Raw genomic sequence first — 72089 nt, 5'->3', positions numbered from 1 at the left:
AACTCGTTGAGTTGAGTCCGAGTTCGTGAGATGTAACTAGGCATCCGAACTCGTTGAGTTGAGTCCGAGTTCACTTATGGATACGAACGCCCGAGCTCGTTGAGTTGAGTCCGAGTTCGCTTATGGGCGGGTTACATGATTGCTTGATTGAATATGTGGCACTTATATGCAAATTATCCATGTATCCGAATTATATTCCGATGTGTTCAACGGGTAAAGTTCTACTCAATGGAGGAATATTCGAGATGTAAAGAGAAGTATTGGTGAGTGATGTGAAATGGTTATTTTGGACAGGTATGTATTTAACCCTCGGGTTGAGTATTGATAGAACCACTATAAGGTAATAAGATGATGAGAAATGATGTTTAGAAATGTGATATGTGTTTTAGTGATGTATGCTAATGTTGATTGGTATAACTGTTTGTTCTGTTACTTATTATTTGCATATGAACTTACTAAGCATTTATGCTTACTCCCTCCTTCTTACTCATTGTAGTTTTGGACAAGCCAACTCAGGAGTCGGGATAGGTCGAAGGCTCAGTCACACTATCCGGAAGACTTTTGGTAAATGGCTTGTAAATTTAAGTATGGCATGTATAGCAATATACCTTTTTTGTGTAAATGATCTTATGGTATGGTGATGGAATGGTTGAGGAAATGCTTGATAATGATAAATTATGAAAATGGTTAGTGTAGATTATGTTTGATGTTAAGGAAAACTATTAAGATACTTAGTGCATAAAAACTCATAAAAAGGATGAAATTTGCCATAAACAGAATACTGCAGCAACACTGACGCGAGTTTGAAAATTTACTAAAAATCATAGAAATTGAATTTGGAAATGAACTACATATCAAATTGAAGCTTATTATGTCTAGTTTCGCATGAAACAAATGAAACAGGTAAAGGAATTATATGTTAGAAGATATTTAAATTTTAGTGAAACAGGGTCATAGCAGTTTTTGAATCCTCTGTTCCAACTTTAGAAATTCATCATAAATTATAAAGATATAATTAGGTGGTATATTTTATATCCTCAGAATAATTATTGAGTCTAGTTTTAGTAGAAATAAACCTCATAGTCATATGGATGTTTTACAGAGAGAAATGTGGTTCGTAGTAAACAGAGGTCAGACCAGTCAAGTCTTGAAATAGGGGTAACTTTAACTAATAAACTGTACTAATTGGTCCAACAAAAAATTCTACAAAAAAATTATTAGATAGGTATATGAGTCTAGATTTAGGGAAAATTTACGGATCTTGATTTCGAGTTTCGTAACTTGAGATATGATTTTTCTTGTGACTGTGATGCAAGTAGCTTAAAAGCTGTGAATGTAGAAATAAATAATCCAAAGTTCTAAATATGTTAAATTAAGCTTAGTAACACCTCATACTCGACTCCGGCGACGGTCTCGGGCGTGGGGGCGTTACAACTCTTGTCACGACTATTGTACACCCAGCACCCATTGTTATCTTTCCTCTTACCTATAGCCCTCACATCTAAAAATTTAATGTTCCTGTCACCCTCTCTTAGCTATATAATTCTAGATCTTTGTGCCCAGTAAATCTTATCTTCCTCATATCTTCTTCAATTTAAGACAGGTCTCCTTAATTCTGTTTAGTTTAGCTTGTGCATTTGGCGCATCAATGTAATCATGAAGCTTTTTCGACAACTTATTGATTTGATAATTTCTCTTATTAAAATAATTAAACTGCCACGACCCCAGATAGTCATGGACACAATTCATCTTCTCCACAATGCTATCACTGTTGTTGCACCAGTTGTCTTTTATAATTTTCTTAGCTCTCTCATTCCTCGACCAACATGCTTTGAGTCTAAAAAGAAGCCTCGGATCGACCTATTTTTCTTTCGGCTTTTTACCCAACGTATCAAGCATAATCGCATCATGGTCTGAACTAGATTGGCGGATAACTTTGGTATCAATGTACGGATAAGCGCTACAAGCTGTAGAAGAAAAAACGAATTGGTTCAGTCTTTCTTTGACCATTGCATCCCCTTCTCTATTATTAATCCAAGTGAACCAGTCCCTTGAAGTTTTTATGTCCACCAAAGCCTGCTCATCAAGACATTTCTAAAATCCTCCATAAGGGCCCTCGGTTTTCTTCTACCCCCTCATTTTCATCATTATCCAATGTTACATTAAAGTCCACTCCCACGATCCAGTCTTTCTTAACCGTTCTACTAATTCTTCTAAGCATATCCCAGGACAGATTCTTTGATTCGGATCAGCTTGACCATAAAAACCCTTGAATCAAATATAATTCTTATTTTCCATTTGCACTATCAAGTCAATATGCATATTAAAGCAATTTTGAATGATCACCTCAATCCCATCTTTCTATAGCACGGCCAAGCCTCCACTTCGTCCGCTTGAATTTACCGCCAGACAACCCGACATCCTACAAAAATCATGAATACATTTTAAACTATTAATATTAAGTTTAGTTTCACATAGAAAAATTACATCTGGTTTGTTAGCAACAAGAAGTCGCTTAAGTTCACGAACTGTCGAAGGGTTCCCAAGCCCTTGACAGTTCTAACTAAAGAATCTCATTGCTCCTGGCGGGGTCGGTCGCCAGCCGCCGCCTTACAAGGTGACATGTTGTCCACCAATCTTCTCCAAGCTATTTTTGATGGGCTCTCATTCGTATTATCTCCAGGTATGCTCTTTTGTCTCTTTCTTTTACATTTGAAACGTCCAGGTCTGTCACATGCCGATTTGGTGATTCTTTTTTCCATGGGAGAGTTTGACATCGAGTCTTCAACATACTTTTTTCCCTTTCCTTTTTGTGCATTTTTTGTGTCTTCTTCCCTCGTATCTAATTTACTTTCCTCAATAGTATCATTAGTAATACTTTGAGTTGATACCATCTCAATACCGTTTCTCCATATTCCTCTGTTTTGATTTGGATTCATTGGAAGGGCCCTTAACTAGTTGCCATATTGGAGACCAAGGTTGTTGGAGTTAGAAACTTCCTCATTTTTCTTACACTTTTGTATAGTGTGTCCAATGATCCTACAATAATAGCAAAATGCCAGTAAGCTTTCATATTTTATAGCACAGATTTTTTCAACCCCATTCCTGCCCACTAACCTAACCACTCTTTATAGTGGATTTAAAATATTTATCTCAACTTTTAATCTCATAAACTCGATCCACCCTCCATTCTTATCCTTCCAATCGATGGCCACAAATTCACCTATAACTTTGCCAACATCCATAGTAATTTTTCTATCCATATATTCTAATAGAATGTTGTAAATTCGTATCCAAAAAGGTGAGATGTTGAACTCGTAGGTTTCTAATTCTTTATCCTTTATAAAAGGGAGCATAGCAAATAGGCAATTGTCGAACAAGTAGGGCATCAGATTAAGGATTCTACTTCTATGTTCAACATATCTGAACTTGATCAATATTACTTCTTCGTTTAGAGCCATGAAATTTACTTCATATTTTGTAAACCTTAAGGATCTTAACACTCTACATATAGCCTCTCTATTTGGTTTTTCCATCGTTATTATTTTACCAACTGCCCAAGCTTCAAACCCTTGATAATCATATACGATATTAGAACTTATAACCCTGACAGATTTTTCCTCGGAAAACTTCAGGTTTTTTAACAAATCATTAATATCGTCCGCCATAATAGGTCAAACCCTTAAAAGACCCACCACACTTTCACACTTACTCCTTCGCCCAACTGTAAACCAATACACCAAGAAAGCCAGTAGAAAAACCACATAAATAACAACAGAGGCTTAAGAATAAATGTGTTAACAATCACGAAAACAGGAAACACAAAAAAAAAAACCACCACCTTTACAGTTCAATCAAAATTTACCAAGGACAGAAAAGAAAAAGCTAAACATACAAGGATAAAACCCCTGGAGACTTTAGAGAAAAAAATTGAAGTGATAGCAAGGAAAAAAATGAAAGAAGACAAATAAGATTAGTGAAAAAAACAAAAGTAATAAAATTCCAAAGCAAAAGAAAAACGCAAGAAAACTGAAAAATAAAGAAAAACAAACCCTAGAAGCACGTAAGAAAATTAACAGAACTAATTATGGATTTCTGTCGTCCCCTCTAAGAAGCGGCTTAGACTAACAATAAAACAAAACAAAACAAAATGAAAATGAAAAGATAAAAGAAACAAAAAACTTAAAAATAAAGGCTAAAAATCTTGGCGAATTTTGATCAGACATAAAACCTTGGATGCATAATCAAGTGTGGAAAAAGATCTCAAGAAAAACCCCCCAAGAAAGCTTTATTCCTTCAGCAAGAATTTGGACAAGTCAGATAAACAAGTTTTTAAACACTGTAGACCCCATCGCTTAAATCCATGCACGTATGTTATGAAACACCACCATACACGTCGATACCAAAACAAAAGAAAATCAGCAATAATTATCAAGAAAATGCAAAGAAATTTAGAAAAAGTCAAAAATATCATCGAATTCTTCATATCTTATCTTTCTTGAAACATGGGATCCCCAATCTGACATTGACGAGACATTCTTCACATTAATTTGCATTCACCGCTCACATTTCAGTACAAAAGAAGCACCCCATAGTTAATAAGAAAACGATTATTAACATGGGCTCACATCGTAACAGCCCAATTATTCAAAGGATAAAGGCAAACACACATGAACGAGAAACAAGAAGCATAATCTTATTCACTCAGTAAGATTGTATTTCCTTGTGATTTTGATCAGAATAAAGATGTTTTGATATGCTAAAAAGTTGTTCTAAAACCGTTTTAAAGTTGTTTACACATTTTGGGGGATGTTTTAAATTTTTTTTTGAAAATATAAATTTAATTATAATTGAAAACATATTTAATTTTAATCAAATTTATAATTTATAAATATTCTAATTTAGATACATTTTTCAATTTAATTTATTTTTTATAAAATAGTAAACATATTTTTAAATATTAATATTAAAAATACTGTTTATAACCATAAGAGAGCGTGAGGTTGTTGACGGTAATCTAGAGGAGCTTGAAGAGACAATTAGTTAAAGAGGAAGAGGGACCGTCAGAAATGATGACGAACTACGAGAAGGTCTTTTTAAGGTTTGTTAGGAATGTGTGATTTTTTAGGGTTTGGACTTGCTTTTGACTATTTTTTGTTTTTGGATAGATCAGGCCTCCTTTTGGGCCTTTGTTTTTTTCTTTGTTTTTTTATTCTGTTTTTGATTTTCAACCTTTTCTTTTAGTTGAATATAAATCCAGGACAGTCTCTTTTTTAAAAAAAAAAATCGCGCTTAATTATTTTATTAAATATTTTTACAACTATATATTTTTAATGTTTCTATCATTTTAATTAATTCTAAATATAATTGACTAAAATAAAATTTATTTTTATTGTTAGAAGATAAAGTGAACTTTTTTCATAGGAAGCAACTTAGGAACTATGCAAAGAGAAGTATGAACCATTGCGGCTTAAAGGGGGAAACCGTTGTAATTTGGAGCTCTACCCTGAGTACTTAAGGCACCTTAGGAAGTTTATACTAGCCATCCACAAACTTCAACCTCCTCACAATGTATCGGACCCGAAACCTATGGATCAAACCGAGCAAAGCTTCCAACAACGTCGAGCAAGGCAAGGAAAAATCCAGAAGAGCACTAACTATAAAAAAAATGGTAGGCCAAGTTTTAGTCATGGAAAATCTAGGCTAAGAACAGACGGTGGAGATAAAGCAAGAGTTAGCACAAACAAAAGACAGAAATCAAGGTTAGCACAAACAAAAGAGAGAAATCAAGAGATAGAAAGTTAAGACTCAACTTTCAAAGTTATGTAACAGTAGCCACTATCACTATCAAATTGCTACATTTTTATTACTCGACTGTTAACTTCCATTAAAAAAATAACATTGCACCTAAATTCAAAGGGTTAATAGCTAATGGTCTTGAGCTATAGTTAAAAAATCATTTTGATATTTTTAAAATTTTTATAACAATAATTGTAAAAAATTTTAAAAAATTATTTAAAATAAATAAATAAATTCATATAAAAAACCAAATACAACAATGAAAAGCAAGAATCTTATAACTAATTTTTTCACATTTGTTGAGTAATATTTCTCTCTTCGTTGTCGCAAAATAGCTACAAGGTCTCAATATACTCCACAACTTCGGGTTTTCTACTCTTGTGCTCATCTCTTACGTCCAGACTATCCAAATCCAGAGCTTGATTTGCTAACTCAGCCCTTTACAAACTCTGCCCCCTCGGTCGCAAGTTCTCTCGCTTACTTAACAGATAACATATGACACTGCCCTGCACTGCACTGATCAAATCGTAAGAATCCAACCCCAGTCTTTGTCGGGAACTTAATTTTCATACAGAATATTGCAATTGTCATCATTTCCATTCTCATTATTAGTCTTCTGAAAATGGCGTTGTATGCCATCGGGTGGTCCACCACATAGAACTGAACGTACTCTGTGGTAGTGTGCTCTCCATCCCCCAAGGTGTCAAGCAGGGTGATTGAGCCTTTCACCTCGATTGGGTGGTTCACGAAATGGTACAACATGCTTGCTCTTTACAATGCTTGTTCTTTCAATCTCATTTTCGGGTATGCTTGTTCTATAATATTTATACTCAATAGAGCTTAGTCAGGATTACAAGTTCAGGCTAAATCCTTTTTATGACATATGCTCTAAAGAGCTTGATCTGGATTACCTGTCCGGGCTAAATCTAATTCATAACATATGCTCGAGAGGGCTTATATTAGGATTACCCGTCTGGGCTAAATCCTTTCTATAATAAGGTCAATAGAATTACTTGTCCGAGCTAAATCCCGTCAGCAACAAATGCAGGACCTCATTCATTTCGGGAAATCACATATCCATTGATTTTCCATTTATTCAACTGGGATTTAAACATTTTTCAAGCATTATCGGCATGTGATTATTTCAAACATCCATAACATTCATATAATTCAAGTAAACACATTCCACATTAATTTCAAGCATAAAGGGAACATTTTCATCGTTTATCCTTTATCATCTATCGGGCATTATCATTTAATTTAAACATTTTTATTTTTCGGGCTTGATCGGATATGAAATCATTTCACATATTTATGAAATTTATACAATTCACATGAACACAATCAATGCAAGCATGTAAATAAACACAATTTAGTTACACAAACTTAGCCCAACAAATGTTTGTGTACATAAAATCTACTAATAGACATTCTCCTCTTTTTCTCATTCTAGCTCCGAATTTGGTCTATCTGGATCTATACGAGTAAATTTAACATCAATTTATCACATTTCATATTCAAGTGGACTCAATTTATATCCTAGAAAAAATTACCATTTTACCCCTAACTTTTCCATAAATTCTAATTTCGTCCTTAGGCTCGGAAAATGAAATTTATGCAATTTACTCTCTATTCCAAGCCTAACTAAAATTTCACCATAAAATTTACAGATTCTACAAAATTCAGAATTTTTTTTCAAATTTCAGAACTTTACATTTTAGTCCCTAAATCATGTTTTCCTTAAAAATCACTTTGTAAAAGTTGTTTATCTATCAACAACCTTTCATTTTCTACCATAAATTTCAAATTTACAGCATATTCATCCATGACCCAATTTCCATACCTTGATAAATTTTCAAATTAATCCCCGAAATAGATAGATTAAACTATCCTGGTTTCAAAAATATCAAAATTACTAAAAACAGGACAAGAAAACTTACCTAATTTGGCCAAGAAAGCTTGCTTTCTCTTTCCTAGGGTTTCCTGTATTTTTTTGGGGAATAATATGATATAAATGATTTTTATTTCTATTTAATTAATTTATCATCTTTAATTATTTTGATTTTCAATTTAGTCCTTAGCCTTTTTCTAATTTTCCATGAATAAATCATCCAAAAATATCTACTAAATTTTTATTAATGGTCTAATTACCATATAAGGACCTCAAGTTTTGAATTCTATAGCTATTTAATCCTTATAGCTACTAGAATTTAACTTTTTCATTTTATCTGATTTAAACCTTTCCCTAATTAAACATATAATCGATAAAATTTTCATATCGAAATTTTCACACGACATTTCTAACATAATACGGACCATATAATAAATTAAAAATTAATTTATTTTCAGCTCGGATTTGTGGTCCTGAAACTATTGTTCCGATTTCATCGAAATTGGGCTGTTACATGTCCCTCCTACATAATGAGAGCAATATCTTAGGCTACTTGATTGAGTGAGCATGGCCATGCTCGAATAAGTTGATATGAGATATCATATTTATTTGTTTATCATAGTTTACTCAGGATATCAAGAAACATTAGATGGGCTATGCAAGTGTGACTATTCCATGACTTGTGTTCATTCTAAATATAAAGGACAAAAGGATTTAATACATGAAGGGTTAATCACAGAGAGGTTATGTCTAATCATGACTTCTTGTAACTTAGGTAGCAATGATGCATTGCTAGATGCCACTCATTGTTTGTAATGTTAAAATCGTTCTAGTATTACTACTAATGTTACAAGAACCTACAATGTCACACCCTATGGTTGAAACGAACGGAATCTAAATATAGTTGGTATTTTGTTTAGCTATCACATGAATTAAATTGACTATAGAATTAATTTAATTAGGCAGTTAAATATCAAACGAATTATATGTACAAGTATGATGTACACAAGATGAGAAAATGGTTAAGTTAATATATAAATTTGATTCGTATAAAATTTAACTAAACATAGTTTACTGAAATCCTTGTTAAAATTATTATAATTATAATTTATGGTTGAATATTATTATAATTATTGTAATTGTAATTTTTTTCAGTCAAACATTATTATAATTATGGTAATTATAATTATTATATTTGGTTAATTATTATAATGAATTTTGATTCATTTTAAAATATCAACTATTCCTTAATTAGGAAATAAAGGAGTTTTTAAGAAAACCTAATATCCCGAAATAAAAAGAATAAGGTCTAGTAGCCGTTAATGAGATTTTCTCTCTGAAAAAGTTTGAGAGAGTTCTTACTATTCGTTGTCACACCGGGTGGATTACATAAAGGACAAAACTTTTCGTAGCGGCTTGGAATCGACATACAATTGTGTAATAAGTTTCACAATAGTTATCTTTAGTTTTTCAGATGATTAAAAGTAATCTTCTATACCCTTCTCACCCCGATTCGTTCCACCATATGGATCTTTGGATGTAATTGCTGAATTTTTTTGCTGCGTCATGAGGTGTACTGGTGATCCAACACTTAACCTGGCAGATACGGCGTAAATTAGCCTTCTTTAGCTTATACTTTAGCCAAAAATTTACCCACACTAACCACTAACTGGGACTACACCGGACAAGGTGTTACAATATCGAAATTTTTCTCTCAATTTCATGTGCGATTAATTTTGATAAAAATGTGGTTTTCTTATAATTATCAGCATGTTTAGAGATATGTTTGTGAATGAATGTATATTATTATTTTATTATTTATATGATAAAGTAATTTTGTCAAAGTTGTGGTTCTTAGAAATTTGAATGTAATTATTATTTTTCGTATGTAATTAAATCGTGGACTATCATCTCCACGCAGGATTTATTTATTTTATTATTTTAGAATAATTTATGTAAGTCGAAAATAGATATAAGATTTGTGTAATTAATATTTTTGGTGAAACCCGGAGAACCGAGACAACGCAAACCTGACCCAACCAAACCAACAAAAGATTGTCGGTGGTTCGAGAACGGAGGCTGTTGGTGGTTCAACAGTGGTGATTGACGGTTTGGTTAATAAAAAAATTTCATTGATTACATTAATATACTTTGTATGATTGTCCTCATATGGTTTTTGCACGCAAAGCAAAATGGAAGCAAATGTTGCCCATTGGTTGTCTAATGTTTAAACTAATACTAAGCGATATTACGTGGTTGGATCGTAATATGAAAGGACAACTTGTATTAGTAGACAAACCTAAACAATGTCTTTAGTCTAATCGAAAATGAGCAAACAAATTGAAGGACTAATATGTCGTCTATCAAGTTCAATTGAGAAGATGTTTTCTCTAGGGTATTGGAGTGAATGAAAAGATATAGACATAACTATGACTGACTAGATTGGCAATACATCAGATTGAACCTAAGTAGAATGGATCCTAAAATTTTTATGGATTTATTCACTTGTGATGTTCATAGTATGGCATACCTCAATCCTGAGTGGATGATGGGCTATGTGTGTGTAACTCGTACACTTTGATGTAAATAAAAGCTTGAGTTTGAATAGATAAGGAACTGAAAGCTGGTGCGTTGGGTATACTACTTCTGCAGTATGTATCGTCATTCACAACAGTGGAATTCATAGCCTGAGACATCGTCTTTGTGATGGATGACTTGATTATTATTTGATAGTAATTGACTTTTCATGAAGAAAGATGTAATGATTACCATGAGATAAAATAAAATCATATTGGGAGAAATGATATTATCCTAAATAGATTAAGGATATCCTATGAGGGTAACACATTTATGACAAGGTTATTGAACGAGCACTAATCGAGTTGCTTTCATAATGGTATGTTGTTGGGGAGAACTCAGTGACGATACTATAGTGAAATGACTTCATGACCAAATGAGGTTATAATTAATAGGCGAAATGCTGGAAATTAATTATAAAACATTTGAGCCTCAATTGCATATGTCCAATCGGTCCCTTCTTTGGCTCGTTGAAACTATAAATAAATTGCATGTCGAACCAAATGAACAAATATGAATAGGAATGGTGAAATAGAGAAATAAGAAATGTTTGGAAATGATTATGCTTTTCTCCAAAAACGAAAATGAAATGGAGAAATAGAATCATTTGGAAATGAATATGGCTTTCTCCAAAATAAAAATGAAAATGATCTGAAAAATGAATTTGTGTTTTTCGAATTAAATCAAGTTCTAAAATGGAAATAAATCATTTGGTTATAGTGAACCGTTGAATGTGGAAAATGTTAAATATATTTCTCATAGATTCCTTTTCGTAAAGTCGTCATGATTTTAACGGAATTAGAATTGGGATAAGAAAATTATTTAATTAGAAATATATTGAAGTTTATTTTTGGGAAATAGAAAAACAAATATTGGATTGGATCAGATTATAAAATATTGAATTAAAAGCCCAAAAATTACTTGTAATTTGACCCAATATGGAAGGGACAAGCCCTTTATGTTATAAGATGGGACCATAGTATTATTAACTAACGTTGCCGCCCCCTACATCCTAGTTGAACTAGGATTTCATTTTTCTAATTGAAATAAACCTCCATAATTTAAAAGGGTTCTACCTTATCTTTCTATAAATAGATGGCACTGGCAGGGCTACACACAACTTTCAAATATTGTTACTCTACCGAAAAATAGAGATAATTTATTGTCAACTATTAAATATATTTTTCCAGAATAACAATTCTGACGATTTCTATTTTGAGAAGAGAATTTTCATTTTCACCCAAAAGAAAAGAAAACTATTTCTAGTTCTGTGTTTTGATTCGATTTGATCGAGCCCACACGCGAAGCAATTCGTGGTACAAAAATAGCAAAAAAAATTGTTTGGTTGAAAGCCAAGAACGATTAGGCTTCGTTTATCTGAAAACATAGGTATGATTTTGGTCTAGGGTTTATTACTATAAATATCACAAATCGGGTTAGCTTTCAAATTTTTTAATTTCTGCTATGCAAGAAAATATTTTCGAATCGAATTTTTTCCAATATGATATACTTTAGGACTCTAATATTAATTAAAAGTAGAATTTTATTTCATTTATACTCCACAAGTGGACTTAAGAAACTACCAAGTGTCCTTAATTGATATACTAAAAAAAATAAATAAATAAGAAACATGAAGGTTTCTTAAGTCCGCTTGTGGAGTTAAAAAACTCCATCACCAGTTTATCAAATAATAGTATATTTAAAGCAGATCATCTATACATTTTATTATAGATTGGAGAAACTATTTTATGGACCCTTCTCACCACATCATTTATAGTCCTTTTCCAATTATTTAATCATTATGATTCTTTTCTAATTATTTAATAATATTTCAGTAATTTTTCCATGATTAATACATAATTTTACTAATTTTTTTACCCATAACCTTAAAATCTTGAATCTTAAACCTTAAGCCCCGAACCTTAAATATGAATCTTAAATCTTAAACTTTGAACCGAATTTAAACCCCGAATCTCGAACCACATTCTTGGATGGTGCATCATCGTATCTCAAAACAACACCCATACAGTTTTCTTATATATATGTGTAAAAATTTCTCAGAATTCTTTTAAATGATCTTAACCGACAAGAAAGGTATGCTGCCTTTCATCAATCCAAATTAGTAAGCGGCTTCTAAGTGTATTAAAGAGAATGCAAGTTTTACTTTTTCTATCATATGTCACAGTTAGCTAATAGTACAATGAATGTCGCATGAGGGTTTCTTCATGGCTTCATCGGTTATCCCAACCACCAAACTCCCTAACCTTATACAAAGCACATGTCCTAATACTGTACTTCACAATTAGATGAATAATCGATAAGCTTCTTTTCTAGAGGTTTTTATGTTCATTAACATATTCATCAGTGGAGCACCTGCATTCGTGGCTCCTTGAGTACTAAATGATCCCATGCTTAGACTTACTATTCCTGAAAAAACCTGCCTTTTGCAAGTAAATTAAGAAATCTCTTTATGGGTTCCTATGCAAGGAAACAGCGTTGGACTGAAAAGGACACGTAATCTCAAAGCAGTAGAAGAGGAAGACGATGGCGATTGGGAAGCACCAAAACTGAAGCCGAAGAGAGAGAGAGAGAGAGAGGTATGATCGTTGAAGGGTTTTAAAAGTGGCTTGAATCAATGTGAAAGAGATGCTATTAGATTCCCCAAAGTTTTATAATCTTGTCTCCGAGATAATATGGACAACCATCCATGAGTTCTAGAGAATGTTCATTTTGATATTGTTGCAGTGAGAAGGGTGATTGGGAAGGGCAGAGACATCTGTGTCAAAAGACTCCTTGTTCATCTCTCCAATGCCTCAAAAGTTACACATTGAGTTTGTGTTGTGTAACCACAAGCTCTAATGTATTTGCATCCATCTTCCCGCACTACTTTTTTTTGTGCTTTTCTTAAATGTACCCAAAAAAGAAAAAGAGAAGTTGTATTTTGATATCTATATGTATATCTATCTAATTTTTAATTTTTTTTTATATATAAGTGTGAACACCATCTTAATTATTAAAACTGAAAGACCAAAATAAGTCATTTTATTATTTTATTTAAATTTAGATTAATTTATATTTAAAAATAGAGTTCACGTTATATATATATATTTATACATATTTAATCTACTTCAAAATGAATAAATTTAAATATAAAATTTTATTTAGTTTATTTAAATTTTAAATTAGTAATTGTTCTCTATTTAAGTGTGTTCGTAATCAATTTAATAAAAATAATATAGAGTTCTTATAATTAAGCCATTAAATTCTAAAGTTTTAAATTGATTTTTTGATAAAATTCGTTATAAGAAAGTTTTTTTTAACGTTAAATAGTTTGTGAATAAAATTATATTAAATGTATATATGTATGAAGGAATAGTTATATAAAATTTTAAATTAATTTATTTAAATTTTAAATTAGTAATTGTTGTCTATTTAAGTAGGTTAATAATTTAATTTAATTAAAATCTAGTTCATTAACTTATAATTAAGCCATAAAATTTTAAATTGATTTTTTTGATTTCATAGATAACATTTTAGAAATAATAATTTTATATAATATAATCTATTATATTATAATTATATTCATCATGTATTATCTATTAACTATTATGAAGTTGTTGACTATTAAAAAAATAAAAATTGAATTAAATATATTAATCCTTTTTTATAGTTTATACAAATACTTTAATAATGATTAGAAATATTTGTATTAACATTATATTTGATTAAAAAAACAAGTTATATATGTTAATTATATGTATTATTTTAAATAATTTTATTAGATATTTTTTTGATTTACTTCATTTCATATGAGTGTAGCATCACTATTTCTAGTCTTTATTATTGGATATAATGTTTAGAACTACCCATAGTCTCTCTTCAACCCTTAAAAAAGAGGATAACACTTCAGTGCACTTGAACTAGCATCTTCTTACACTAACAATAATACCAATGTCAACTGAACTAATACTCAATCGATTAAAAATATAAAGTAAAATTATATAAATTTGTTTATGAGATTAGAAATTAGTCATAGAGAAATATTTTGGGCCTATTGGGTCTGTAAAAGCTTCAAAACCTAGGTCTTGAACTGGGCACTCGTAAACTCGAGCCCTCTAAAGAAAGCACTGAAAAACCCTAGAATCAGATTCCTATATATTCTTATACCTTCCCCATTCTTTTACTTCCTCTTTTAGGCGGCAGAAGCAGCTTAGGCAACCAGTTCGCAGCCATGGTACTCATTTTTCTTTGTTTATATTTTAATTTCTTTTTATGAAATAATATAACACTAAACTCGATTTTTCTTTGAATCGTTTTTTTTTTCAGGTGAAGTATTCGAAGGAGTCAGATAATCCCACCAAGTGTAAAGTCCCACTTGTTCCTTTATTTTTGAGCATTTTACTTTCTCATTGTGCCTTTTTTTTATTTTTAAATGTGGGAAACTGATGATGGTTTGTGTTGTTTTTGTGCAGCCTGCAAGGCAAGGGGCTCTGATCTCAGGGTTCATTTCAAGGTATTACATTCTTATTTTGATATATTTTGATCTGATTCTTGACATAAAGTTACGGGCATTGATTTGCTTGTTGTTTAAGAACCTTTGTCTGTTCTATACGGTTAAAGATACGATAAATCATGTGAAACTAATGAATAGATTGGTGCTGCCGTTTTCTTGAATGCATAACCAGTCCTATTATTGTCGTTAGCGAATAATTGTAGCATCTAAGCAGCTGCTGTACGGCTCTTTTTTATTTTCATGCTTGTTTGGGGGAGGATCTTTAGGTTATTTTTGGTTATATTTTTAGGATGTATTGTTTATGCTGTTAGATATTTTCTTTTTCAGCGTAGTATTAGGATTCCTAAATCTGTTGGAAAAAGCAGGGTCTTGTTGCCTTTTTTGAGTGAGGCTCTCGTAAACTTCAGGAAAATTACTTGCATTGTTATGGGGTGAACCTCTGGATCTTCTTGGTGAATGAAGGCTCAGTAAATGATGCCTCATTTTGTAGTGCTTTGGGAAGACTAGCTTTTGGATTAGATATGGCACGGGATTGTGTTCGATTGTTCTTTGGGGTGTCTTGGCGTTTGTTGATATTCTGTTGCCCATTTGGTGATGTTTTTAATTAGCTGGTGGTCATCACTGAGTCTCACACCCTATTATTGCTCTATAGAACACAAGGGAGACTGCGTTTGCTATCAGGAAGTTGCCTTTGGGTAAGGCTAAGAGGTATTTGGAGGATGTTATGGCTCACAAACAGGCCGTACCCTTCAGACGCTTCTGTGGTGGTGTTGGACGTACAGCTCAGGCAAAGAACAGGCATTCTAACGGACAAGGTCGCTGGCCTGTAAAATCTGCCAAATTCATTCTAGATTTGCTGAAGAATGCTGAGAGCAATGCCGAGGTATGCTTACTCTTTTGGTTTTTTGGCTTTTTGCTGTTACTTGGTTTTTTTAGTTTCCGTTTGTAACAAATTGAAACTAACTTGTCAGGTCAAGGGTTTGGATGTGGATGCACTCTATATTTCTCACATCCAAGTTAACCAGGCTCAGAAACAAAGGCGTCGTACATACCGTGCCCATGGAAGAATCAATCGTATGACTTAGAACCATGAACTTGTAATTGTTTGTAGTGTATTTTATCCTTCTATGTTAATAAGATGGTTGTTTTGGCAGCTTACATGTCTTCTCCTTGCCACATCGAGTTAATTTTGTTGGAGAAGGAAGAGCCCGTTAAGAAAGAGGTAATTTATAACTAAACTTAAAATCTCCTTAATGAATGGAAACTATGCTGCTATCGTGTTGTTTTGTTGAAAATATGTTGTTCTTTCAGCCTGAGACTCAGTTGGCAGCTAGCAAGTCGAAGAAGTCCCAAGTATCTGTGTAGACGGTCAGCAAAAGATTGAAATTTTAGTCGATGAAGGAAGTTGTATCTGGGAAATGATTTCTGTCTTACTCTGCGAGTAAGTAGTTTTGATGTTTATTCAAAGTAGAAAGAGTTGTTAGATGTCTTTTGAAACCTTGTTTAGTCAAATGTTATTGATCTGAGATTCATGTTGGAGATTTTTGTTTTAATCCATGATTTTATATGAAGTTATTTTGTTGAGGAAAATAATGATGAGTGTTCATTGCCATAAACCATAATTAGGGAAAAAGGGATTAAAATTGCAAAAGGTGGTTGCTTACTTCTCTCAAGATTTAGCCATGGATTTCCAAAAGTTAGACTACTTTCTGTTGGCAATGAGTCTAAGATCAGCTTGGAAAAAATTGTTTGCTGATAAATTCGAAACTCTTTTACTGGCTATTTGTTCCGCCCATAAAAAGTAAATGAAAAAAAGAAGATTTAGAATTTATGAATAAAAGAAATTTATATAATCTTCTCCCTGATAGAGGAAAGCCTAAATTTGATATTTAATGTATATTTACTATAATTTAGTCGACAATTAGATTTGCTCATTTAAGTTTGATTCGCGAGATAGACTCTTAAATAAAATATTGAGGTTTTGCACAAGTTTTATGAAAATTGGTCATTTAGATTTCACCAAAAAATAAATAAAATTTGGTCATTTAATTATTTATACGCAAATTAATTTTCTTGCTTGTGGTATGTTTTTGCTTTTACACCACAAATTCGAGGAAAGAAAATGGAAGGTTAAATTTTGAAGTTAGTCCCCGTACCTGTGGATTTGTGCAGATTTAGTTATTTTATTTTATTTTAATTTGTTCAAAATTGGTCTCTCTTTTTATTTACTCATTTCCAGTCCTTCTGTTAGCTTTTTCTATTAATTTTATTAAAAAATAGGTAAAATTACAAATTTAGTTTCTCAATTTTTATAATTTTTGTCAATTTAACTTTTATTTTTTATGCTTTAATTATATAAAAAAAAACTTAAAAATTTATCGGACTTTCTCAAATGTGTCAACAAATTAGAGATGAAAAAAAAAAAACAAAACTTGCTATTAATCATTTCTACAAGAATTTAAGCTGCAATTCTCATTTAAATATTATAAAAAATCATAAGAAATTTAGTATTAATGAATCTAGTAAATGATATTGTGATGAACCCAATTTTCACTAAATCTAAGTAACTTTGATGTATGTTAAGAGATATAGTATACTTGCAACTGACAAGCTGGCGAAGCACTTGTCTCTCCAGGTCTTGGGGTATTTTATATCTTAGAGATATAATATAGGATTTTGTTTTCTTGCTTGCCTTTACTTTGATTGGCCATGTCTTGTCTTCGTCACTTGGAAACTCAAAATAAATTTTCATGTTTTATGCCAAATAGGTTGTCCATCATCTGAATCAATGTTATACACTTACTCTTACTCCTTTTTTTCCTATCTTTATATTGTTGACACATTTGAGAAATTTTTTGACTAGTCTTTAATCTTTTTAAAATTTTAATATCTTTTTAAATTTTTTTAATATTTATAAGAAAAAAGAAGTTGGGGTCATAAAAGTAAAGGTTGAAGAATTAAATTTGTAATTATACTTAATTTTTAAATAATGTTAACAGTAGCAAAAGGATCAAATTTTGAGTAAATAAAAGTAGGATTAAATCCGCACAAATTGATTATCATTATAATTTAATCAAAAAAAAAAGAAAAAAAAGGGTAAAACATGTCACAAGTTTTTATACTATTCACAAATTTGGTATTTAGTCTTTATACTTTTATTTTTAAGATTTTATTTTATTTTTTTTTACTTTTTTAGATTTTAAATTTAGGTTCAACTATTAATACTATTAAAATTTTTTATTGAATTTATTGTTGTGACATTGAAATTTAAAAAAAAAACTCAATAAATAACAATATAATTAAAAAAACTATAATAAACTTGAATTAAATAAAATAATTATAACAATATTAAAAATTAAATCTGAATTTTAAATTTTAAAAAATAAAAAATAAAAATCCTAAAAATAAAACTACAATAATTAAATTTCCACGTTATGGCATATTTTAACTAAGAATAAAACAGCATAGTTGCATATAGTTTGGAACAGTTGATCCAACGGCTGTTGTATCCAATATTGCTTTTGATCGTGTGGCCATGAAATATCGTAAGTTGCCAATATATATCAAAATATGAAGTTTAATTCTTAACGTACCTGCGCTTACGCTTGTTCTTGACTTCCACTTTCAGACATCTTCTCCCTCTCTTCGCTTCTGATTTCTACTTTCAGGTAAGTTTTACTCCCTCTTTCGCAGTTTAGAGCTTTACACTTTCTAATTGATTCAACCTCTTTTTTTATTATTATCAATTTCTCTGATTCCTTTCATTTGCTCCTTGATCGAATTTTAAGATTTATGGAAGGGATTGGGCATTCGGGCATGATTTTAGGTTTATTTTCTCCGATACCAAACCAAGTCCTAATGTTTAACCTTTATGTTTTGATTATCAATTTCCTAATCTCACTTTTGCTTTTACCCCCCTTCTGATCGCTAATCATTTACCTCATCTTATAATCAACAATTCTTGCTAACCGAACAACATTCTAGGGCTTTGGTTTAGGGATCTTCGCTCCCAAGTCACAATCGATGATCTCTAGGGTTTAATAAAAAACGGACCTGTAGGAGAACCAGTTTGGCGTTCCGGATCCATGATACCTGCAATAGTAGTGAAATTGGAAATAAAGTGAGAAAAGATAAATGAAGTCTTTTAGTTATAGTCTGGTTAGTTAATTGGTTTGGTATTTGTTTATGGTGTTAATACTTGGACTTCGGCTTTATGTTGGTTTTGCATTGTTGTGTTGGGTAGATGGATTGGCAAGGGCAAAAGCTAGCAGAGCAGATAATGCAGGTGATGCTATTGGTATTTGCAGTGGTTTCATTTGGTGCTGGTTATGTGTTGGGATCATTTCAGATGATGATGCTCGTATATGCCGGTGGTGTGACCCTCACCACTTTGATTACTATTCCAAATTGGCCTTTCTTCAACCGCCACCCACTCAAGTGGTTGGATCTAAGCGAGGCCGAGAAGCATCCCAAGCCACAAGTAGCTGTGAGTTCAAAGAAGAAATCCACCAAGAAGTAGGGTCATTTTGGTTTCATCTTAGCATCATTAGAAAGTTGCTAGGGGTATGAATTGATGTTTTCTGCTTTCTTTCCATCTAGTCGGCTAGGTTTCTCAAAGTTTTTGAACTATAATAAGCAATTAGTTGAAGAGAACCCCTTTATGCATCTCTTTATCTTCCTTCTTTTGCCTTGATCAATTAGTTGAAGAGAACCTTCATTTGCATTTATTCTCCTTCTCTTTAATCTTGATGCTTCTGAGAGATATTACATCATTGATTTGCTATCAAACGCTGGAAAGCCTCTGTTTAGCTGGCTGCAGAAGAGTGTATACCAAACAAGACTTGACAAATCCCATTAGTGTCAAAGACTTGAGAGGCTAGTGGCAAGTGGGCAGATCAAGTTCACATTCTCTTTCATGGAAAGAAAAAAAAAAGTTAGGAACCTTATCATTTACGCCACAAAGTAAGAAGGCAATGAATTTTCTACTGGTTTTCATTCTTTGTTGCGCTTACAATTTGGTCGTTTTCTAAGTCTAGGTTATCGTCATCATTAAGTTCATCTAATATTGACTGGTTAATCTTTTTGCGTGATTGCCTCCTATGTTTCTTTGGTTCCAGTTGAGGTTCAGCTTGCTGGACGCCCATAGCTCCCACCGTGTACCTGCAAATGACATTCTAAATTTCAGAAGGAAATGGAAATGTTCACAAGTTAGCCAGTCACAAAACTTAAACAATACATAGGATGAGAAGTTGGGAAAATACCAAAATTGAAGGAAAAGAAGAAAATAAGTTGCGTTCTTAAATTATAAAAGCAAAGTTGTGGTAAAATGGTTGAGTTAATTCTTAGAGATATTTGGTTATGCAAGTTCTGGATGAAAGATACTGGGTTGTCATAAGCATATCAACTTGAAGAATAGAATTTAACATATTCTAGATCTAGGCATTTCTCACTAAACTATCATTTCAGACTGTAGGAACTGCTGCAAGTATGAACAGGATATGAAAAATGATCCCTTATTGCAAGATTTGTAATTAAATTATCTTTTTAGAGAAAGAAAAAGAACATCGGACAATTTCCATGATGAGTTAAAACAAAATTATACACATTTAACATAACTTAGCAACTTTATTAGTTATTACTACAGAAAAGGATTAATACCTCTAATTGAAGCATGTAAAGTAGAAGATTGTCAAAATATTAATAAAAAATTAAGACTCCTAGATTTCTTTTTACCGGTTTGTCTTGGCTCTTTTTGATTTGTACGTCTATTGATTATATATGGAAGTATGAAAAGACATTTTCTTTTGAGGCAATAACTTTTCAAACTAGAGCCAAATGCATATTAGAAATTGATGCAGTTCACATAGAGAGTGAAATGCAACAAATTGTGTATAATATTACAGCCGACAAGTCGACAACATTAGGAAAAGCTTGTGCAAGAGATTGCCTTGTCACTTTCAACAAATTAGGTTGGCTAGACCTAGGTGTATCAGCAAGATAACCCCCTCCTGATAGTGAAAGCAAAGAAACATGTCGACTGGTATGCTTTCCTCTACCCTTGTTGAAACCTCCCCAACCCTCTGGTTTTCAAACCAGTTATCTTCTTCAAGGGCATCAGAAGAACGATGATTACTTCTCAGAACATTGATAAGGCTTGATTTTGCAACTCCACTTAGATCCACAACTACATTTGTTTGATTCCTTGAGTAAAACGCAAGAGATCAATGCCCTTTTTAGTCTCAACACTGCAAAAAAGTGGTTCATAACCCCAGCATCACAACCTCTGTTTCCATGCAATAAGAGTCTGCACATACATTTCATAGTTCCAATACGTAATTTGCAATGAAATTGAAAGCTACACACAAAACATTGCTTTGAGTAGTAGAGCTAGGGGTGAGTGTTCGATCGAATCGAATCGAATGAAAAAATTTCGAGTTAATCGAGTTGATGAATCATATTTTATCATCCTAATTTGATTTGAAATTTTCTCGAATCGAGTCGAGTGAGATAGAATTCGAATCGAATCGAATCGAATATATTTGTTCAAGTTAAATTTTAAAAAATAATTGTGGGTCCTTGTTACAACTTGTCAACCATCGTAATAAAATTTGTCCACCGTAATCAATTTTTTTATAATCTTTCATCACCTCATAATTTATTTATTAATCTTTTATATACGGATTAGCTTCTTTACTTGCTTAATTGTTTCAATTATCTTCATATTCTTGTCACTATATATTTTGGAATTAAAAAATATATTAAATGTAAAAATGTGATTTTTTAATAAAAGTTATTTTAAAGATAAAATGTGAAATTAATACTAATATAAAATTTTAACACGAATATTTTATGGCATCATTAATAATTCAATTTTAATATAAATATTCAATATGACTAAACAATTCAATAATATAAATAATATAAAATGTGAAATTTAATTTAATAATATAAATAGTAGATATAAATAAAATTATTACTATTTATGTTGGATATTTTTTGGATAATTTTAATTTTTTATTTGGGAGTAAAGAGTGAGAAGTAAAAGTTTAGGGGGAAAATAAAAAGTTTTGGAGAGTAAAAGTTTGAGGGAAAGTAAATAGGGGAGTAAAATTTTGGAGGAAAAATATTAAAAAAAATAAGGGGGATGAGTTTGGGGTAGATGGGAGGTGGGATGGGAAGTAAAAGTTTTGGGGGGAAAGTGGGAGGGAGTAAAAATTTAAGGGGAAAATAAAAAGTTTTAAGAGTTTTGGGGAGTAAAATTTTGAGGAAAAGCAAATGAGAAATTAAAATTTTGGTGGGAAATGGATTTTGAGTAGATGGAGGGTTGGGATAGGAGGGAAGTAAAAGTTTTGGGGGAAAAGTGAGGAGTACAAGTTTTGAGGGAAAAATAAAAAGGTTGGGAGTTTGGGGTAAAAATGTAAAATATTATAGTTTGATATTCGAATTATTCAAGTTATTCGAATTCCAAAACTCAACTCTATTCGAACTCGAAATTAAAAAAAAATTCGAGTTGACTCGAATAATTCGATTCGTTTAACTCAAAATTTGAATTTTTTTCGATTTTTTTGAATCAAATCGAATTTTGCTTATCCCTAAGTAGAGCATCAAGATTTGAACCTCTTTATCAACGAGTTTGGTTTTGTTGAAAGCAAACATAAGGGGTAAGTCAGTGGACTGGGCTTCAACTAAGGATCATGTAAGCATAAAAGGTGGGTTGTTATGTAACGTCCGTTTTTCAGTGGTGTCGGGAACAGTAGTTTTGGAGCCATCAAATTCGACGAGTAAGTTCGTAAATATTATTATTTAATATTTAGGAGACAAGTGTGATTTCTAAAAAGGTTTTTGATTTGATAATTTATGTTATATAAGTGATTTATTAAGTTCAAGTGGTTTTAGAAAATGAGGTATTGGGCCTTATTTTTAATAAACCGAGCCGTGAATATTTTTATAAATATTTACGGAGTGTCATTAAGATGGTATTAAAGTTTCGTTAATAAATTTAAACGTTTCGATAGTTAATTAATTAAAAAGGACCAAATTAAAAAAAAGAACCTTTCCGGGACTCCGTTCCCGTAAATCGAACTTGCAAAAATATTTACGAAGTTAGTTGTATAGTTAATTAGGTTTCGGTTAAGTGAATTTGCTTGAATTAAAAGTAATTATATATAAGGACTAAATTGCATATAAGGTGAAAGTTGAATTATAGATTAAAGCAAAATTAAAGGGACTAAAAAGAATTATGCCATTGCCTTTAGTTGAGGCCACATAAGTTGTAATATAATATATATTGTATAAAATATATTTACTTAATTGTAAGTGTATATATATTATATTATTATAATAATAAAATAAATAAGTAATAAAAGAAATAGAAAAAAAAAGAAAAGAAAGCCAAAACAAAAAACAGAAAGAAAAAGAAAGAAAAGGGGGAAAGAAGGAGACGAAGGTCTAAGGGCTTCAAAAGTTTTTAAGTTCAATTGGTTAGTTAATTTAGTCCCATTTTTTTTGTAATTTTTATGTTTTAAGAATCCTGGTATTAAATGCTACTCGACTCATTTCAAAATTTTAGAAATCATTGAGTTTTTAGGTGTTATTAATGTTTAATAATTTTAGTGTTAGAGACTAAATTGATAGAATTTTAAGCTAGAAACGAAAAATGATTAAATTGTAGAACAAATAGTAAATTTTGTGTAATAGGGACTGAATTGTGAAAAATTCAAAATTTAGGAATTCATGTGAAAATAGAGAGTTGAATTTAGTCTAAAGTGGAATTTGCATGAAAATAAAGAATAAAATTAGTCTAGGTTTAGGGACTAAATTAGAATTTAGACAAATGTTGATTAAAAAGTTGAAATATTCAATATGAAATTTAAATTGTATTGTATTGATAAATTTTAATTGTTTTAATTCCATAGCTAACGTCGTACTAGAACCCTCGACTAAAAAGAGGAGAGATAAAGTCGATGAGGAATAGCTCAGAATTTCTGGTTTGTATTTCTAAAATCTGAATTTAGTTGTTAAATGTTATAATTTAATTTAATGTACATGGTAAGTGTTGAGGTGAGAATTTTTGTATTTTACAATTAAAATGGATTTATTTAGTATGTGATAAATTTATTGAATTTATATTGATTGAATTGGTATATATATTAAATATATTGATTATTTGAATTGAAATGAATATTGGTTGTATTTAAAAAGTGAAATTAAACCCTATTAACTATATTGGGCTGAGTCGGATATAGATGGCATGGCATAGGACTGGAAGAGTTTAGGGATTTCTTCGACTTCGAGTCGATGAGACACTAGGTGTCAATTTACTATTTCGGATTAATTTGATGAGGCACTAGGTGCCAAGTTATTTCAGTTTAGCCGATGAGACATTGGGTGTCAAATTATTACTTCGAATTATCCGATAAGGCACTGGATGTCAAACTGGTATGTTTTGGTTGGATCCGTGTATCCGTCCGAGTCCGATTTGTGTTAATAAAGTTTTATAATTGATATTGAAATGGTATGGTATGTATCGAAACCTTTTTTTTGAACAACGGGGATCGACTTTATATTTTGAAAACAAAACGAAAATTAGGAGTCGCCACCGATCTTTATTAGGTGTGATCGGATCACCTTTGTTTTAATAAAACATTTTAGTTTACTAAAACGACATTTTTGATCTACGAAACTTGAGAGAACGGGTTCGGGAGTCGATTACGTGCGAGGACGGGTTAGCACCCTCGTCACGCCCAAAATTGGTACCTAATCGATTAATTAACGTCTTAAAGTTGAAAGTTGAAAAAAATTTAAAATACGATCTTTATGAATGTTTGGATAACTTGAAGTGGATATTAAGATTCTCTTGTTTCGAAGAAATAAAATATCACATCCAGCACGTAGGACACGACATTTCGAACCTTTGATACCAAAATCATCTCATAATTTCCAAAACTTATGCATTGAAATTTTAAAAGGATATCCGGTCGTTCGGTCAAACGATAAATCGAAACCCAGCACGTAGGGCACAATTTCTCGAAATTTCTAAACACGAAATATTGCCTTTTTTTGAAGAAAAAGGCAGACGGGATTTTAAAGGGATGTTTGATTATTTGATAAACAGAAAATCGAAACCCAGCACATTAGGGCACGATTTCCTGAATTCCCAAACACCAACCATCGCTTTTGTTTTAAAGCTTAGAAAACGCGGACGAAATTTAAAAGGAAAATCTGATTATTTAGACAAATAAAAGATCGAAGCCCAACACATTAGGGCACGATCCCTCGAATTTCTAAACATCAAACATCGCCTTTGTTTTATAAAGTCGACCCAAAATATATTAATTTGACTTGAAATGAAATGGAATCATGAATTTCGAATCAATAAGTTGAAAATTGCAATGCGACGATTATGAATGAAAGGCGAAATTACAAACATGGAATAATATACATGGACAACATATTACAAATTATTGAGAAATACAAACATGAAAACCAAAACACGCCCAATGATAATAATCTTACCACATACACTATTTAACTTTTCTAAATAATGATTAAATAAAAATCTATTTAAAAAAACTTTTAAAAGGTAATAAGCAATGTTAAAACAAATAAACTTGAAATCGACAATGTAAAACAAACAATTTAAAAGTAATTAAATTATATGTATATAATCAAATAATATATGCAAAAATTTGCAATAAATCATAAAATAAATAAAATAAAAATAAATAATACATAAAATATAAAGTTTAACATATAAATGAACTTCAAAACAAGTATCATACAAAGAAATTTTAAAATTAGTGCTACACAAACAATTTAAAACCAAAATTTATACATCAAAATACAATATAAATTATGCACATAAAAATTAAAATGTATGCTCATGTAAGAGTTTTAAAACAAATTCTGTACATATAAAAAAAATTAACATAAATTATATAAATACAGCTATATAAAAATCTATAAAAGAATATATATGAATAACAATTTATATAGTATAAGATCAATGATTACATAACATAATTCGAAATAAGGCTTATCAACCATTAATATATAAAGTGAAGCACTTAATATAAATAATACATATATAAAATAATAATAGATGAGAATATTTAAAAAAAATAAAAAAATATGTGCAGTGAAATAGGATCTTAAAAAGAAATATTATATATAAATAAATTTAAAAGTAAATATAAATATAAATATATGTTCAAGAATAAATCAGAATAATGATTCCAACAATATATATTAAAACAAATAATAAATTTATAAAGAATTAATTAAAATGAATAAAAAAAACAAACTTAAAAAGGAGTCGATTGAAATAAAAATAAAGTGAAAAAGATAATTTACAAGCAAATAAAACTACAAAACATCATTAAGGACCATAATACAATGCGCGCAAACATACGGGGATTAAACCATAAATATTCCAAAATGTGAAACGCAACGTTTAGGCGCGGATCAAGTTGAGTTTAGGCGCAAAGTGTAGGGATAATTTAAAAAAAATATAAACAAGGCCCAATTGAATGTCGGCGCAAAAGGGAGGGACCGATTATGGAAATATACCTTTACCGTAAAAACGCGTGGATCCTGAGGGAGATGGATTGGGTCACGGGTCAGAGGCCAAAACGACGTCGTTTTGGCCTCTGAGTCTAAACCTCAAAACGGCGCCGTATGTATGAGCTATATAAGTCAAAATTTTTGCTCCAAAATTAATTTAGCCCATCATTTTAAAAAAAAAACTTCACAAAATTCTCTCAAAATCTCAGACCCAAATGCAAGTCCCTTTTTTATCCCTCTTACCCTAAAAAAGGGGGAATAAAGACTCGACCCACACCTCTTTGACCTCTCGTGCGCCTACTTCGAGGTGTGAACGGAAACCCGAGGGGTTTCCGAAGTCTTCACGACGGAGGGAACCTTTGATGATGACGATGCACAAAGGGGGCGGGTGAGTTTTCCTTCTTATTCTCTTTATTCTTTTGTTTTTTTAAATCGATTTGAAAATGGAAAATAGATAAATAAATAAAAAGAAATCGAAAAGAAAAAAAAGGGAGAAATCGAGATTCAAAATCAACCTCTTTTTTGATTTTTTGCTTTTTGATTGCTTAATAGTCCGTGAAATACAATTTTTTTGTATTAAAAAATCCCCCCTTTTACATTCTTGGTCTCGGGCTTTTATAGCCGAGAACATATATTGTTTATTATTTCCATACTATTCCTTTTGTTGTTTCTTGCTCTGTTGTCTGTCGTGTTTCTTCTTTTGTTCTTTTTACAGGCGCACAAAGGGGTCAATGGAGGCGGATATTCTGGCTTTTTGTCGTTTTGGCACGAGGAGGGCAGGCCTCGGGCGCTGAACGTGCTGGTGAGGCACGTGGGGAGCGGCGTAAGGCTACTAGGGTTCTTGACCCTTTTTTTTGCTAAAAATGTTCAGCTTTGGGCTATTTTGGGCTTGTCCTAGTTTTGGGTCAAATTGTAAAATTTTGGGCTTGTATAGACTGTTAAAAACTTGAACTTTATTTGGTTTTATTTCTTAATAATAGGCCGGGCAAATTTGGGCCCGTATAGCTGCCCCTCTTTGCTCATTGTCGTGTAACAGGAATGAAGCAAAGACTATAAAAGGGCCAATTTTGCCTGGACCTGCTGAGTCTCAACTTCTCTTGGCGCCTCTTTTCTTCAAGTAGCTTCATTCCAATCTACTGTATCCTCAGAGGTATAGGAACTGTTGCTTTGATCTACTCCACTGCAATTACTCGTAGCTTTAACCTGTTAGAGGTCCGTAGCTTTAAATTATAGCTTGATCTGCTCTATTGCAACTACAAGGAGATAAGATATGCTTTCTTCAGTCTGTTCCACTACAATTTCAGGGAAATAAGACTTGTAACTTCAACTTGCCCCACTGCAACTTCAGAGGGATAATGTTTGTGGCTTCAATCTACTCCACTACAACTTCTGGAAGATAATATTCACCATCTTTGATCCGCTCCACTGCAACTTCAGGGAGATAGGACTCGTAATTTCAACCTGCCCCACTGCAACTTCAAGGAGATAAGGTTTATAGCTTTAACTCTACTCTATTGCAATTTCAAAGAGATAAGATTTGCTATCTTTGATCCACTCCACTACAACTTCAGGGAGGTAGGATTGGTATATTCAGTCTACTCCAATGCCATTTCAGGGAGAAGAGATTTGTAGCCTCGATCTACTCTACTGGAACTTCAAGGAGATACGAATTGTGGCTTTGAGCCGCTCCAATACATTTCAGGGAGAAGAGATTTGTAGCTTCGATCTTCTTCACTGGAACTTCAAGGAGATACAAACTGTGGCTTCGAGCCGCTCCAATGCCATTTCAGGGAGAAGAGATTTGTAGCTTCGATCTACTCCGCTGAAACTTCAATGAGATAAGAATTGTTGATTTCAACTTGCTCCACTACTGCTTAGGGAGATAGGATGGTGGCTTAAATCTACTACACTGCAACCTCAGGAAGACAAGATTCACCGCCTTCGATCTGTTCCACTACAACTTTAGGGAGACAAGATCTACAATCTTCAGCCTACTCCACTACTGCTTAGGGAGATAGAATGGTCCATCCTCAATCTGCTTCCTTGCTACTTCAAGAAGATAAGACTTCACTCTTCAACCTGCTCTCTTGCTACCTCAGAGAGATAAGGTTGTGAATTCACCGATGTTGCTACGATGTTCTCTAGAGACATGATCTGTAGAATCGGTTTCATGTATCTGTGCTTATGCCAAATAATTAAGATGTTATGATCGAAATGAATCAAATGCTCCTAACCAGATGTGATGCTTATGTCAAATAATTAGGATGATATGATCGAAATGAATCAAATACTCCTAACTAGATGTGTTATGAATGATATATGAATGCAGAAATGAAAATGATCCTTTTTTAAAAAAAAATGCTTAATATATCATTGCTCATTGTTCATCAGAGCCTTATCATTGATGTATTATGCTGCCATCTTGTTCAACTGGCATTCTTGACAGAAAACCCAAAGAAACAATCACAACCCTCTCAGCAAGCTTGACCCACTGTAATTTCAGAGTCCTTTTTGCTATATCTTTTGGGACATAGAGTGTGTACCTTCCACTGCAACTTCAGAGGAATAAGGTTCACTATCTATTCTGCTGTAACTTGAATGTATAAGATTTGTATAATTTTCAATCAATTTGATCTGTTGCACCATTCCCTGGGTGTAATGACCAGATGTATATGCTTGATATTTGCATGAATACAGAGTATCATTTTTCATTTCCCGAGAGTGACCCTTTTTACACTTGGGTTGACATTGCTCATTATTCATCGAGGTTGCGTCACCGACACAATATCTTGTTTTTTCGTGCAACTGAAATCTTTTAACAAAGAATCTGGAGAGATAGCCACAATTTTAGACTCCTCTCTTTCAAATATTTCCAATACTTAGGCTTGATGAGTTCTAAATAATGGTCCTGTTTCAGGTTCCTATACTGTTTAGAAGCTTCCAGAGTAATATGCAAAACTTTTTTTGTGAAAGTATTATTGGTCCACTAATCGTTATTTCAATGCAAAATGCTTAAAAAAGATCATAACAATGGACCGGAAGGAAATTGATTGGGAGCATAGCTCGAGATGAATAAATTAATCAAAGATTGCAAATGCAATAAGAAGGAAATTAACTCAAAATGAATAAGTTAATCAAAGATAGCAATGCAATAAGAAGGAAATTTATTGGGACATATCTTGAAAAGAATAAGGTAATCAAAGATAACAAATTCAAAATGGGTAAAATGGAAGCTAGGTGCCCCAGATATCACAGTTTAAGCTTCTCTGTACTAGCTTCTTGAAGACTATTTTGAGCTCAATCTGTGTTTAGGGGATTCGGAGTACTTTTTCAATGCCTCAAGACGTAGCATACTTCTTCATTATTAATTCAGGCATAGCAAGACTACTGTATGCCCTACTTTGATCCAAATTTGAGCTGCCCTTTTCGGGTTTTCAATTCAAAATTCCCTTTAGTCTCAAGACGCCCTTTGCGGGTTTTCACCATGGCCTCTCCTTTTTTTTTCAAGGCGCCCTTTGCGAGTTTTCACCTTGGCCTCTTTCTTTTGGGTAGAATACTCCTTGACTGGATTTGAATTCACCGATATGAGCAAATCTTTGCCATCCATTTCAGTTAACATCAATGCCTCTCCAGAACATGCCTTCTTTACTATATAAGGTCCTTCCCAGTTTGGCATCCACTTTTCTCTGAAGTCCTTTTGTATAGGAAGGATCTTTTTCAATATCAAGTTCCTCTCGTGGAATTCTCTAGGATGAACCTCTTAATCGTAAGCTCACATCGCTCATTGGACCATGACAGATGGCTTTTAACCTCCTTTCTTCAAATTCAACTGATCATATTAGGATTAGATCCGTTTTGCCTTATCTAACTTCAGCTCTGATAAGACTCAAAGACAAGGAATCTCTTCTTCAAAACTATTTTTATCCCATAAACTAATGAAATACGCTGCCCTGGCGAAGGTCTTGGCCAACGTTCGATGAGCATAGAGAGTAAATGGTGACTTCTTATGCCAATATTTACAAGTCTCGGTCATCTTCCTCATGATCTTTATTTTTGGTTTTTTTTTTGCCTTTGCCTTTGCCTTTGCCGCACTGCAATATAGCGCCTAATCTTTGAACAGACCACAAACTTTTGACATTGTGCAGTTGTGTTAGACATGATCTTTTCTAGCATTCTTTGTTGGAACCTTTTTTTTCTCCTTTTTTTTTGGAATTTGATGACTGTCGACTTAGTGACATTAGCATATGAAACAACTTTTACCCTTTTCGCAAAGTAATCGATGACCCCTAAAGATAAATTGATATCGATTAGAAGCTTTTGACGAGATCAGCCCCATAATATCCATGCCCCACATATAGAAAATTTGTGAAGAAATTGAGGTGGCATAAAAGTCTTGTCTTCCTTCGTTTGACATTCATGTCTTGACTGAGACAATCCCCTTTCATGGTGGATCAGCAGTGCCCGAATCCTCATGATTAGTCTAGCTGACGTAAGACCATAAGCATGTGTCCTTCTGACGCTCGTATGGACCCCTTTTGGCATCCATAGGCTTTAGTAGCCCAGGCATATCTTGATGCGATCATGTGAAAACATCTTTGAATTCTTGGAATGAATCAATAATGTCTCGCTTTATCTTTGTGATGATGCAGACTCCGATGTTTGCCTCTTTCTCTTGTCCTAGGCTTACTGTCCACTAACTTTTGTAAGATAGGATCTGTTTTCATCTTACTCTACCATCATTAACAAATCAGGAGATATGTTACAATCTCTGTCATCTTCCAAGTCCTGAGATCCCTCAAGACATATCTCGCTCAAAAGGAGATTTTGGGTCAATAGCAACATCGCTTATGTCGTTGATATCTAGGGACCTATTGAAGGCATATGCCAAAGAATAAATGATTCTAAGGGTGATTATTTGTATGGTATGATCATGAATGACGAATAAATGAATTTTTCAGAGAAAGTCCAAAGAACAAAAGAATCTAAGAACAAATATTTGCACAGTATGAAATGGAAAAACAAATAAAAGAATATTTGTTCAAAAAGATGCATTTTATTGAAATAAAGATTTTGGGCACAAGCCTATTTCACAAAAGGATTCTTATTGCTTTTAGGCTTAAAGCAACAAACGTGTTTTGAATATTACTCTAGATTAGCTCTAAAATAAAGGGATCTCTTCCACAGTCCCATTGTTCAAAACACTCCTAAGTATGCAAGGGTTTGGAAACTTTTATTCCCCGGTTCCCTCTTCAGATATGTGATTCAGATTCTCCAATATTCGTTCCAGGCTTTTGACTTGTTCAAGGTATCGTAGCTCTTTTTCCCTCACTTTCAAATATCACATTTACTGCATTGTCAGAGCGATTAGGTTTTGAGGAATCATCGAATTTCACAATTCCCATTTGAATGAACCTTTCGACCAACTTTTTAAATGTAGTGTAGTTTTCGATTGAGTGACCCGTTATTCTCGCGTGGTACTCACATTGAGCATTCTCATTATACCATTTTGGGAACGAAGGTTGCACGGGTTTTGATTAGAACAGAGACAAAACATGCACATCAAAGAGATTTTGATACAACTCCTTATATGACATTGGGATGGGTGTAAGCCGGAGCCTTTCTGTATTCAGCCTCGAGTTAAATTCCTGCCTTGAAGAGCCTTGATAGCTAGTGGTTGCAATCCTCGGCTGGCCTACGTTGACCAATTTAGAAGGCATGCTCATGATGTTCACTTCACTTTCGCTGTTTCTCGGGGTTGACCTTTAGCGCTTTCTCCCACATCTATCTTCTCACTCCTGATTGCATTTTCAATTATCTCGCCGGACATTACTATATCTGAGAAGCTCATGGTAGCGTTTCCCAATATATGGGTAATGAACGGGGCTTTCAAAGTATTGACGAAAAGCATCATAGTTTCTTTCTCCAAAAGAGGTGGCTGGACTTGTGTCGTTACCTCTCTCTATCTTTGGGCATATTGCCTGAAGTTCTCATTTTGCCTCTTTTCCATATTCTGCAGTGTAATTCTATCGGGCGCCATGTCTGTCACGTGGCCATATTGCTTCATGAAAGCCTGTGCCAAGTCTTTCCATGAATGAATTTTGGCACGGCTTAGTTGGCTGTACCATTTTACAACTGACCCAATCAGACTATCTTGGAAGCAATGAATTAACAGTTGATTGTTATCAACGTAACCTGTCATTCTTCAGAAAAACATCGTGATGTGAGCTTCAAGACAACTAGTCCCATTATACTTTTCAAATTCTGGAGTCTTGAATTTCGGCGGGAGTACTAAACCTGGAACCAAACTGTGATCTTTGGCATCAACCGCGCAATGGTAATCAGTATTCTCCATTGTTCTAAGTTTTTCCTCCAACCACTTGTATAGATCTTTGAGTTGTTTTGGCAGTTTAACCTTAACTTTTTCTATTTCTTCCATTCTGTCTAGATTCGGAACTACATGACTGGTTGGACTGTTCCTTGGATTGAAAACTGAGCCCGTCAGGTAGTTCACGGGTGCTGAGGTACCGGTCTGATGTTGGGATCTGATAGCAGTAGGTGCACCTTGCGGACATGTCTAATCGTTTGTCGGGGTAAAACCCGGAGGGTACAGAGGCTCCTCATTGTCCTCCCCAGCATTGATCATGGAGTTTTTTCCTTTTTCTAGCCCTTTAGTCAATAATTGGGACAACTGATTCATCATATTCTTTTGGGACTCTAGCATTTGGTCCCTCATATCTTGCTGGATCCTTGCCAGTTGGTTTTGCATTTGGATTTGTAACTGGTCTTGCATATCTCTTTGAAGTTGTTCAAGTCTTTTCAATCTTTGATCCATATCTTTTATCTTTTCCATGTACTGTAAAGATGCTTAGTCGTTTGACCCTTTGTCGGTTCCCAGGTTAACTGAAATAATTTTACCTAATTAGGGTCTTTTTGTGAAAATCCAATGCAAATGATGCAATGCAATGCAAATGCATGGAATGAATGCAAAAGAAAGAAAGACGTTGATTCTGAATACAATTCCATTAAAACAATTTTTCTAGAAAACAAATTACTTTACATAAAACGGATTACATATGCGGCCTTTCTCTCATATTCCAAGCAAAGACACCTGAATTCTCCAAAAAAATGTCCCTATTAACTCCTTTTTGCTTGATCCAGGTCGCTACTCATTGATCATTTATCCTCGCGATACTCGTCAGCTTCTTTAAGAAAGTCGAGACATGACGGCTCTCGAATAATCTTTGTCAGCTTGAATCCTTGGGCAATGAAACAAAGTTTTGTATTACTCTATTAAATATGCAGCCTTGCCCTCATATTCCAGGAAAAGACACATATCTCCTCTTAATATCCGAATGTTATGGTCGAGTTTTGCGAATTTTCCAAAAGATGTCTCTATTATTTCCTTTCTGCTCGATCTGGACTGCGGCTCATTGGTCACTTATCCCCGCGATACTCGTTAGCTTCTTTAAGACATGACGGCTCTCGATTAATCTTTGTTAGCTTGAATCCTCAGGCGATGAAGCAAAGTCGTGTATTCCTTCATGAACTATCAGCCTTCTCTTGTTGTTTACTCGGACCATATTCAAACAACCGTATTATAATCCACTTTATCAAGAAATCTATTTTCTCATGACAAGCTCTTCTATTTAGCAATCGAATATGAATCAAAACCTTCTTTGTATGATGATGTAATGCAATGTAATCATAGAAAAAACAAAACAAAATACGTTAGTACAAAAGAAATAAACAACAAAATAGAACACTTATCTGGGTGACCACTAGGGTTTAGCGTGGCTCTACCTAGGGTAGGCTCCTAGGTCTCTCTATATGTGGTTCGGTTCTAGAGTAAGGGTACCTGAACCAGCAGATTTCTCGATCCTCACCCAATATAGGCTCGTATGGACCGAGTTCAGTTTAGGGGAATATATTTCCCTATGGCTGCATGGAGATGAAAATCTCACGAAGACATAGGTACAGATGTATCCCGAAAGCGATCCACTATCCTACTCGTAGGTGAAAACCTCACGAAGGTGGTTTCTCACTCCCACTTAATAGGGTGTAACCGTGCGGTCATGCAATGCAATGTGAAGGGATATACAAAAAGCTCGAAATAAATAAAGAAAATATGAATAAAATGATGAAGATCGTAACATAAAACGGATGAAATGCAATGAAAGGATCGTATATTAAAACCAAATTTTTAATTTTGACAAAAAGATAAAAATTAATCAACTTGTGGCTTGACTCACTTATTTGGTTCCCCAGTGGAGTCGCCAAGCTGTCGAAACCTTTTTTTTAAAAAAAAGGGACCGACTTTATATTTTGAAAAGAAAACGAAAATTGGGAGTCACCACCGATCTTTATTAGGTGTGATCAGATCACCTTTGTTTTAATAAAGCATTTTAGTTTACTAAAACGACATTTTTGGTCTACAAAACTTGAGAGAACGGGTTCGGGAGTCGGTTACGTGCGAGGAAGGGTTAACACCCTCGTCACGCCCAAAATTGGTACCTAATCGATTAATTAACATCTTAAAGTCAAAAGTTGAAAAGATTTTAAAATAAAATTTAAAATACGATCCCTCTTTATGAATGTTTGGATAACTTAAAGTAGATATTAAGATTCTCTTGTTTCGAAGAAATAAAATATCACATCCAGCACGTAGGACACGATAGTTCGAACCTTCGATACCAAAATCATCTCATAATTTCCAAAACTTATGCATTGAAATTTTAAAAGGATATTCGGTCGTTCGGTTAAACGATAAATCGAAACCCAATACGTAGGGCACAATTTCTTGAAATTTCCAAACACGAAATATTGCCTTTTTTTGAAGAAAAAGGCAGAGGGGATTTCAAACGGATGTTTGATTATTTGATAAACAGAAAATCGAAACCCAGCACATTAGGGCACGATTTCCCGAATTCCCAAACACCAACCATCGCTTTTGTTTTAAAGCTTAGAAAACGCGGACAAAATTTAAAAGGAAAATCTGATTATTTAGACAAATAAAAGATCGAAGCCGCGATGAAGCAAAGTCGTGTATTCCTTCATGAACTATCAGCCTTCTCTTGTTGTTTACTCGGACCATATTCAAACAACCGTATTATAATCCACTTTATCAAGAAATCTATTTTCTCATGACAAGCTCTTCTATTTAGCAATCGAATATGAATCAAAACCTTCTTTGTATGATGATGTAATGCAATGTAATCATAGAAAAAACAAAACAAAATACGTTAGTACAAAAGAAATAAACAACAAAATAGAACACTTATCTGGGTGACCACTAGGGTTTAGCGTGGCTCTACCTAGGGTAGGCTCCTAGGTCTCTCTATATGTGGTTCGGTTCTAGAGTAAGGGTACCTGAACCAGCAGATTTCTCGATCCTCACCCAATATAGGCTCGTATGGACCGAGTTCAGTTTAGGGGAATATATTTCCCTATGGCTGCATGGAGATGAAAATCTCACGAAGACATAGGTACAGATGTATCCCGAAAGCGATCCACTATCCTACTCGTAGGTGAAAACCTCACGAAGGTGGTTTCTCACTCCCACTTAATAGGGTGTAACCGTGCGGTCATGCAATGCAATGTGAAGGGATATACAAAAAGCTCGAAATAAATAAAGAAAATATGAATAAAATGATGAAGATCGTAACATAAAACGGATGAAATGCAATGAAAGGATCGTATATTAAAACCAAATTTTTAATTTTTGACAAAAAGATAAAAATTAATCAACTTGTGGCTTGACTCACTTATTTGGTTCCCCAGTGGAGTCGCCAAGCTGTCGAAACCTTTTTTTTAAAAAAAAGGGACCGACTTTATATTTTGAAAAGAAAACGAAAATTGGGAGTCACCACCGATCTTTATTAGGTGTGATCAGATCACCTTTGTTTTAATAAAGCATTTTAGTTTACTAAAACGACATTTTTGGTCTACAAAACTTGAGAGAACGGGTTCGGGAGTCGGTTACGTGCGAGGAAGGGTTAACACCCTCGTCACGCCCAAAATTGGTACCTAATCGATTAATTAACGTCTTAAAGTCAAAAGTTGAAAAGATTTTAAAATAAAATTTAAAATACGATCCCTCTTTATGAATGTTTGGATAACTTAAAGTAGATATTAAGATTCTCTTGTTTCGAAGAAATAAAATATCACATCCAGCACGTAGGACACGATAGTTCGAACCTTCGATACCAAAATCATCTCATAATTTCCAAAACTTATGCATTGAAATTTTAAAAGGATATTCGGTCGTTCGGTTAAACGATAAATCGAAACCCAATACGTAGGGCACAATTTCTTGAAATTTCCAAACACGAAATATTGCCTTTTTTTGAAGAAAAAGGCAGAGGGGATTTCAAACGGATGTTTGATTATTTGATAAACAGAAAATCGAAACCCAGCACATTAGGGCACGATTTCCCGAATTCCCAAACACCAACCATCGCTTTTGTTTTAAAGCTTAGAAAACGCGGACAAAATTTAAAAGGAAAATCTGATTATTTAGACAAATAAAAGATCGAAGCCCAACACATTAGGGCACGATCCCTTGAATTTATAAACATCAAACATCGCCTTTGTTTTATAAAGTCGACCCAAAATACATTAATTTGACTTGAAATGAAATGTAATCATGAATTTTGGATCAATAAGTTGATAATTGCAATGCGGCGATTATGAATGAAAGGCGAAATTACAAACATGGAATAATATACATGGATAACATATTACAAATTATTGAGAAATACAAACATGAAAACCAAAACACGCCCAATGATAATAATCTTACCACATACACTATTTAACGTTTCTAAATAATGATTAAATAAAAATCTATTTAAAAAAACTTTTAAAAGGTAATAAGCAATGTTAAAACAAATAAACTTGAAATCGACAATGTAAAACAAACAATTTAGAAGTAATTAAATTATATGTATATAATCAAATAATATATACAAAAATTTGCAATAAATCATAAAATAAATAAACGAAAAATAAATAATACATAAAATATAAAGTTTAACATATAAATGAACTTCAAAACAAGTATCATACAAAGAAATTTTAAAATTAGTGCTACACAAACAATTTAAAACCAAAATTTATACATCAAATACAATATAAATTATGCACATAAAAATTAAAATGTATGCTCAAGTAAGAGTTTTAAGACAAATTCTGTACATATAAAAAAAATTAACATAAATTATATAAATACAGCTATATAAAAATCTATAAAAGAATATATATGAATAACAATTTATATAGTATAAGATCAATGATTACATAACATAATTCGAAATAAGGCTTATCAACCATTAATATATAAAGTGAAGCACTTAATATAAATAATACATATATAAATAATAATAGATAAGAATATTTAAAAAATAAAAAATATGTGCAGTGAAATAGGATCTTAAAAAGAAATATTATATATAAATAAATTTAAAAGTAAATATAAATATAAATATATGTTCAAGAATAAATCAGAATAATGATTCCAACAATATATATTAAAACAAATAATAAATTTATAAAGAATTAATTAAAATGAATAAAAAAACTTAAAAATGACCCGATTGAAATAAAAATAAAGTGAAAAGAATAATTTACAAGCAAATAAAACTACAAAACATCATTAAGGACCATAATACAATGCACGCAAACATACGGGGATTAAAATCATAAATATTCCAAAATGTAAAACGCCGCGTTTAGTCACGGATCAAGTTGAGTTTAGGAGCAAAGTGCAGGGATAATGTAAAAAAAATGTAAACAAGGCGCAATTGAATGTCGGCGCAAAAGGGAGGGACCGATTATGGAAATATACATTTACCGCAAAAACACGCGGATCCTGAGGGAGATGGATTGGGTCACGGGTCAGAGGCCAAAACGACGTTGTTTTGGCCTCTGAGTCTAAACCTCAAAACGGCGCCGTATGTATGAGCTATGTAAGTCAAAATTTTTGCTCCAAAATTAATTTAGCCCATCATTTAAAAAAAACCTTCACAAAATTCTCTCAAAATCTCAGACCCAAACGCAAGTCCCTTTTTATCCCTCTTTCAAAAATCAACTTAAACCTAAGGGTGAAAACCCTAAAAAAGGGGGAATAAAGACTCGACCCACACCTCTTCGACCTCTCGTGCGCCTATTTTGAGGAGTGAACGGAAACCCGAGGGGTTTCCGAAGCCTTCACGATGGAGGGAACCTCCGGTGATGACGATGCACAAAGGGGGCAGGTGAGTTTTCCTTCTTATTCTCTTTATTTAGTTTTTTTTAAATTGATTTGAAAATGGAAAATAGATAAATAAATAAAAGGAAATCGAAAAGAAAAAAAAAGGGAGAAAATGAGATTCAAAATCAACCTCTTTTTTGATTTTTTGCTTTTTGATTGCTTAATAGTCCGCGAAATACAATGTTTTTTGTATTAAAAAATCCCCCCTTTTACATTCTTGGTCTCGGGCTTTTATAGCCGAGAACATACATTGTTTATTATTTGCTTACTATTCCTTTTATTGTTTATTGCTCTGTTGTCTATCGTGTTTCTTCTTTTGTTCTTTTTACAGGTGCGCAAAGGGGTCAATGGAGGCAGATATTCTGGATTTTTGTCATTTTGGCATGAGATGGGCAGGCCTCGGGCGCTGAACGTGCTGGTGAGGCACGTGGGGAGCAGCGCAAGGCTACTAGGGTTCCTGACCCTTTTTCTTTTGTTGAAAATGTTCAGCTTTGGGCTATTTTGGGCTTGTCCTAGTTTTGGGTCAAATTGTAAAATTTTGGGCTTGTATGGACTGTTAAAAACTTGGACTTTATTTGGTTTTATTTCTTAATAATGGGCCGGGAAAATTTGGGCCCGTACAGTATGAGAAATAGAAGTGAAATAGTGTATTGAAAATAGAATGTGAAATATGTTGCAAATATATGGAATATATGAGTTATATACTCATGAAATGACTATGGAATGGATATTGCAATTGTATAATGAAATGTGAAATAAATTGTGAAAAGCTATTTATATAGCAAGTATGAGAATTGAGAAATTTGTTAAACAAATAAAATATGATAAGGTTATTGTAATAATTAAATATTAATATATGTTTATATTTAAATTGTATATTTTTAATTTCTTATCTTTAAATATTCAGATTATAGAAATACCACTGAGTTTATACTCAGCGTAAGATTTTGTTTTTCGTGCGCAGGTTAGGTACTTAATTTTGATCGCCGATTTAGCATCCAACAATGATCCCGAACTCAAATGTGGTGATGTTTATCCTTTGTGTCAGCATATACCTAGGGTGTAACACCCCTTACCCGTATCCAACACCGGAATAGGGTACGAGGCATTACCAAAACACATACACTTGTAAACGTATTTAACCGAGTTATAAAATTTCATCAAAATTAAAACTTTCAAAATAATTAACATGTTTCTATAACTTTTCACAATATATCCTCAAAATATTATAATCATAATAATTAGGGCCTGCGAGACCCGATACATACTCATGCAATTTAATGCTTCATTTCCATTTCATTCAATTCGCAATTTCTCATGCTCATAATTTAAATCATATCACTAGCAATTTCCATTTAATTCACGTACAATTCAATGACATCAAATTCAAAACTAATACGTATTTACCATTTAACTCAATGTTTATTGATTATACCATTCAATAACACATTTATGAAATTCTCAATTTAGCAATGGAAATATCACTTTAGTTTGAATAACAACATCGTCCTGATATAAATACACTACCACTTATCCATTTACTTTAATTCTTTTGGGCCCATTTGTCACTTACCATCCTTAATCAAATTAGGGAACGGTCACGGAAAATTGAGTACTTCACTTTCACTTTGCCATAGTATAACTATGGTCTTACGTATGATCACTTATCACTTGTCCCTGATCAGATAAGTGTAGCCACCTATCACTTTGTTTCTTGATCAGATAAGTGTAGCCACTTATCACTTTGTTTCTTGATCAGATAAGTGTAGCCACTTATCACTTTGTCTCTTGATCAGATAAGTGTAGCTAAAGCTATCACTTATCACTTTGTCTCTTGATCAGATAAGTATAGCCGAAGCTATCACTTATCACTTTTCACTTGTCACTTGATCAGATAAGTGTAGCCGAAGCTATCACTTATCACTTTGTCACTTGATCAGATAAGTATAGCCGAAGCTATTACTTATCACTTTCCACTTGTCACTTGATCAGATAAGTGTAGCTAAAGCTACCACTTATCACTTTGTCACTTGATCAGAAGTACTCAAATCCGGCGTTCCGCTCAATTTGATCATTTATTCATATATCAGGCTTACCAACATGTGTTAATTCATAAACCATTCATGGTATTATTCATGCCAAATCATATACTGAATATACCATACACACATACTATGAAACTTTATTTTCACACATGAGCTTAAACCATGACCAATAATGCACAAAAATAAGCATCATTCATATTTCATCGTTTATGAGTTATAATCAAACATATGACCATTTATACACGAATCATTCATATATTTCCCAATTTTCCTCCTCCTCCTCTCCATTCCACATCCTTAATGTGTATAACACACTTAAACAACATTAACCATAATTTCAACACTCACTAACATGTATATTCAAAGCTGTTTATCCGAGTCAGAGTCACTAAATTATTTTTATCCGGAGCTACAGAGCTCCAAATTAAGATCCGTTAATTTTCCCTGAAATTAGACTCACATATCTTCATACCATAAAATTTTCATAATTTTTGGTTCAGCCATATAGTACAGTTTATTCTTTAAAATTTCCCCTGTTTCGCTGTCTGACAGTTCCGACCACTCTTCACTAAAAATTAATTATCTCATTGTACAAAATTCGGATGATGTTTTAGCTTGTTTCTTCTAAAAATAGACTCATTAAGGATTCTAACCATATAAACTATAACTCATAATCATTTCTGTACAATTTTTAATGATTTTCCAAAGTCAGAACAGGGGAACCCGAATTCATTCTGACCTTGTCTCACAAAATCTATTATATCTCATGATTTACAATTCCATTGCTCACGTCATTTCTTTTATAAGAAACTAGACTCAATAAGCTTTAGTTTCATATTTTATTCATCCTCTAATTCAATCTCTACAATTTTTGGTGATTTTTCAAAGTTACACTACTGCTGCTGTCCAAAACTGCTTTAGTGCAAAATGTTGATTTCCATTTTGCCCCAAATTTCACAGTTTATACAATTCGGTCCTTTCTCAATTAACCCCTCAATTAATCTAATTTTCTCAATTAGTACTTTACTAGACATTATAAGTTGTTACACAAATATTGAAATTCAGAATTTCCACATATAACTCTATCTTCAAACTCTTTTACTATTAGGTCCCAAACATTCACTTTCTATTCAATTCTTTCAATAAAATCAGCATATGAACAATATAAAGCTCTAATTTCATGCTAAATCATCATATACTTCCAGCACATATTCATATCAACTTTCAACTTCTTTCATAAAATCAAAAACTAATGGATTTAACAAGTGGGCCTAGTTGTAAAAGTCATAAAAATACAAAAATTTCAAGAAATAGTCAAGAATTGAACTTACTTGTAATAAAAATATGAAGAACCAGCTTGAAGAAGCCCTTCCATGGTGTTTTAGCTGATGAGAATTCAGAAAAATGAAGAGAAATCTAGATAATTCCACTTGGGTCCTAACTTTATTAAGCAAATTTTGCAATTTTCCAATTTTGCCCTTAATTCTCCTTACTTTCTTGCTGATTTCATGCCTCTGCCGTCCAGCCCAAATATACCTTGGGTCTATTTGCCTTTTAAGCCCTCTTCCTTTTATCATTTAAGCTATTTAATCATTTCCCAAAATTTTGCATTTGTTACAATTTAGTCCTTTTTGTTCAATTAATTATCGGAACTTTAAAATTTCTTAACGAAACTTTAATACTAACTTTTTAACACTCCATAAATATTTATAAAAATATTTATGGCTCAGTTTAAAATCCCCGAGGTCTTGATACCTCATTTCGATTCTAATTATTTTAATATTTATTTCTAGTGCACTATTCACTATTTCAAAATTTTCCTAACTTCATATTTAACTTATACTTACTAAATTAATAATATTTTCTACCCATTTGTCGAATTTAGTGATCTCGAATCACCGTTCTGACACCTCTGAAAATTCAAGCCATTACATTTTTTTTCGTCGGATTTGTGGTCTCGAAACCACTGTTCCGACTAAGCCTAAAATCGGGCTATTACATAGGGTGTCTAAATAATAGTTATTTTGTGGTTTGATTGTAAATGAGGTTATAAGTTTAATTTTGGTTGGTTTTATACATATAAATATATGTTTGTTTTTGAAGCCATATTATGGCATGGTAAATTGAACAAATCTAGATAGGTGCATGTGAATTTAATTTTATGTTTAAACGCTCATGAACTAGGCAAATTGATTTGGATTTGGTATGTTTATAATTTGGATTAAAATCATACTTTCATAACTTGTTTTGATGATATAAAATGTTTGAAATTTCTATCTGTTTGATCTGTAAACTCCGGTAATACTCCTTAATCCGGTTCCAGGGAGGGATATGGGTTGGGGGTGTTACATGTCCCATGGTGAAAAGGAGGAGCACGTGATCAATATTAGCGACGGGTGGGTCCAAAATCTCGGAGCTCTGTTTAAACACATTGTTGATCACGCCACGTCGTTCCACCAATTTAATGGACCCCACCATCATCTTGTCCCCTACCAAAACCTTCTTTTTTTATCTTCTTTAAAATGTCTTCCACTACGCACAATTACTTAACGTTAGAATCTTTTCCATCGATGGGGCTGCTACAAGGTAGGATGATGATACACTTGAAGTTGGCTTGGGAAACGGCGATGGTGTCGATGGCTTCGAATTGGGAAAGGGAAGGAGAAAGCGTGGGGGTAAGGGAGGAAGATAATTTAAAACATGCTTAGCATTGATGAGATTATAGTCTGAGTGGGGTCTTCTAAATCGGTATTGGCAAGGAGGATAAAGAGGTGGTGGAGGAGAGAGGTGGGTGATCAGTAATGAAGCATAGAAAATGAAATAACCGGCATGGGGAGCAGAAGAGGAAATTATCGATTGTTGAATTGTATTCATCAAAATTTGATAATGATGAAAAATGGAATTTTATCTATTTTCTGGTTAGCGCTGGGTTATAGAGGAAACGTCTAATGCTTTCTTTGCCCTTTTTTTGCTACAAATTATTCGTAGGGTTTTTTTATAGAATAATTTATGTTATCAGTCCTTATAAATTTTTAGTCCCTATATTTTAATATTTTAGTCCTAACCAAATAATATTTATTAAATTCATTAAGTTTTGCTATTTTCAAAGTTGATAGATTTAACAATTATGGTTTGCATTAAGATTGAAATTTCAAAATTTGAAAACTATAGTGACTAAGAATGATCTAGTGTCACGGGTCGTGAATCAAAGCCCGTGACAAATGTGTACAGAATGTCCCATGGAGGCCAATCGATGAAATAGAGCTCATCTGACCCATTTCAATTGGCCTTATTCGTGGAACATGTGGAGAAGCCTATCTACTTGAAGCCTTGGTGCCCAAGTGAAGTACTTAAGAAAAATCAGGGCTACCTTAGTAAATGTGGGAAGTAATCTTAGAAGATATTTAATCTGATAAGATTTGATTTTGTAATATTAAATGTTCATGTAAATCCCTTAAGAATCTTGATTTTAGGTAGGCTTTAATCTTGATCGTCGATGTGGCATGGGGGAGTTTAACTATAAATAAAGGTATTACCCCTCATTTTTAATCATCCCATGGAATCCCATTGCATTCTATTTAAAGTTAGTGAATACACTTTGAGAGCATTTACTCAAACACTTGCCGTGCACTATTTTTTTGTGGTCTTTCTGTTCGTTTATGACTTTTTTCTCTTTCGAGTTTATTTTTTCTTTGCTTCGGTGCCTTGGAAAATTTCAAAAATGAATTTTTACTTTTCGAGAGCTAAGCTGACTTAGGTGCATTTGAAGTAAGGAAATCACCTAAAGTCACATGGATTGCGAGACTAAAGTTTTAGCCTCATGATGATTGGTATCCGAGCCAATGTTCAAAGATGTCAGTTGAGATGACGAAATGAGAAGATAAGCAGAATGTATCAGTGGAGACTAATGTTGGGAGGGGCAGGAAAGAGATCAGATCGAAGGATATGTTGTCAGCGTGGGAAGTCGTGTAGTACATCTCGAGGAATCCATGGTTGAAGTTAAAGAAACACTTAAGGTAGTTGAAGGATGCACTGATAAATTAAACTCGATGAAAAAGCAATTCAAGGAATACATGGCAGAGGCTCTTAGTTCTAATATAGACACGTTGCAAATGTTTCTCAATCCTGCAGCGGGTAAGTTGGTGAAAAAAATGATGCTCTTAAGCTGAGATGGTAGCTATAAAGGAAGAAAACAAAGCCACAGTGACGATTTTGAACACAAAAATCGAGGAGCTTGAGGGAGAGCTCGCTGTGTGTAGAGTTGCTATGGGAAAAGGGGTGTTAAGTGCAACATTGAGCCATAAGATTGATGTCCCCAAATTGGATTAGTATAAAGGGGCAAGATCCATGAAGGATGTGAACAATTTCTTATTAGGAATTAGAGCAATACTTACGTGCAATAGGCATCAAGGATGTAGATGTTAAGGTAAATACTACTTTCATGTGTTTTACTGATGTCACTTTTTTGTGGTGGCATCGTAGGTCCACAAATAAAATGCAAGATGGGGCCAGAATTGGGACTTGGGTAGAGTTCTAGAAAGAGTTCAAAGAGTATTTTTACTTATAATATGTCGAGAATGAGACTTGGGCTAAGTTGGATCGATTCACGTAATAAGACACGATTAAAGAGTATGTAAAGGAGTTCAAGGAACTAATGCTCTAATTAATGAATTTGAGTGAGAAGAAGGCATTATTTTTCATTGATAGGTTAAAGTTGTAGGTTAAACAAGAATTGTCCAAAGCTATGATCATGACAGTCTTTCCAAGCTTGTTTCGAGGAAAGACAAATTTGAGTCTTCCAAGCCCAAGGAGAAGGGAAATGGTAGAGAAGATGAAAGACAACTTGAATATATCAACAGTAATGGTGGCAATTAGAAACGATGAAAAGGGAAGGGAAAACCCAACAACTCGAAGGAAAAGAATACCGAGATACAATACTTCTTATGTGGTAGTCTGCATATGGTAAGGGATTGTCTGGAATGATATGTGTTTTCTGCCATCAAAGATGATGAGCTAAAAAATGTGCCCATCAAGCTTGGTTTGATCATGAGCGGTGTCAAAACCATGAGAGTCAAAGAGAATGAGAAGAAGCCAATGAATTACTTTTTATGGTTTGCATAGAATGCGAGACTGTTTACAGTAATCCAAGTTTGCCTCAATCAAAAAAGAAAAGGAAGTAGTGCCTGATGAGGGTAGGTTATTGGAGCTTGGATCAATAATATTGAATTCTGTTAAAGTGAGGAGTAATCACAAGCAAAAAAGAGTCAATGTTTTTGGACATTAACATTGTAGGCTGAAGGAATGCTCTTGTTGATATGGGGGCATTAGAATTGTTTATATTGGAAAAAGTCATGGGTAAGCTTGGTCTCTCAATTTATAAATTGAATAAGAAGATTAAGACTGTAAATTTCAAAGAGGTACTAACTATGGGAGTAGTAGAAGGAATTGAGTTACAAATCGATGGGTGGAAGGGCAAGGAAGACTTGGGGCTAATTCACTTAAATGGTTATGATTTTGTTCTTGGCTTGAAATTTCTTGATCGGATTAATGCTCTATTGGTTCCTTTTGCCAATTGCATATGTATCTTAGATACTCGACAAAAAAAATGTGTTGTGTCAGTGAGTCAAGACGTGAGAGGTGGAACCAATGTATTATCAACAATCCAACCAGCCAAGGATATTCCGTGTGGAAAGAACATCGACTTGGTAGATTGGAGTTTTAAAAACCCCCTTGAAAATTCTAATGGTGCGGCAAATATATGTGAATAATGTTTAGTTATTAGTGGGGCTACCACCTACGAGCGAAGTGGGTTGTACATCAAACTTTGGGGTAAAAATGGTGATGCAAACTAGGTAGTTAGAAAGAGTAAATGTAACGAGCGAAGTACATCTCAAACACTTATCTAGTGTTTTTCGTTATGACTTACCGTTGACTTGACAAAGATATAGGATGCCTTTCTAAATTCTGAAGTGGGTAAGCCGAATAACTTACAAAATAGAGTTGGGAGGAATACTCAAGGATAATTCGATGTTTAATATGGGTGTGTCGAAGTCTATTTGTGCGAATCAAGAGGATTCTGGTCTAGGTAAGCCCCAATGTAACAAGTATGCGACAAGCTTTTGCGAACAATATGTACAAAGGAGAGGAAAGGTTCAAGTTAGGCAATGACGGAAGCCGAAGCAAATTTTTTGAAGGGAAAAACTACTTGACAAAGAGACTAGTTGAGAATCAACCGAGGGATCGAGAAAGTTTCAAGGTGAGTTAAATAAGTGTCATTCCGAGGACCCAATGAAGACGTTGCAAGAATGGGTAAAGGAAAATGCCAAGGGTTGCGGATAAAAGCCCGTGGCGAATGCACACGGAACATCCCACATAAGTCAATTGATAAAATGGGGCTCATTTGACCCACTTGAACTAGCCCAATTCATAAAACGTTAAGAGAAGCTCATTTATTTGAAACCTTGGTGTTTAAGTGAAGCACTTAAGGAAAATTAGCGCTACCATGGTGTATAAGGGAAGTAATCTTAGAATATATTTAATCTGGTAAGATTTGATTTTGTAATGTTAAAGGATCATGTAAATATCTTAAGAAATCAATTTTAGATAGGCTTTAATCTCGGCCATAGATGTAAAGGAAACTGTACAGTTGGATCTGGGGGAGCTCAACTATAAATAGAGACCTTTCCCCCTCGTTTGTAATCATCCCATAGAATCTTATTATATTCTATTCAAGGTTTTGAATATTTTTTTTGAAAGCATTTACTTAAACACCTTGTGGGTGTTGCCTTTCTATTTCTTTTCTGTTCTTTCATTGCACTTTTGTCTTTGAGTTGCTTCCGTTTTATTTTCGGTGCATTGGAGAATTCTATAGTGAATTTTTGCTTTTTGAGAGCTAGGCTGACTTAGGCCGCATTTGAAGCGAGAAAATCACCTATTTTGTAAAATAAGACGTACGAATTGCCAGACTAAAGTTTTAGCCCTGTGACACTAGTTGAACATTGAGCTAAATCTATAATTTTATACATAATGCATGACTTATAGCAAAATTTAACCAAATAAATTTAATTGTTATCATTTGGTCATGACTACAATTTCAAAATTCGAAAAGTAAATGTGCTAAAATAGACCAATTCAAAAAATACAAGAACTAAAATTAATTAAAGGTACTAAATCCTTAATTTATGAAAAATACATGGTATAACAATAGAATTTGACCTATTTTGTACTCTAAATAATTTCTTAATCTAGTACTTATACTTCAATTTTGTTGATTCTAGTCCCTATACTTTCTAGATTGGCCAATTTTAGTCCTTGTACTTACCAAAATTTGAAATTTAAATCCTAGCCAAATAGTAGTGGTTAAATTTTGCTATTAGTATTGTAGTGTATCTAAAGTTGTAAATTCAGTCTAATTTTTTCTAATTAGATAATTTATTAATCTTTATATTTTTTCGAAATTTTAGTTTTGACAGAAATGATAGTCTTTGAATCCATAACTGACTTCTTTATGAATAATATGTGAAAATAGCAAGTTGACATGTATTATATTTGTGATAATATGTTTATCACATTAGATTTTGAAAATAATAAAACTTAATGAATTTAGTAGTTATTGTTTGGCCAGGACTAAAATTTTAAAATTCATAAATTACAAGGATGGATCATATTAGAATACATAGACAAAATTCACAATTTACGCATGGTAGAAGAGTTAATGGTAGAATTTAAGCTTTTTATTTATTATTATCTGGTTAACAATCTCGATTAAGTAGTATTTTTAAAATAAAAAATCAATTAAAGTATATAAAAGAGTAGTGAACAAAGATTCAAATTTGATTATACCCATTTGGACAGCAGTACAAGTAACTATGAAGCGGTTCAATAGCAACACAGTAGCCATATTTGGTTTTATGGATTCGGGCCGTTACGATATAAGGATATCAGGATAGGAAGGAACTCCTCTCCTTCTTGCAAGTATGATATATGAAAATATAATATGTTAAACATGATTACATTTACAACTAACACTAAACCTTGGGCTATAAATTTATTTAACAGTTTTGTTCCACAAAATATGCTTATTGGTAGCGTATAAATTATAAATTCTAAGTAGATTCAATAATATATTAAAATACAAATTTATATTACCTGAAAATATGTCAACTGGAATTGAGAAATCAGAGTCAGTATGTTAAATATAAAATTAAGCCAAATTGATAGATTGTGAAACTCAAAAAGAGTAAACTTCAACTCCATCCATACGTCTATTGTATTTTTTATACTTTCGACTTTGTTGCAATTTGCATGTAAGAAGGCCTCTTGACGTGCCAAAGAGTCATTAATCCACATCAAAACTTTGATTTTGTCTCAAGAAAGGGTAAACAATATTCTTGGTTTTTAGCATCATTTGTTTTATTATTGTAAAATAAATAAATAAAAACTAAACAAAATTAGTTGAAAAATAGAAAAATCACAATAATAAACACACACAAAAAAGACTCATTTTATAAATTATAATAAAAAAATTAAATATTTAAACTAGTTTAAATCAGTTCAAACTACTTTTTTAATCGATTACTTTTACTCGAATTAATTGATTTTTTATCGATTCAATTAAATTTGTATCCGTTAAATCCTTCTCCAATTTTTTGATATCAGTTAAATTAATTTTTAAATTGATTTATTTGATTCCAACAGTAATTTAGATTAATATATAAGCTAGAAAATAACTTGATAGGTTGAGAAAAATCATAGTTAGAAAATATAATAAAGAAATTGCATTGGTTTAGTGGTCATCAGGATAAGAATCAAATTCCCAATCTTTGATGTGATGAATCAGCAAAGGATTAGAGATTGCAGTCAAACAAAAACTAGTGAACCATATTCAACAAAGCCCATGTGTTTGACCGATTCATCTACATTTTTAATTTCATAAATCGAATTAAAAAGAAATGGTTACACGTTATGTATTTTTAATATATGTTGCCAAACTTGTTTATAATATCTAAAAATCTTCCTTAATAAATATACTTTATAGCAGATAAGATGGAAGTCTTGGAGACTAAAACCCTAGCTACCTCCAACATAAATTTGAAGAAATTATTATATGGGTAAAGATTAATGCATTCCAATTGATTTAAGATTGTTTCAAAGAATTTGAGCAAAAAGTATTATTTGGTTGAATTTAAAATTTAATATTTAAAATTTGAGTTTAGTTTAATATAATTTTTTTGTTATCTTATATGATTTTTTAGGGTCAAGGTTTAAGTTTCATTTCATAAGGAAAAGGATTACATTAGTCGGGAAACAAATTTTAATATAAAAAAAGGTTATCAAGGCCACCAACCCAAAAAAAACCAAAATGAAGGAAGTAGACGAGGGCCATAACCTTGTATGAAACATAACCCCAACAGAAAATAAAAAGTAACCTATGACCTCAGTGTAATACCTATTGTTTGGTTCGGTCCGGTCGTCAAACCCGAGTCACAGGATGTTACTACGCGAACTCACAAACACATACACATGCTTTTAACGTTCATGGCGGATCCTACCGTGGACCAAAAGATGACAGATCGCTTCGGCGGATCATTTCTACCACGCACAAAATTTCAAATGATTAAACTGCGGATTATTCCGTGGATACCCCTAATTCAAAAAGTAAGGTGGACATTGAATTTGAAACATTTCTTGCGGATACTTTAAATTGGTAGACTATTCCGTAAATACCCCATATTACGGTGGGCCCCACGAAACTTAAAATGCGGAACAAAATACAACTGAACTTTTATTTTATTATCATACATCATGAGAATTCAAAATATTTACCTTCAAAGTTTAACAATTTGTTTACAATTAGCTCAACGGCTATATATATGCCACATAGACTGACTTAAATAGATCGGGAATCTACCACAATATCTGACAGAAAGTGTGAACTTCTTGTTGATCCGATCCACGCGTTCTGAATATTCTGAAATTTACAAGGTCAAAGCAATCTAGAACTTACAAAGTCTGATGAGGTAAAATCTAAAGTAGTAAATTATGATAAGCTAACACCTTGTTTAGATGCAGATTTATCTCATCATAAAAGTTGTCCAGTCCAACCAAAAGTTCCATCACCTACATATCCTCAAAGGTTCCAGCCATATAAGCAGAAACAAGAGGTGCAACTGAAGAAGTTTTTGGAAATTCTAAATCAAATTCACATCAACATACCATTGGTGGAGGCTTTATGATAAATGCCTAATTATGTCAAGTTCATGAAAGACATTCTATCTAAGAAGAAGAGACTTAGTAAGTACGAGATTGTAGCTGTAACAGCCCGGTTTAGACCCTAGTCGGAATAGTGTTTCGAGACCACAAATCTGAGTCAAAAAAATATTTTATTATTATTTTTTGTGCTTATAATATATGAATTGATATCTGTAAAATTTCGTGATTTAATTTTATCGTTTGTGTGTCGAATTCTGAGAAAGGACTAAATCGCAGAAAATGCAAAATTGTCCTTCTATTTGAATAATGGCTGAATTGATGTGTCTTTATAATTGAGAGGTCCTTATAATGAAATTAGACCTTAGATAGTGTTAATGGACATTAATGGTCATCCATTAATTGATTTTTTATGTTTATAACCAAGGTTAAAATTGTAAATTGGTTAATTAAGTCATATTGAATAAAACCAAATTAAAATTATGTGTTATCATCAACCTTATTGCCAAATTTGAAGAAAAAAATAAAGCTTGAAGGTGTTTTTAGGGTTCGACCATGTTCATGCTTAATTAAAAGTCCGTTTTTGTTCCGTTTTCGATGATTTTTCCGTTTTTGTGATCGTTGCTTCATGTTCTAGCTAGCCCATGCTTGAATTTTTTAATTGGTTGTGGATTTTTTGATTTTCCATTGTTGATAGCTTGAGATTTTTTTGGTTTGATGATGAAAAATAAAATATATGTGTTGGGTTAATATGTTTTGTATTGGGATTTTTGATGAATTTTATTATTATGGGCTAATTTGTGAAAATGAGAAATTGAAGGGTTAAAATGTGAAATAAGTGAAAGTTATGGGGTGCTAGAGACTATATGAAAATTCGACCTAGCATGTGTAATATGAAATTATATGTATTTTGTGATTTTATGAATTAGAGACTAAAGTGTTAAAATGTGAAAATGTGAGGGCTAATTTGTAAAATGCCATAAATATATGCATATGGATTGAATTGAATGATTTTTTGAATAAAAGACTTAAATTTGAATTTATATAGATCAAGAACCAAAGAAAACGGAATTAGATCAAGGAAAGTCGAAAGTCGTTGATTAGCCGATTTTATCCGTTTAAATAAAGTCTATATATAAATAAATGTGTTTTGAATTGAACTATTATTGCTTATATGCTATTTAATAGTTATGAATGACTATTTGAGTTGAATACGAGAAATCCAAGAAAGTTTCGATGATGTGACGAAGTCCGAAAAGTCTCGTACGAACCATAGGAATAGTTAGGATACATATGTCATGACATAGGATTCTGATGTGTGATTTTGTGTAAGACCACATTTGGGACATTGGCATCAATTTGAGATTTACATGTAAGACCATGTCTGGGACATCGGCATCGTATTTGATTTCGTGTAAGACCCTATCTGGGATAGTGACATCGATATTTGATTACATGTAAGACCACATCATGGACGTTGGCATTGTACGAGCCTTCCGAGCTATCTATGTATCCTATTTGATTTCGTACGGTTCAACAGAAATTTTGAAAAATGAATAACCATGTGAATGTATATCTGATTCAGGTACGTATGAACTGTATATGGAATTTGGAAATGAAAGGTGAGTGTGAATATGATCTTTTGATATGTGAACTACATGGAAATGTGATGTATTTACAAGTAATTGATTATGAACAATTGAGCTAAATGAGAAATATGAATTTGCTATTGTGTTATGCCATGATTCATATGAATGAATTTGTTGATAATTGCGATATATGATAAGTTTATTTGTATATGGCTTACTAAGCTTTTGAAAGCTTACTTTGTGTGTGTTTGCATTATTTTATAGATATCGAAGCTACTGAAAGCTCAGGGATCATCGAGAATCATCACTACACTATTGAACTCTATTTTGGTACCTTTTGAAAATGTGAATATTGAAGTATGACATGTATAGGCTAGAAATATTTGAATATGATTTGTGAAGTGTATATTATGCCATGTGACATGGCTAGATTAAAGTTACTATTTGGTTTAGTTTTTGGTATTTAAGTTGTGATAAGAAATGGTATGTTTTGAAGTGCATAATTGGCTTAGTGAGAAATGATCAATTTGGTAAGTTAGTTATTTGAATTAGTTATGGAAATAGTATGATTTTGATATGAAAAATGGATGTGAAAAATTGGGATAATGACATGTATGAATGAATGAGTTTGGTATGTGATTTTGGTATGTTTTGGTTTGGATGATAATTGGTTGGTGATTATATGACATGAATGAAGTATGTTTTGTGATTGAAATTGGTTGAAATTATGGTGCAATTGTGCTTTAATTTTGGACTTGTATGGATGACCATTAAGGGTGACAAATTGGCTTTGCAAATAGCATATTTTTGTCCACACAAGCAGAGACACGAGCGTGTGTCCTGGCCATGTGTGACACACGGTTACATTACACGACCGTGTGTCTCTTGGGGTAGTCCTACAATTTAAAGTCAGTCTTAAGCACGGCGTAGACACACGGACGTGTCTGGTGGCCGTGTGAGGCACACAGCCTTGACACATGGGCGTGTGTGACCATTTCGAAGGGTACACGGGCTAGACACACGGGTGTGTGTTTAGCCATGTGACCCAAGTCATTTTCGACCATAGCCAAGGCACACAAGCATGTCTCCGACCATGTGGTACAAGTCAGTATGCATGCCCTACTTAGCTATGGCTTAGACACACGGGCGTGTCTAATGCCGTGTGAGGTACACGGCCTGGTCACACTGGCGTGTGACCTCTGTAACATTGAAAATTTGTTAAGTTTATGAGAAATTTTGTATGTGCTCGGTTTAGTTCCGACCCCTTCCTAAAGCATGTTTAAGGTCTCGATGACCTAAGAAAGGGATTTTGAAACTATGTTGACTATGACGCAATGATGTGTGGATGATATTTGTGAATTGATTATTAAATGTTCCAATATGTCCAGTAATGCCTCATAACCCTAGTCTGGCAACGGATACGAGTTAAGGGTGTTACAGTAGCAGTAACGAAGGAGTGTAGTGCGTTATTACGGAATAAGCTACCTCTTAAACTGAAGGACCCTAGAAGCTTTACTATACCCTATTTTCAAGATGTTGGGAATAGGTGGAGTAAGACCCACAACTATGACATTTCAAATGGCGATCGATCTTTGGCTTACCTAGAAGGAAAGATCGAGGATGTTTTGGTACATGTAGATAAATTTATTTTTCCTGTTAATTTCATTGCCTTATGTTTTGAAGTAGATAAGGAAGTGTCGATCATCCTAGGGAGACATTTCCTAGCCAAAGGAAAATTATTAATAGACAATATAAAAGGTGAACTCACCATAAGAGTTCAAGATGATCAGGTAACATTTAATGTTCTTAATGAAATGAAATTTCCCGATCCGACGAAGGAATGTTCAGTGGTGGAGGAGTTAGAAATCTTAGTTTTTATGGAATGGGAGAATAATTTTGTAGAAGACCCATTGGAGAACACCTTAGGACTGAACCATTAGAAAATAGAGAAGGTAATGAAAATATGGCTTTGATGGAAGCCAATCTGAAGAACTATGTTCAACCAGCTCGATTTGAACCATTAGAGTTGGAAGCTCAAGAATTCGCACAACCAAAGTTATCAATCAAGGAACCACCCAAACTCGAACTTAAGGTACTTCCTTCCCATTTGAAACATGTTTATTTGGGTAACTGTTCTACTTTGCCTGTGATTGTTTCAACAGAACGAACAGAACACTAAGAGGATCAGTTGATCAAAGTTTTAAAGAAATTTAAAAAGGTGATTGGTTGGACCATAGTTGATATTCGAGAAATAAGCCTGTCCTTCTATATGCATAAGATTATCCTAGATGAAGGCGAAAGAGGAAGAATCAATGGGAACAGGAGAGTCAATCCAATAATGAAAGAGATAGTTTGAAAAGAAGTTATCAAATGGTTAGATGCGGGAATTATCTTACCCCAACTTAGATAGTTCATGGGTAAGTCCGATACAATGTGTACCAAAGAAAGGTGGAATCACGATTGTTGAGAATGAGCGAAACGAGTTAATCACAACGAGGATGACCACGGGTTGGAGAATCTGTATTGACTATAGAAAATTGAACAAAGCCACGCGAAAGGACCATTTTTCGCTACCTTTTATGGATCAGATGTTGGAATGAATGGCAGGTAACAAATTTTATGGTTTCTTAGATGGATATTTGGGATATAACCAAATAGTTGTAGTCCTAAAAGACCAACACAAAATGACTTTTTACTTGTATGTACGGTATCGTTTGCTTTTAGGTGAATGCCTTTCAGTTTATGTAATGCACCTGCCACATTTTAGTGATGCATGATGGCAATATTTACTGATATGGTAGAAAATTTTGTTAAGGTTTTCATGGATGATTTTTTTTGTAACACTTACGATATTTATTTGAGTAATTTGGCTAAGGTACTAAAGAGATGCGAAGAGACAAATCTTGTCCTTCATTGGGAGACATGTTATTTTATGGTGAAGGAGGGAATTGTCTTAGGACATAAAATTTCCAGAAGCAGGATTGAAGTTGATAAAGTGAAGGTGGATGAAATTGAAAAATTACGACATCTAGTTAGTGTGAAAGGAGTTTGAAGTTTTTTAGGCCATGCCGATTTTTATCGAATGTTTATTAAAAAATTGTCAAAAATTTCCAAGCCTCTGTGTATGTTATTAGAGAAAGACACCATTTTTTAGTTTAATAAAGCATGTTTGGAAGCTTTTGAAGAGTTAAAAAGTCAGTTAATCTCAACCTTAATAATCGTTACACCTGGTTGGAACTCACCGTTTGAGTTGATGTATGACACAAGTGATTTTTATCGTTGAAGCTGTCATGGGTCAAAGAAGAAACATAGTGTTTCATTCGATATACTATGCAAGTAGAACTTTGACAGGAGCCCAACTTAATTACACAGTAATTGAAAAAGAACTCTTTGCTATAGTTTTTTCTTTTGACAAGTTCCGTTCTTATCTCATAGTATGAAAGTCACAGTATTTACCAATTATGCGGCCATTAAACACTTCTTCACAAAACAAAGATATAAACCAAGGCTGATTCGATGGATACTTTTACTCCAAGAATTTGACCTTGAAATCCAAGACAGAAAAGTGTTGAAAATCAAGTAGCTAATCATCTGTCGAGGTTGGAACAAAATAAGGTAACTCATTCACTTGTTCCTATCAATGAGAATTTTCCAAAAGAGCATATCTTCAAAGTAAGTCAAGTTCTTGAAATTCTTTGGTTTGCTGATTATGCGAATTATTTAGCATTGTGGAATAATACCTCCCGGAATGACATACCAACAAAGGAAGAAACTCCTTCACGATAGTCAATATTATTTTTAGGAGGATTCATTTTTGTTTAAACAATGTGTAGATAATATAATTAAGAACTGCGTAGCTGGAAGCGAGATTGATGAGATCTTGTATCACTTCAATTCATCCCCTAGTAGGGGACACTTTGGTCATTCCCGTACTACAATAAAGATTTTACAAGTAGGATTGTGACACACATAACCCATACACATCATCGAATTAAGGTTACAACATATTACTGTACAATTTAGAAGAATCAATAACCGGTAGCATTAGGTTTATCAGATTAATTATTGAAATTCATAAATAATTAAGATTAGAATAAATCATGCATCTATAGGCCTTAAATCGAGCCTACGGGGCCTTAAAAAAAGTTTTAAAACAATCAGGGACGAATTCAAAACAAAATAGGAGATTTAGGACAAAAATCAAAAAATTCAAAACAAAGGTCACATGGTTGTGTAACAGAGCCCAGATCGTGTGGCTCCAGACATGGTCGTGTGGTTATCTTACATGCCTGTGTGACTACTCCACACGTCCGTGTGACCACCCGTGTATCTGCCCGTATAACTCTTTGACTTGGGTCACACGACTGTGTCAAAGGCTATGTGCCAGCCCGTATGAACCCTACACTTAACACACTTGGGACACACGCTTGTGTGAGTTGCCCATGTGAGACATATGGTCGTGTGACAGCCCGTGTCCTAGGCTGTGTGTTCCCAAAAATGACCCAAAATATGTTCATTTTTCATCCAAATGCTTAAGTACCTAAATCAAATTATAACACATGATCACAAGACCTCAAACCACACTCAAGAACAACCATAACATGTCAATTTAACAACCAAAAGACCTAACAATGTATCATTAATGACACCACCGTACACACACTTAACCAATTCATTTCCTTAAGCAAATATACAAGTCACATACATATTCATTATTGACTTATATTCAAACTCAACATACCATACCTTAAACATGTCATACTTACCATTTCATGTTAGACGACTTATGTACAAACCTAGGATTAAACATGCATACTTTATTTAGTTGCTCAAACCACAATATCAAAAGCACAACACATTCACATTACAAAATACTTATGAACCATTACAAACATGATCAAATGGTTCTATTATATGCCATATAAGCCAAGTTAAATTCAAAATCTACCAAAAAGGTCCTTAGTTAATGTGATTCTTCAAGTTAATTCGATCTCTTAAATTCCACAAAACGTAATCTACAAGGAAAGAGACAAAGACACGAGTAAGCTTACGTAAAGCTTAGTAAATGTTTCATTTAAATGATAAAGCTTATCGAATTAAGATAATAGTTTAATATAACAAGGTTATTGATAGAGTTCCTGTAAATAACAACTCACAAAGGTGAGTAATGTTCAACAATAGTACAAAATAATTCTTTACATTTCAATAACATTCAGAGATCAATAAAATGATGCTCGATGAACGATATATGAATACAAGTACCCAATTAACCATCCATAACACCCCAGGCACTCATAAGAGCTAATCCAACTGATAACACACCTCGGCACCAAGTGCCTAGCCTGAAGGCTAACGTCCACCCCCATAACACACCAAATAAGCATTTTAATATAACTCGATAGTCCAAAACAAATACAGGACCTTGATATATTCAGTGAATAGAGGATATATAGAAATCATCATCACATCTCAAAACAATCCTGTACCGAGCACAAATAACCTATTGGCATGCCAATTGTACTCTATCCTACGTTCATATAGCTCAGGGTATTTCATCAGTGATCAAGCGGTAATAACTTATTAATTCTATTTCCTTGTACAAGCATTAATTCATTAATCACATTAAATAACTTAGTCTATATAACAAGCATTTAAATTGTATTACAATTAAACCGAACAAAATTACAAAACTAAACTGCAACGATGTCAAAAGTACAAGGACTATTTTGTAACTTTCTTTTTTCCACGATTATGAACTCGTTCTTGGTTTCGAATAATAATTTCATTCAATTAACTAATTCTAACAAAAAAATTAAATCATTTTATGAAATTAAGTCTTTTTAGGCATTCTTTTACAAAATTACCCCTAACATTTTACATTTATACAATTTAGTCCCTAGGCCCCAAATGTGCAATTTAACCAATATTATTTAAAACCCAACCTAGTCAAATATTATAAGACCTCATTACAACCTATATTTATAGTTAATTCACAACAAGTCCTCTAAATTTCTACAATTTTAATGATTTAATCCTTAACATTAAATAATCAAAAACTACTTTACAAAATAGTCCTAACTAACAACCAAACTCAATATTATTTCACAAAGCTTCAAGAAAAACTCAAACTCAACAATGGCATAATCCAAAACATTTAGCAATTTTACAAATTAATCATTGGGTTAGCTAAATCAAGCTAATATGAGCTCAAAAACATAAAAAAATTACTAAAAACGGGAGGGATTTACACACCAAATCGAAGGACTAAAGCTCAACTGAAGCTTCCTCCAAAGTTTCTAGGGTGTTTGGCTTTTGAAAGAAAAAATGAATAAGATGGAGTTGTTTTTCCTATTTGATTTTGTTACAAATTTACTTATTTATTAAATAACTATTATACCTTTTATTGTTTCATCCAATTTTCATCAATAATTATGCCATTACCGTCCACTATGAAAAGAAAAGGTTTCATTACCATCCTAATATTTTAATTTACTTTTCTATAGATATTTGATAAGTTTAACTAATTGCAATTTACTTTTCAACTTTTTGCGATTTAATCTTTTTTTACTTAATTAACTATCCAAACGATAAAATTTCCTAACCAAATTTTAATACGAAAGTAATGACCTCGTAAATATTAAATAATTAATATTTATAGATTGACACGTTGGAGTTGGGGTCTCAAAACCACACTGAAAAATGGGATGTTATAAGGATTCTTTTGGGCTACAGTGTTCAAGGATGCATATGCATATATGAAAAATTGTGATAGATGCCAAAGGACTAGAGACATATCGAGGGGGAATGAGATGCCCTTGACAAACATTTTGGAGGTAGAATTATTTGACGTATGGGGTATTGATTTTCTAAGCCTGTTTCCTTATTCTTATGGTAACAGGTATATCTTAGTAACTGTGGATTACATATCCAAGTGAGTTGAAGCCGAGGCATACCCAATGAATGATGCTCAAGTTTTCATACGATTCCTACATAAGCATGTATTTACATGGTTTAAGACTCTTAGAGCTATAATTAGTGATGAAGGATCTCACTTTGTAAATAAATGACTTAAGTGGTTGCTTGACAAGTATAATGTGAAACACAAAATTGCCATTGCCTATCATCCACAATCAAATGGGCAAGTTGAACGGGTAAATCATGGGATCAAAGGTATTCTTAAGAAGGTGGTTCGATGTAAAACAAAAGATTGGTCTCGAAGGCTCGATGATGCTCTATGGGCCTATCGAACTACTTTTAAGACACCGTTAGGAATGACTCCTTATCGGCTAGCCTTTGGAAAGGCATGTCATTTGTCACTTGAGTTGGAAATTAAAGCTCGCTGGGCTTTGAAACAATTAAATTTGGATCTTAAACAAGTAGGAGAGTGAAGAATGTTACAACTTGACGAATTGGAGGAGTTGAGGTTATTTTCATACAAGAATGCCAAGATGTGTAAAGAAAAGATTAAGAGATGGCATGACAATCATATACAACCTCGTGAATTTAGATAAGGACAAAAAGTGTTGTTGTTTAATTTGAGACTAAGATTATTTTCGAAAAAGCTCAAATTCTGATGGAAAGGACCTTACACCATTCACAAAGTTTATCCATATGAAGTAATAGGATTACACAACAACAAGGGAGGTATGTTTAAAGTTAATGGTCAAAGTCTCAAACATTATTGGGATGACGAAGTTGAGCGAGAGGAAACCTCTTTCAAACAAATAGACCATTGATTTTTCATTTTTTTTTAGTAAATGACATATTTAGAAATTATTTTTCTTGAATTAGTACATTAAATTAAATCTCTAAGGAGATTCGAACTTAAGCAGGACCATTTGTGACCGTTTCAACCTTTCCTGGGATATTGATTTAATATAATTTTCTGAGAAGAAGCTTTCTAAGTAATTCAGAAGAAAATTTTATTTTTATTTTTATTTGCAATTTTAATTGTATTTGTTTATGCTTAATAAGAGATTCATTTGGCCTAAATAAAAATCAGTTTATTTTCCTAGTTTAGTTTAACTCTTCAAATAATTACAGATTGGGCTTGAGGCCCAAAATAGTAAAGAGGAGGAAATTACCCATGTTATTACTGTCTATATATCCCCCCAAACCCTAAAATTTTACCGCCATCTTGATTCTTTTCATGCTTGTTGCCCAAGCATCCCTTCTAGCTAAATTTTAGCTAAAATTTACCTTAATCTACTACTATATAAACCCTTATCTACCATCATATTTTTCACACCATTCAAGCAATTAGCTTCAACCCTAGCCACCTACTTCTTTCTTCTTAGCCGTTGGCCTCAAATCCCAAAAATTCTCTTCAAATTTCCTCTCATTGTCACAAAACCTAACTATCGTTGCTGCACACCTTTCGGCTGTTACAAAGCCTTAACTGGAGCAACCCCACCGCCACCGCAAAATCTTTACCGTCGCAATGGCCACCTCAAAAAGCCAAAATTTTCTTTATTTTTTGAGAAAAGTTTCCATGTCTCGCAAAAGAACTAGTCTTCCAAATCCATAGCTGAAAATCCAATTTTGATTCAAGATGAGGAAGCAAGGGAAAGATTTAATTCTATTTATAGATTGAGAATGGAAGAATGTGAATTGAACTATATTTATAATAAATCGAATATTGGTCACCCTATTAGTTGTTCAGACCGAGTTGGATATAGTTGGCATGCCATAGGGTCAAAATATTGATTGAAAATCATTGTTGTTGGGCGACCTAGGTAGTAGATTGTACACATAGAGTCATCGTTTCCGAACAAATCGGGGTGATAGGTTAATCAGATTGAAAAAACCATCATTGTTCGACAATCTGAGGTGGTAGTATGGACATGTATAACGTTATCGTTAAGAGTAACCTAGGGTGACGGATCTAAATATCCATTCCAAGTCCATATCCGGTTAATATGGTTATAAATACTTGAATTGATTAAATGATATATGAAATGAAATGATTGTACAAAACAAATTGCGAACGAGCACTGTGGGCTGTTTGAATATGAATGAGATAATAGGCTAAAAAATGGTTAATTGTTGTTATGAAATTGAATATACATGTACCTATAGAAGACAATATGAAATGTATTGATACTATGTGATATGAATGTAATAAGGTAAATTAGGTATACATATAGTGAATTGTTATGTAAGATAGCTATATGCAAGTTATGTATTAATGTCATTTTTAGTATAAATATGTATATGATTTGGTTGCAAGTTGATTATATACTTTTCTATACGATAATAAAAGTGTTTTGGTATGAAATTGCATGAGATTAGGTTATAAGTTGAAATTGTATAGAATGTATGCATTCGCTTTTATTTGTTTATTTTGGCTTGAATCATAGAAATACCATTGAGTGTACAATTTGATTTCTCCGTGTGTAGGTATAGTAAATTTTCGATAGTTCGAGCAGTTGATCCAATATCCAGCCATTGATTTCTAAATAATTTTTTTGGTAAATTATTGCTTTGTTTAAGTGTGGCATGTACCTAACTTGAGACATTTTTGGTGTAACATTACACCTATATGAACTTTTGAATTAAAATTTTGATGTATGGAAATTGGTCATTTGGATCCAACGTGTATATAAGTTCAAGATATGGTTTAAAATATATTAAAAGTTACAATTTTTTATGGCATTGATGAATAGATAGGTATGTTTAAGATTTTGAATAAAATATGCTAGATAGTTAACTTATAAGTAATATGACATTGGTATATAGTTGAATAAGGTGTTATAGTTCATGAATTGATTCATGAAGATTGCATATTTTGGCTAAAAGTATGATATGAATGTGTATATTAGTTGATTGGAAATTTTAGGTTGATGTTTCATTTAGAAATTAGAAGAAACAGTCTATGTCGTCACAACGTCGAGCAAGTGTCGTCGTGACGAGATCAAGTTACCATTCCACGATGCGATTTCTAGTATTGGTTGCTACAACAAGGCCAAGTTAGTATGTTGCGTTGCGACAAGGAACCTCCAATGTCGCGATGTCAACTTGAGGTTTTGTATATATTATAGTTTAGCTCTAATTCGATCTAGGGTTAGCATTAGAGCATTCGTAAGCTAATATAAGACCCAAAAATGAATATATATCATTTTATATACCTAATTTCCTTGCATTTTAATATTTAATGATGTGAGTTGGATTATAAATTGTTCATAGTTACTTCAAAAATAAATGTGACACATTATTGTTCGGACTCGGCAATTAGGTCAACTATGGGGTGTTACATACACGTCACAATTAAGGTACTTCCTTCAAACTCAACTTGGTTACTTTTTATTGTATATGCAAGTATTAGATTTTGAGAATGTAGACTTCTTTGGAGTAATTTAAAGTTAATAGCTAATAACCACGAGATGCCTTGTCTTATAATGAGTGACTTTAATGAAATTCTAACTCAAACAAGATAGTTGGTTTACTACCTTCACAATCTAGATTATGAGAATTTCACCGATGTCTCAATGATTTTTAAGTCCTTAAGCTTGCTTTTAAGGGACCTTATTTTACTTGGACTAATGTTTGCAAGCTTTAGTTTCTTATCAAGAATGATTGGATCACGTTTTTGTCAACCCTAATTGGAGGCTTCTTTTCTCGAATGCCTAAGTTGTCCATCTCCCAATAATTAGTTTGGATCACCGGCTTTTCAAGATTTTGCTTGAAAACGTTTAGTGGAGGAAAAGAGACAACCTTTTTCATTTCCAACAGATGTGCTTTAGTCATCCCACCTTCCCGAGCATTTTAAAATACTTTTGGAATGATTATAATCATCTACTCATACCAAGTATTGAGGGCTTTATAGAGTATCTCCGAGAATTGAATAAACATACTTTTAGGGATGTCTTTAAAAGAAAAAGAAAAAAAACTTCTCGCTAGAATTGTTGGGGCCAAAATAGCTATTGATCGAGAACCAATGATTTTCTCATGAAGCTCCACAAATTTCTTTTAGATGAGTGACAAGATGTATTGCATCAAAAAGAGTTATATAACTTTGAAGTCAATGGTGGATTAGACACTAAAGGTTGAGAGAAATACCAAATTTTTTCACATTTCTATGATCATCCGTAAAAATAACAACAAGACAGTTGGGCTAAAAAATAGTGAGGGCAAATGGATCACTAATTGACCTATTATTGTTGAGATGATTAGGAATTATTTTGTCAACCTTTTCTCGACTTTTCTTGAGTCTACCAGTAGACAAATCCCTCATTTGGACACTCCCTAGCCCATTTTATTAGATGGGGATGTGCAACTTTTATGCACTCCAATGACTTCTTGTGAAGTCTCTAAAGCATTTTGGTCTCTTAAACCTCATAAAGCTTCAAGACCCGATGGACAACACTTATTCTTTTTCCAAAAATGTTGGACAATGTCTGGGATAAATTATTGGGATGGTTAATAAGGTTTTTTTCTTTTTCAAAGTTACCGGAAGACATCAATGAAACTTTAATCTCATTGGTCCCTAAAACAAAATTTGTTTCTTCTATTCAACAATTAAAGCCTATTAATTTGTGTAATACGAATTATAAGGTCATCATTAAGATCATGGTTGCTAAGGTTCAACCCTTCCTTCATAAGTTGATATTCGTTTTCCAAGGTAGCTTTTTACTAGGGTGTTAGACTTTTAATAATGCCATAACTTTTCAAGAATTCGTCCACTCTATGAAACGAATGAAAGGCAAAAAAAGAGCCATAGTCATTAAGATTGATCTAAAAAAAGCTTACGATAAACCTTATACTCTAGTGTGTCCACCACTTCCACATCAATCATTCTAAATGGCTCCAAGCTTGAAAGATTATTTCCCTCGAGGGGCATCAGACAAGGTAACGCGCTGTCCCCTTATATTTTTATCCTATGCATTGAATATTTGAACCATTTGATCTTTAAAGCAATTGAGAATAAGGAATGGGAATCGATTAAGGTGTCAAAGAGAGGCCACACCTCTACCATTTTTTTTTTGCAAACAATGTTATTTTGTTTGCAAAGGTTAATATAAGATCTGTTGAGTCAATTAAAGATACCATTAAGATATTCATGGTTCAGTCAGGTCAAAACATTAATTTCCAAAAATCTAAAATCCTTTTTTCCCCAAGTATTAATGGAAGCCAAAGACCTTAGGAAGTACATTGGATACCCGATTCATACCGCTAGAGTGTTTCGTAAAGAGTATGACTTCATTTCCATATGATGCCATAACCCACTAGTTATGGTCTTACACGATATGGTGCCATGGACTTTTCCTTTTAAAGAATCGTGTTTAAAGTCTCAATGGACCCTTTTAGATGAATTCGTGGAAACAAAAACAGACTCATCATACTCTGACTCACTCTTAATAGACATAACTCATAACATGCTCTCAACATTCATTATACATTCCAATTGTTCATAAACAAGCATATTTCTATTTCCAGATTCACATCACATACTTAGTTTATCATATCTCATGTAATTTATACATACACGGTCTATCAAACATTCATTCTACACAGGATGGTCACACCATACTTCTCTAGCTTCAATTCCATAATTTATTTACTTTTCACAGAAGTTTCTAAAATACATAATCACACATACGAGAGTCGGCTTAAGGAATGACTTGATAAGAATGTGTAGTTGCTTGAGCTCTAGATTCAAGATCCTTTCAAGAGTTGCAGCAACTATTGCCTTTTAAAATAAAAGAACACTATAAAAATCCATTCGAATAACCTTTCCATCATCTTAAACACACATAACCCGTAAACAAAGCCTTACTTCTTCAAGCATTCCTGTAGATCTACTTTTTAAAGCCATAAAACTCACCTCAACATGGAGAAATTTCTAGAAGAATCCAAAGTTTCATATTCAGCTTAAAAAATGCTCCTCATTTCCTCCAACCTTAGATTTCAATATTTTTCAAAAGAGAAGCAGAGAACTCCCTTTATTTCAACTTGAAAACCTATTGAAATAGTCAAAGTTTTTGTTAAAACTTGACAAATGTCATATCACTATTGACTTGTCTTATCAAGAGTCTACAACTTTCAGGAAAACTAATTGAGTACTTCTTCTTTCTATTTTAACTATCATGGTTCACGTTCGGTTAGTTCCTAACCAACTTACCTTATAACTTAACCTATACAGTATCATGCGGAAAAGGGTGTACTACTTCTGACGTGGGCTCATACCTTCAATATCTATTTACCTAACCATATCCTTCTTCCAATGAATCACAATAATCTGGTATGGTGCTCTCAACATCTTGAACATACAACTGTGTGCGCCCCCATATACGCTAGAAAAAGCACTTAGGCAATTACCAATTCGCCAATTGTACTTTTCAAAGACTATGCCAGACCTTGTGCCCGCTAGAACTAGGGTGTTATAGGCTTATTCAAACAATTCTTATACTTAGTCAAATTCTTATACTTTACACTCACTCAAAACTTACTCTTTATACCTTACTTCCATACATATCATTTGAACACCAGGGTTTCACCAGGCAGGATGTTACACGATGTCCCTCCAAAACCATATTGTTCTACCCATCCAACATTCAGATCAAATTCAAATCCTTGTACAGACGATCGCCTATCAACAAACGCTATTGGAACCTTCGTACACGAGTCTTCAACTCCATATTGTTGACTTAATGGAGTGACATTTAGAACGGGCTCCACATCCGCTAACTCAGAAAACAATTGAACTGGTTTAGTGTTCACGTTCTCAGTCAAACAATTAAGTGCGATCATTGTCTCCACCTACAAGTTCCATCTAGGCAAATTTGATAGGATTTGATGAAATTGGAAATTTGTAGAATAGTCCAGGCATCTCCTCCCACAACATCGAACTATTTTTGCATTAATCTTTTGTTTCATATCTTTGAGTTTTACATTCTTATTAAATTTCATTCCTATTTGCTGGCGAGATTCAAATATACAACCAACTGATATTTGTAAAATTACCTCTTTGAAATGAATATATACAAAGAATTGGTTAATCATCTTTGATGGAATATATGTAAAATAAATTTTAAAATATTAGTTTTTTTAAATAGTAGCTCTTACGAAAAGAAATGTAATTACATACAAATAATTACAAGCTAACCTTATAAACTTGAACTTAATTTTTAAAAAACCTACACAAATATGTCTTCTTCTTTTTCTCTATTTTCTCCCCTTCTACTGAACACAAATATTCATTTTTCTCTCTTAAATAGACATAAAAATTTCAACAAAATCAAAAACATTCAAAATATACAGTTTTTTGGCTAGGATGGGGTTATATATTTTGGATGGTGCCGTCTGACAGCATGGCAAGACCACCAATTGGTGGCACCATAAATTAATTTTTTTCATTCTCTTCACAAATATTTAAAAAAACACACATTGGTGCCGCCTGACACATCGGCATCACTCATTAAAAAAATTATTTTCCTGACATTATGCCATTGCTGTCGCCTGACACACCGGCGACACCTATTAAAAAATTTTCCCTGACAACCACCAATGCCGCCTTACATAGCGACACACCAATAAAGATTATTTTTTCCTTTTTTTTCATTGATAGATTTTTTAAAAATAAATTGGATTGGTGTCGCTTGACAGACCGACATCACCCATTAAAAAAATATTTTTTTCCTTTTTTTTCTCCACTAAAAATACTCGTATTTTTCATAGGTAATTCAAAAAATACATGGTTGTCGCCTGACACAATAGTGACACAAAAAAATTCTTTTTAAAAAAATTAATGATTAGAAAGAAAAGAGGGTGGCATTGCCGGTTGATCAGACAACAACGACTTCCACTATGATAAACGAGTTATTTTCATGATTAATTAATATTTTAAAGTTAGATAAAATCTTTAAAATTTCCAAAGTGTTATTATTTATGAAAATATTACTTAGCATTATGATAAGAAAATGAATTAACTATAAAAAAAATATAAAAAATATTTATCAGTCAATCTAATAAATAATTTAAAATGTTTGTAAAATAAAAAGTTAAAACATTTATAAAAAAAATATTATCATAGATAGATTTTATTAAATATTAATAATTTAAAACTATGTTATAAATTACTTTTAATCTAATATTTTTAATAATTATTTTTATTCTTATCTATCATTATAATTACATTTAAATTTAAACACTCATCTATCTAATCATATTTTTAACCTCATTATCTGCAAGGAGAATAGCATCGCATGTGTCTTGTTTAGTCCTTTTAAATCTGACAACTACACTGATATAGAAACAAAATGAATGTTAAATGAGATAGGTATTAAATGGAAATAGTGAGAGTAGCAACCAAACAATGGCATTTCCTATATAAAGAAAATAAAATGGTTAGATGAAATTTTATTTATTGCCTTAATTGCTAGGCTATGTTACCACATGCCTTGGCTTATTATTTTTCCTTTCGTTGCTCAAGATTTGGTCTTCTTTGTAGTTGCGATGTAATTTTAATTATATTAAAAACATAAGCCAGCAACGTCACCCACTTTTCATCAAACGACAGCTGTTTTGGACACTCTATACATCTGAATCTAAAATTTATCTGGTATTTGAATTTTACATCTGACATTTGTATTATTTTTAGATTTAATTTGATATTCGAATTTGACATTTTAATATTCGAAAATAATCTTAACTTTTTAGTGTTGATTTGATTGAAATTCATAATTAACTAGTAATATTAATAATTAATTTTCATCAAATATTCTTTAAAATCCGAATTAAATTATATTCATCAAACAGTATTTAAAAAAATAAACTCATAACTAAATAAATTCATAATTAACGCTAAATTTATTCTACATAAAAAATTCAAACTTAATAATATTAGCAATTAACTTTAAACAAATCAACCCTAAAACCTAAATTAAGTATTAAAATGTTAACTTTGTTGTTTTTGAATATCAAAATATACAACTTTTATTAAATACAAGATAAATTAGACAAAAATAACACAAGTATCAAATTAAAAAATATAGTAGCAAAGTTTAAATTATTTTCCAATTCAGTAGATGCTAAATGTAAATAGTTGGGCGTGACTGGTATATACAATTAATTAATTATTCTTGTTAATTGTAGATGTTAGTACCCTTCCAAAACAAGAAAAAAAAAATACCCACCTAACAAGACATGAATTGTGTTTTAATTCTCAGGGGGTGTTGCACTAAGGTCTATTACATTGATTTCATACATTTTTTTATTTATTTTAGAGACAAACAAAAATAAAAAATATATATATATATTTTGTTAAATTAATTATGTGTAGTACATGCATTATTATATGTAATCAATCACCTCCTCCAATATACTTGGTCAATTCAATATTTTGATCATCTAAAAAGCCGTCCAAAGTTCAATAATCAACTCGCCAGCCTATAAGTTTGATACAAACTCTTTGCAGTAAAACCCACATCAAGCTTACTGAATAAATAAGCATTTTTGGGTAACCTATCTTAAAAGATTCTCAACAATTCCATATTTTCTAATTTATAGTATTACAAAATTGAATATGTGAAGGTAATGATAGTCCTTATCATGAAGGAAACATATCGATGACCATGCCCATATATTGGACCGCTGAGGCTAAGCTATCCTAAAGCACTTGCAGTTATAGATTAGAGTGGTGGGTGGCCCATCCCACGTCTCTTTCTTACCTTTGGAATTACCAATCAAAACTGTGATTTGTTTTTAAGTTTAATATTTATTCTATTATTAGAAAGTGAGGTAGCTTCCACCAACAAGGCTCAACCGCCTCAAAGGCAGATAGCAACCCCGTCCCCATCAAGTTTGGTCCCGCAAAGATCCAAATCGCCCATTCGCCCCTAAATAAATTGGTAACCCTACACCACACACAATAAAAACCAAACTGCCCATTCCCCTGGATCTTTTTCTTTGTTATTTATGGTGGAGGACCATACACCCTATTTAACCTCCCAACTCTGGGGGTTGTATGGCATCAATGAATTGAATCTCTTTTGAGTTTGATTGTTTTCTTTTTTTTCTGAAAAAGAAAAACAATATCATAGGATACCACAAATATGGCATGTGGTGAACAGTGGAACCGACCAAAAATATAGAATCTCAAAAATCATTTGTCCACCTCAATCTCCTCCCGGAAACCCTACACTATAAAACTTGTGTGTTCCTATTTAGTATAAGACACAACCACAAATATCTTTTTTCCTCAACTCTAGGACGATTTTTATTGTTACCATTTTTACAAAAGAAGATAAGGATTGCATTTGGACGTGAGATAAGGATGCGTTAATGATTGGATTTAATTTTCTACCAAATAGTAAACTCATTTTAACTAGAAATTAATTGTGGTTATAACTATATGTAAACTGTAATTAAAATAAATAGTGTGGAATGAAGCAATATGATGGTAGTAAAGGTAGGAGTGTAGAAAGTGCGAAAAGGGGTGAAGCCTTGGTATTTATAACTAGTTTTAGGGTGCCTAATAGGCTACCTTAAGTCATTCATTGGTGGACCGTGGAGTGTAGCGAATAACTAGTTTGTGGGTTCTACAACCTTTGTTTCTCCTTTTCGATGAGGCTGTTAATCCTAAGCTGGTGATTCGCTCTTTGCTTCACAATACTTATGAGCTTGGACTTTCTTTGAGTTTAGAGATACAAATTGAGTATTTTGCTCTTAAGTTGATATAAAAACATAAATATTGAAGTGGATTGATATAAAAAATTTGTTGGTTGAAGTATCCGTATCTCACATAAAGTTATTACTAGTTATATGCTAATCACCAAATATTACTCTAATACCTATTCATGTAAATTGATAATATAAATTTCTAAACTAAATCAAAGAAATAAAAATAGGCAAGGCAAATTAAAATGAAATAATCAATCAATAATAAAAATTTAGGATTACAATTTTATCCAATGTATTAGCTAATTGTTCTATCTTCACTCAATCTATCTTACTATCCAGGGGTACTAGATTTCTCTTATATCTTTTCCAAGCAATTAAAGAACTAAATTAATCTAACTATTGAGCTATATTTCTATCCCAATAATTTAAACCAAATTGATTAAGAACAAACCCTAATTTTGGCTACCCAAGGTAATAATATATATTTCTATCCTAATTATGAATCATAGATTAACCCATCTAATTTAAACCAATAACTATTCATTTTAGACATAAAACGCAAACTCATCTTCTACTTTCTTTAAGTTTGGTCAAACTATTATCAATAAAGAACAAAAAAATTAATGAATAAATAATCAAATCTCTATTAAAAATAAAAAGAGATGGAAATAGAAAAATATTTAATTAACTAAACATGGAATTCATTGCAATCCTAAAAAAAACCTTAGCTCTTTGAGAATTAAAAAAAAAATCAAATAAAAAACTACTCCTAGAAAAATGGAAACAAGAAGAAAATCTATGGAGAAACTCAATTTTCTTGATGAAATCTGTCGATTCTTGATGCGTGAAGGCTTTGACAACTTCTCCTCTTTTCTTCTCTCCTTTGAGTTTCGGACTCCTTTTTTTTCTCTTTTATAACTCCTAAAAATTGCAACTCTTGAAAACAATTCAAGTATGTGCGCTACTCCAAGAAGCAATCTTTCCGCTAGAGTGAAAAGTTGTATGTCTGCTTTTGCTGGGTACAAAAAATTTTCATTGAAGCGAAAATCTGCCTTCATTATCTATGTCAAGCTAACATTTCCTCATACTTTGTTGGACTTACATTAGCTAAGAATACTAAAAAAATGAGTCTGATTTAACACTAATAATATATAATTAACTAAAACATAAATAAAATAAAATTCCTAAAATCTACTAAAATTAACTTATAAAATAAACTAAAATCCTACTAAAATAAAATACCAAGTAACTCTAAGATATTAGAGTTATCAATTTATGTGCAAATATGTCAATATACATTAGATAAAAATTGAAAATTTTCACTATATTTTAATTTTGTTGATATTTAACATTCTACTTTTAAACTAAAGTTAATTTATCACTCTATTTCAACTCTATATTGAAATTTGCCACTTCTATTGAATTTTAAAACTAAAGTTTAATTTTTGATTAAATTTTACTATTAAATTTTAACTTAAATTAACTTTAAGTTAAATTTAATAAAAATATTTTGAATATACTTTATAGAGAAATTGAAATCCTTCACTCTATTTTAGTTTTATTGATATTTGTAATTATACTTTTAAGCTAAATGTAAATCCATTCAACTCCATATTGAATTGTGCCACTTTCATTGATTTTGAAACAAAAGTTTGGTTTTTTTAAAAAAAAAATTAAATTTCACTATTAAATTTTAATTTAAATTAACTTGATTTAAATTTAATAAAAATATTTTAAATAATTAATTAATTATCATAATAATAAATATTAATAAAAAAATTTATTTAAAAACTAAAATATTTTTAAACTATTTTTAAAGGTATTCAAATTTTCCTTCAATTAAATAAAAAATTGAAATTAATTTAAGATAGTTTTTTTAAATTTTTTTAATGTTAACTATTAAAATTAAGTATTAAAGATAATATTTTTTTTCATTGAATTTTGTTCTCAAATCATTAAAATTAACATCTAATGGTAAAATTTTATTTAAAATTTAAAGTTGGTGTAAAAATTAATTAAACTTCAATATTCAGTGGCT

At 32.6% G+C, this 72089-nt stretch overlaps 2 protein-coding genes, 1 non-coding gene and 1 pseudogene across 4 annotated transcripts; 3 read left to right on the top strand and 1 right to left on the bottom strand.

Annotated features, from left to right (window-relative positions):
- Positions 1-14184: 14184 nt before the first annotated feature.
- Positions 14185-16351, top strand: LOC107916629 (60S ribosomal protein L17-2). The gene is made up of 7 exons (XM_016845943.2): positions 14185-14501; positions 14594-14630; positions 14740-14780; positions 15433-15663; positions 15752-15854; positions 15935-16002; positions 16092-16351. The coding sequence occupies exons 1-7, from the start codon at positions 14499-14501 to the stop codon at positions 16143-16145; spliced, it is 537 nt and encodes a 178-aa protein (XP_016701432.1). The 5' UTR covers positions 14185-14498; the 3' UTR covers positions 16146-16351.
- LOC121207165 (small nucleolar RNA snoR74) lies at positions 15136-15265 on the top strand. Its single transcript, XR_005902279.1, has one exon. It is a non-coding gene; the product is annotated as a small nucleolar RNA snoR74 (small nucleolar RNA).
- A 1981-nt stretch (positions 16352-18332) lies between the features above and the next one.
- LOC107916724 (probable signal peptidase complex subunit 1) lies at positions 18333-19507 on the top strand. 2 transcript variants are annotated; one of them, XM_016846080.2, is made up of 3 exons: positions 18370-18448; positions 18765-18900; positions 19024-19507. In XM_016846080.2, exon 3 carries the CDS (start codon positions 19024-19026, stop codon positions 19297-19299), a length of 276 nt encoding a protein of 91 aa, XP_016701569.1. In that variant the 5' UTR covers positions 18370-18448; positions 18765-18900; the 3' UTR covers positions 19300-19507. The 2 variants fall into 2 exon arrangements, with proteins under 2 accessions (XP_016701570.1, XP_016701569.1); XM_016846081.2 differs by lacking the exon at positions 18765-18900 and having other exon boundaries at positions 18333-18448.
- A 958-nt stretch (positions 19508-20465) lies between these two features.
- On the bottom strand, positions 20466-66181 carry LOC121215979 (small ribosomal subunit biogenesis GTPase RsgA 1, mitochondrial-like; annotated as a pseudogene).
- Positions 66182-72089: the final 5908 nt, after the last annotated feature.

Source organism: Gossypium hirsutum, chromosome A01 (assembly GCF_007990345.1).
Source record: "Gossypium hirsutum isolate 1008001.06 chromosome A01, Gossypium_hirsutum_v2.1, whole genome shotgun sequence".
In the NCBI taxonomy this organism is placed as follows: domain Eukaryota; kingdom Viridiplantae; phylum Streptophyta; class Magnoliopsida; order Malvales; family Malvaceae; genus Gossypium; species Gossypium hirsutum.
Note: the sequence above shows the minus strand (reverse complement) of the source record. Positions and strands in the feature narration are given on the sequence as shown.

What these genes read in the sequence shown, in the direction of transcription:
- LOC107916629 (XM_016845943.2), top strand. An exon ending in ATGCTGAGAGCAATGCCGAG is followed by an intron (nt 15,664 to 15,751) that starts GTATGCTTACTC and finishes CTAACTTGTCAG; the next exon opens with GTCAAGGGTTTGGATGTGGA. An exon ending in AAGAGCCCGTTAAGAAAGAG is followed by an intron (nt 16,003 to 16,091) that starts GTAATTTATAAC and finishes TTGTTCTTTCAG; the next exon opens with CCTGAGACTCAGTTGGCAGC.
- LOC107916724 (XM_016846081.2), top strand. Translation starts at nt 19,024, where the DNA reads ATGGATTGGCAAGGGCAAAAGCTAGCAGAGCAGATAATGCAGGTGATG.